Source organism: Pongo abelii, chromosome 3 (genome assembly GCF_028885655.2).
Source record: "Pongo abelii isolate AG06213 chromosome 3, NHGRI_mPonAbe1-v2.0_pri, whole genome shotgun sequence".
Taxonomy (NCBI): domain Eukaryota; kingdom Metazoa; phylum Chordata; class Mammalia; order Primates; family Hominidae; genus Pongo; species Pongo abelii.
In genome coordinates this window covers 30385617-30457705 of record NC_071988.2, presented here as the reverse complement: position 1 = coordinate 30457705, position 72089 = coordinate 30385617, and the positions used below count along the sequence as shown (strand labels likewise).

Below are 72089 nucleotides of genomic sequence, written 5' to 3'. Positions count from 1 at the left end.
TGGTAAACACTATTGTAATACATTCTCTTAATGTCATGACTTCTCATTCTCAAATAAAAATGCTTTTAAAAAACTTTTAGACATGACTCTTAAATGTCATTTTTAATGTGAATTTCCTTTTATTATTTTATAAAAATCAAATCAGATGTCTATCCTTTCAAGCAACTTTTCTTCCTAAATCATTTATTGGTGTGTGATACAATAGTTTATTGAGAAATCACTCTATTTTGACAAACAAATAATATTAACGGAGGCAGGGAAATACTGGGTAGAAGAGGGTGGCTCCCCAGCAAAGACCTCACCCTCAAGCCTGGAAACCCACAGCCTTAAATGGGAACAAGCATTCCTGTGTTTGCACTCAAATTTGCCTTTTGGCCCACCACACCCCCCCCATCCTGTACTCATATAAACCCCAAACCCCAGGATCTACGAGAAGATGAACAGAAGAATGGAAGGGCAGAGGAACAGAGGAGTAGCATGGCAGAGAAGGTGAGAAGAGAAAGAACATCTGAACATCAAGTGGAGTTCGTCTGGGGATCATAGGAGAGGGGATCAGCCGCAGGACAGCCAAACTCCAAGGAAAGATCACCTTCCCACTCCATCCCCTTTCCAGCTTCCCATCTGCCCTGCTGAGAGCCACCTCCATCTGGCAGTAAAATCCCCCTAATTTACAATCCTTCAGTTTGTCCGTGTTACTTGCTTCTTCCTGGATGCCAGACGAGAACGCAGGTCCCAAGAGGGCACTGAGCTGGCTAACACTTAAGCTGTCTGTGAACATCAGAGCTAAAAGAGCACTGTGACACACCCTCTAGGGCTTTGGGAGTTGCAAGCACCCACCCCTAAATGCTAGCATGGGAGCGGAGCCCCAAAGCACTCTCCCTCGTTCCTCTGGCTCCTGCACCTGCCCGTCTGTGTGTTGCCCCTCCTGTAAGGGGTTTGAGCATGCGGCGGCCCAACAGATGAGCTTACCCCTGTTGCACATCCTGCAAAAGATCAGGGAACTCTCCCATTTTAATACGATGTTTTTACCAAATATAAAAGTTTTCTGAATGCCGATTGAGATGGAAGAGAGTCCCTTTGAGGTTTATGTTTGGTTTTAAAAAAATATTTGATAATTTCAAGAAACAAATGATGTCCTAGAAACAATATAAGATTATAAGTAAAACGCATGTTCGGAGATGAGTTCTCATTCTGAGAACCAATATTTGTCAAAGCCAGCATTTGTCATTCATTCTTACTCAACTAAGTCCACTCTGGAATTATCCAGAATCTATAAATATGTCTTAATATTAGAGTGCTCTAGAAATAACACAGTAAGTAAATTTCTAAAATAGTACCATTTTAATTACTGTCATTTATATGCAATCGTTCGCATTTCTGAGAAGAACTGTTACACATTTTTTTTAAAGAGACAAGTCCTCATTATGTCATTCAAAATGGAGTACAGTGACATTATCTCAGCTTGCTGTAACCTCAAACTCTTGGGCTCAAGTGATCCCAAGTAGCTGGGACTACTACAGCCATGTACCCACACATCACTATTTTTGTTGTTGTTCTTGTTAGAGAAGGAAGTCTTGCTATGTTGCCCAAGCTGGTCTTGAACTCTTGGCATCAAGCAACATTCTCTTTTCAGCCTCCCAAAGTGTTGGGATTACAGGTAAGAGTCACCCTACCCAGACTTGTTACACATTTTTTAAAAGGAAATAATCACAATAAATCGAGACATTTTAGTTATACAACAAAATTAAACTATAGAGAAGATAAGTCTATTTATGAAATTATTCCCCTTAGTCTATACCCATAGTGGCTGTGAACAAACCAGGTTCAAACCCCAAACTGTCACTCACTAAATAATTGTCATGTGCCAGGTACTGTGTTAGATCATATATAGGATTCATAAAATTAGAAAACATAGCCAATGCTCAAAGATCACTTACCCAGTAAGAAAAACAAAAATACAAATAAGGCACCATAAGCAAAGGTAATGTGTGCTCTGAGAGAGTAAAAATTATTGGGAGTAGAACAGAGAACATTTGATTCTGCCCAGGAAGGTTGGAAGAATTCCATACCTTAGAGGATGAGTAATTTGTAAGTCATTGAAGAGATCAAATAGAATTCAAAACAGAGATAATATACAGAATGAAGATACTGGCATGATGCTACATTGAATATTCTGGAAAATTATGAGTCACCATTGTTAGAAGTGGTTACAGTGTCTGGCGGGTGGGGTAGGGATCATGATTATAAGCAAATCTGGAAATGTAAAAGGTCCCTCACTTTATGCTATCCACATGTGTTTTGAGGAATCTGAATTAGTTTGAAACAATGTGTACATGTATTTCACATTATCTATTGTTGATTAGAAAGAGGCATTTAAATATCAGGGACCCAACATAAGTTTAGCATCTACTCACTACCACGTGCTAAGCACTAATGTGCTCACCATTCATTGTCTGCTTTGATGTTCTCCACTACCTCACAAATTGTTATTTCTCTGGTTTGACCAATCAAGAAGCTGAATCTTACAAAGTGGAATTACAGTCTAAGACTGTCAGAGTCTTATAATAGACTAACAGCATAAGCAGCGTAGACTACTGATTAGGAATACGAACTCTGGAGCCAGACTGCTTAGAGCTAAAGCCCAGCACCCACACATGCAAGGTTTGTCATTTTGAGCAGCGATTTAACAATCTCTGTGACTCACTTTCCTCTTCTATAAGTGGAAATAATGATAGACCCTATTCCCTGGGGTTGTATGAGGTACTATGGATATGAAAGATGACACAAACTACCTCTCCAAAGGAAAATAAGACTTGAAGGTGAAATATACCCTCTCAATTGGAAATATAATTTCTGTAAATGACAATGACCCTACTTTAGTCTGCATTGTGTGTCATCCCCACAAACTTCAAATTTTTGCAACAGCATATCTCCATTTTGCCAAGGAATTTGAAATTGAGAGAAGCCAAGTAGCGTTATCAGGTTTCAACAGTTATAACCATAACGAAATTGGAAGTCAAATAAAGGGCTGCCTTCATGTGATATCTCTGCAGTTTTTGCTGCCATTCTATCAGCCTGGGTCTGTTTGAGACAGTCCTCGTGGCTGCAGGGGCCTGGGGCAGAGGGTAGAGAAGTTGTCATAGAGATGCAAGAAAATTATTTTAAAGGATGAATAAGAACTGAAAATGTGTTCAAAGGCAGGGAGAGTTTGCCAGGGGGAGGAGAAATCATGTGCAAAGAGATCCAAAAGAAAAAGTACATTCAGGGAACAGAGAGCCTTGTTTTGTTGCTGATGCTCGTAATGCTGGTGATGAGGTGGAGGGAGAAGGCGTAGAGAGGTAAACAGGTGGCAATGCTTATGTGCCATTCTATGGCTTTGATTTTTTTTCACTCAGAGCTCTGGGGAGTCATTAAAGCTTTTTGAGCTGAAGAATGGCATAATCAGATTTGAATTTGTAAGAGCTCACTCTGGCAGTGGTGTAGAAAGGGCTAGACTGTAGACAAGGAGATTGGTTAGAAAGCAATTTAATGAATTGAAGGCATTGGGAAGGAAAATTAAAGGAAAGAGTGAGGTTGCAGAAATATTCAGGCCTTTTTTATTTTTAATTTTTATGGATTCGTAATAGTTGTACAATTTTAAAATATAAAATAAATAAATATATTTCTATAGTGAAAAAGGAGAAATATTTAGGTCTAAAGATTATTTTATTTTTCCAAAGGTAAGTGACTCCCTCATGTCCTTTATATTCTCTGGCTTTCTCATAATACCTCATGGGCCATTGTGTCCTAGCTAGAACTGTCTTTCTGAACAAAAGATCATTTATTTTCCTTTCCACTTTCTTTAATTAGCTCAGTTTGCTTGTGTTACTTTTCACTATTTATTAAAATAATACTTTCAATTTGTTTAGGTGTTTACATTTAAACAGACGCATTTTTGAGAACTCTTCCTTAATCAGAAGATTTTCTTTCTAAACGTAGAAGTAAAAGCATCAAATTATGCCCAGGAGGAAAAAAACCTTAAGAAAGGTGTCTAATGTGCTTGAAAGATCTCATACTTGAACTTAGAAATTTTCATCAAAAAGTTACATAGGAGCAGAGAAGCATTGTCAAGATTTTTTCTTTTTTTTTTTAGATGGAGTCTCCTTTGTCGCCCAGGCTGGAGTGCAATAGCACAGTCTCAGCTCACTATAACCTCCACCTCCCAGGTTCAAGTAATTCTCCTGCCTCAGTCTTCTGAGTAACTGGGATTACAGGTGCATGCCACCATGTCCAGCTAATTTTTGTATATTTTTAGTAGAGATGGGGTTTCACCATGGTGACTAGGCTGGTCTCCTATTCCTAACCTCAGGTGATCTGCCCACCTCGACCTCCCAAAGTGCTGGAATTACAGGCATGAGTCACCATGCCTGGCCTTTGTTTAAACTTTTAACTTTAGATTATTATAGGTACATAATAGTTGTATATATCTGTGGGGTACATGTGATGTTTTGATACAGGAGTACCTTGCCAAGATAAGAGAAGGTATTCATTAAACTCATATTGTTTCTCAATAATGGACTACATTGCTTGTACTTGAATCAATGATCTTGCAGATTCTCTATTATGTCAACTGTATAATTTCATTTATAATTTAATGGTTAATATGAACATTTCAATAAGCTAAAATATTATAACTTTGTTACGCATGTATTTATTTATATTATGTTAGCAAACGGCAAATACAGAAGTATCCCCGGCCTCCTTCAAAGTCTGAAAGGTCTTGCCTATCTATTTATTCAACAGCCAAATGCTGAAACAGGTAAAAGAGGATCCCCGGAGAATCTTGCACGCACCCAACAACAAGTGTTTACCTCACATATTTTTGTGCAGATGAGGGAACCTGCCCAGGGCTTGTCTGGGCATGCCCACAGAGGACTGGAGCCCGAAATGCTCACTGGGGAAAGTGGGTGGAGCCATGGGGAATTTGCTCCTTATGCAGGGGAGGGGACTGCTCTCTTCAGCTCTTGTGGTGATCTGGGAATCAATCTGTGAGGTGGGGGGTTTCTTAGCAGGACTCCATCTTGCTTTGCTGAGGGGTTTTTTTTTTTTTCCTTTTCGCCCAATAACATCTTGCTCTACTCACCCTCCAATGCGTCCACATGCCTAAATTTTCCTGGTCCTTTGACAAAAACCCAGGTTTTAGCTAAACTAAATTCTGCAACATGGGCATAAAATCCTATACAGTGTTTCTAATTGTGAAAGATACAGTCATTAATTTACTCATCAAACTTAGTGCGTGCCAGTCAGTGTTGAGTTGTTAAACGTAGGTAGACATAGCCCCTGCATTTGGCTCACAATCTGTTGCCCTCTTTTCAAAAATGCTGTTCACAAACCATTGCTGGGTAATGAAACCAACCAAGTTGTTCATATGAAGAACATATTTCAAAAATGAACATATAGTAAAATAGAGTGAAAATATGAGAGTAAGGATGCTACACAAAGTAAGGATAGTATTATTTTTTGGTAATATTGTTTTAGTTATATACGGGGGAGGAGAAATACACTGAGTTGAAGAGTAAAATACAGTTTACCCTTGAACAATACAGGTTTGAATGGTGTGAGTCCACTTAATATGTGAGTTTTCTTCCATCTCTGCCACCCTGAGACAGCAAAACCAAATTCCTACTCTTCCTCTTCCTACTCAGCCTACTCAACATGAAAATGATGAGGATGAATACATTTAAGATAATCCATTTCCATCTAATGAATAGTAAATATATTTTCTCCCCTTATGATTTTTAATCATTTTCTTTTCTGTAGCTTTATTGTATGAATACAGTACACAATATATACAACATACAAAATATGTGTCAATCAACTGTGTCTATTATCAGTAAGGCTTTCAGTCAACAGTAGACTATTAGTGGTTAAGATTTGGGGGAGTCAAAAGTTATATGTGGATTTTCAACTGTGCAGGGGATCAGTGCTCCTTACCCCTCCCTGTGTTGTTCAATGGACGACTGTGTATTTTTTCTTGAACATTCAAATTTTAAAACATCTGTAAAGCTCTTAACTATTTTAATGAGTCATTAACACATTATGTAATTGTCTCCTCAAAAGAGCTTAAAGTTAGTAGGGCGGGGAGTGATGGCTCATGCCTGTAATCCCAGCACTTTGGGAGGCCAAGGCAGGCAGATCATGTAAGGTCAGGAGATCAAGACCAGCCTGGACAACATAGCAAAACCCCATCTCTACTAAAAGTACAAAAATTATCCAGGTGTGGTGGTGGGCACCTGTAGTCCCAGCTACTCTGGAGGCTGAGGCAGGAGAATCACTTGAACCCAGGAGGTGGAGGTTGCAGTGAGCCGAGATCGTGCCACTGCACTCCAGCCTGGGCAACAAGAGTGAGACTCCGTCTCAAAAAACAAAAAAAAAGCACGTAAACAGATAAATTATGACATACAGAGATGAGTGAAGCAGTGGAAGTAGGCACAAAGAGGAGAGGAGGCATAGACAGTGGCTGAATCTCTTTGAGCAGGGAAAGGATCTGACCTTTTTTGTGTTTTTTTCTTACTTTTTTTTTAATCTTAGAAAAAGCCACAGAACTTACTAAAACTAATATTCTTAATCTTTTGACTCTGAAAGTCTATTATGCTCTAACCTTTAGTAGAAGAGACTATCTCCATTTCCTTCTGTGGGGCTGTTCTTACACATGTCAGCCTGAACTTCCTAAAAGACAATATTTGGATAGAGTTGTCTTGGCCAGCAATGTAAGCAGACAGATGAAATTTCAGAAGGCCTGAACTCTGTACATACCTTAAGAGCCTTCCCCTTCCAGGCTGATAATGCTTCCTGGTTGAACAACTGGTGTTACCATGTCTAGAGACCCTTCTACCCTGTATGTTGTGTCAACCTCCAGGAATTTCAGAGTTTCAAGTTGTCTCTAAATTATCATTTAAATAATTTAATTGTTGTTCCATTATACTTAACTAATGCCAGCAAAGACTTCTTTTTCTGTACTAGAAACTAGGTTAAGCACCAAATGAAAAACTAAATTGCAAAATGAGGTTCTCGTTTCTCAAAAAGTTTAGCTAATATGCACATTAAGCACATAATATTATGCATAAACATAATTATATGCTATAAAATGAAACATACAAAGCAAAGGCAGAATATTTCTAGAAAACCAAATTAAATTTGAGGTGAAATTCACAGAAGTTCTCACTGAAACTGTCACCTTTGGCTGAAAGTGGATATACAGGAGCAGCCGTGGGGGTGATGGATGAGGAAGTGAGGAAGGGAATGGCATCACTGCGAGAGGAATGGGTATCTGTGAAATATACGTAAAGGCCCTGAAGTAGAATCCAGTGTGTTGAGAGAACTGAAAAACTGGTCCTGATGGGAGGAGTGAGAAGACTGAGGAGAATCACAACACAAAATACAACTGAAAAGAGACAGGATGTACAGGGCCTTTTGTGTATGTTTCAAAATTTGGGATTTTTACTCGAAGAGCAATGTGAAGTCATTTAAAGACTTTAAGCACACAAATTGTGGAAACAATTACAAAATATGAGATGTGTCTAATATCTTTTCTTTGCAGTAACTAACTGCACAGACATTGTTTGGTTTATGGTAATTATATTTAGTCATTTTTATATATTCTTTTAGTTAAAAATGAATAAGACTTCATGCGTATATGAAATATATTAAGATATCACTTCAAGAAGTTATTTTACATGTCCCATAAATAGTAATAACACCATTTATAGTTAAGTAAATGATCTTCAATTGAGAATACTGTATTTGGTTTTTTTTTCTATACTCATTGGCTCACTGATTATTTTCACTAGATGATATATTGAAGGTGTCTTATCGTTTTCCTGTTGGTTTTTTCCTACTCAAGGTGATTTCTAAATACCAGAGTGCCATAACCAAAGAAAACAACTTTTCTTCATTGCCAATTCACGTGTACTTTTTTCTGGTTTGCTTAAAAGCAATTTCCCTAAAATTCTCCACTACATAAGTTTTCATGTTTTCAAGTCTCATATGATTTCTTCACAACTAAGCTAAATAAACATTAGTTTTATCAAAATCAATGGAAAATAAAAAATTCACAAAAACCAAATAGTCTTATAAAAAAATCAAAACCCACCAAGTATGTTAAGCTCTGCAAGATAGCTTGAGAGAAAAAGAGCAGGCAAAAGAGAATGATTGGAAGCTTGAATGAGTCCCAAGTTCTACATGAGCAACTGTTTTGTGAAACAATGTTTCAACCACTCATAATCAGAGAGCAAAGACAATAAACTGCATGGTTATATAATCAAACTTATTTGCTTCAACATAGGTTAGCCTAATGGCTTTCAGAGACTATGGTTTTGAGATCAGAGTAAAAAGAAAATCTTGCGGATAAATAGTAATTATTCTGCTTGAGGGACCATATTTTGTGACCTTTTCTTATATGTGACATATTCATACAAATTTTAAAAAATAAAATACCATCTTTGGTTTTAATTTCTCATATATAAGAGGAATGAATCCCAATCCTTCCACTAAATCACCAATTCATACACCTTCACAACACTTACAACACTTAGCTGTGTTGTAAAGGTATATGAATTAAAAACATGTTTGTAAAAGGCTAAGTTTAGATTGCCCTTTGTGGGTCTAAATTTCAGATATGCAAGAGCTGCATTTGTGAGCAGCAGTCAACGCTGCAGCATTATGATGTCTAGAGAAGAGAAATTTGGCTCCTCTAGGGCTCCTCCATGATGACAGCTTTAAACCAAAATTGACATTTAGCAGAGGCCACTGAGAGGCTAGAAAAGACCACACTCTGAAATTGTCCTCATAAATAAAAGTTAAGTATATGAATATTGTGATGCTGAAATCCGTATTAAACCCTATTATAAAAAGATGGCCTGATCATAAAACTTGTCAGATTAAAAATGAGCTCCAGAGCTAATGAAAAGCATCTTATTAGCCACAGCAACATTTACCTTCTCTTTCCTTCTCCCCTTCTCCTTTCAGCGGATTCTAAAAAGACTTGCTTCTTTACGTCCATCACCTACAGGGAGGAATTTTTTCTTCTCCTCATAAAGTGGTCTACAGGTAGAGGTTTTTTTCCTTTCTTTGAAAGAATATACACATATATAAATATTTCCTATTTTTGAATATGCACGTATTATATATATATAAATATATATGTATGTATAAAATAGAAAATATATGTGCATATTCAATAATTCATATATGCTTTGATATTTGTTTATATTCAGAACTTGATAGAGGCACTCAAAATATTTTAGAAATATTGTACCAAGAGCCCAAAGATTTTTTTTTTTTTTTTTTTTGAGACGGAGTCTCACTCTGTCGCCCAGGCTGGAGTGCAGTGGTGTGATCTCAGCTCACTGCAACCTCCACCTGCCTGGTTCACGCCATTCTCCTGCCTCAGCCTCCCAAGTAGCTGGGACTACAGGCGCCTGCCACCAGGCCCGGCTAATTTTTTGTAATTTTTAGTAGCGACAGGGTTTCACCTTGTTAGCCAGGATGGTCTCGTTTTCCTGACCTCATGATCCACCCACCTCGGCCTCCCAAAGTGCTGGGATTACAGGTGTGAGCCACCTCGCCCAGCCAAGATTGGGTTTTAAGCCTAGCTATACCACAAGCTAATTTCATTATTTTGACTTGATGTAATCATTTAATTAAAAATGTAGCTAGATGATATTAGTGCTGAGTTGGGTCACATTTCCCTGAAATTGACTATTGAGCCTCCACAGCTAAGAATGAAAGATGTTCAGTTTCTCACACATCAGCTGCAAAGAGAATAGTTATTGGAATTTATACATTCCCCACAGCTGTGTCACTCTTCTTAATATAATCAAGAGGCGTGCTTGGAGACACAAGTTTGTATTTTGGAGAAGAGCAGGCACAGAACGTCCATTCTCTTTCCTTCCTTCCCCATAAAGGAGATGAGGTTGTTTCTGGCTGCAAAGTCCAGGACCAAGGACTGAAGAAAATAATGAAGTTTGGAGGATTGGCTGCACATTTCCTCTTCCTCTATCAGTGAGGGAGAAGTGATCATATCCCATCTGACATTGATGAGAAGTGGAGAAAACATCTTGGAAAATATGCTAGGGACAGTGAGAGTGGAATAGGACCATCTCCGTTCACTATAAATCAGCAGTTCCTAAGTGATATAGAAGTTGAATACTTCATGAGGCCATAGGTTTGACATTGGTGAGTAACAGGATTGGAAGCTACAGCCTTGTCTTGGATGAATAGCAGGGGAGCACTATGATTGTGAACCAGAGGAATATGGCATGGTGCCACCAGCCAGGCAAAAATAATGAATTTTTAAAACCTGAACATTGATTGAGATTTTATTATATGCGAAATTCTGCCATTAGTAGTTCATTTAATCATTACCTCCTTCCCCAAAATAACTATTGAAACAGGGAGAATCATCACCAACATTTTACAGGTGAAATAACCATGTCACAGAGAAGTGACATAACTTGCCCATGGCCATATTGCTAGTAAATGACAGAGGTAGTGTTTACGCCAGGCAGTCTCTCCTGAGATATGGTCAAACCGTGCCAGGCAAAGCTAATGTCACTCTCCAATTAAAACCAGCCACACAACCAAATGGTGGTGGAGGAGACAAAGCAAAAAAAAATTTGAGTTAATACTGAATTTTTTAAATGAATAGAATAAATACTTAAAAATGAAAAGTCTCTGTTTTCACAATTGTCAGTAGCTGAAAAGATGTAGAGCTGGGATGAGAATTGTTATGCTATTATGCCTTCCTACTATTATACCTTTGCAAAGTGAAGTTTCAACAGATACTTGTGAATGTTGGTGTTTACTGGAAAAAATGAAGCCACTTCATGTTTATGCTCTCCTAAGTTGGTGCTCCTTAACAACAAACTGGTTCAAAACAGCTGTCTCACCTTTTAAATGCGGCATTTTGGGACACAGGCTTTGGTGTTGGCAAAGTGAGTTAGAAATCCAGTTTGGCATTTCTACTTTCTTGCACTTTGGCCTTGGATAATTCAGATTTCTCATTGGTAAAATGAGAATAATAATACCTATTTCTCAATATTGTCATAAAACCTAGATGAGATGGATGTATATATTAGGGAAGACTGTGCTGCTCAAATAACAAGACCCACATTTGGCTTAACAGTGGCTTAACAGGCTGAAATGTTATGTGCTATTCATATAAAATTATTGGATAGGTATTCAGGTCAGCTGGGTGGCTCTTCATCGTGTGGTCATCAGGGAGCTAGGCTGACCACAGCTGAGACTGTAACAGAGAGAGAGCGCGCGCTAGAGCGAGAGAGAGAGAGAGAGAGAGAGAAAGAGAGAAAGAGAGAAAGTAAATACACCTGGAGGGATTTTGTGGGCAAGGCCAACAATGGTGAATTATTTCTACTTATATTTCTATAAAGAGACTCCAGTCACACGACTGTACTCACCTGTAGGAAATTCTGGGAAATGTAATCTGTGTGTCCAAAGAATGGACAAAGAATGCTGTGGATAGCTGGCAATTTTTGTCACATGTACCTAAAATGCCTGGCACAAATTGCATTCAATTTAGCTGCTGCTATCTCTCAAAGCCGTAATGGGCTTAAAATTCTAAGAAGTAGAAATGGAAAATTATTTTAATTAAACCATAGATAACCAAATTTCTTGTAAACAGGATACTTTGAGCATTACAATAAGTTTTTCTGAAGCATAAATACACACATATTGACAGTAAGAAAATAATTATTTCCAGAAATATAGTAAAGTTTTAACATTATGTAACTCCCTCTCCAAGAAACAGCAAAAACAGACATTAAGATTTGAAAACAAGAAAAAAAAAAAAAGCTTTCATGAGAAAAAAATGATAGGAAAATTATACCATCTACTTTCCAAAGCTCTTATGAATTTTTGCTTAATAACTTATAGGTGAAAAACAGCCTCACAAAGACCTCACATCAACACACATCTTTTCCTGAGAAATGACCTTTCTACAATTCTATTCCTTCTTCCCCAGGATGCAGATCTGTAAGGTGCTAACACTCAACTACATCCGTTACCTCTCCAGTTTTTGAACTGATATGAAACCTCTAATACTATCCAGGTAAATATTTAAAGGAATCAAGGGAAATTCATTTGTAGCGTTTGGTAGCTAATACAGTAAGAGGATAGACTTCATTATGTTCAAGGAGGGGTTACTAGGGTAAAACAGGAAATAAGAAAAAAAATCAATATAGAAAAAGCTGATGTAACATAATAGAAGGGGAGAAAAACAACACTTGAGAGATAGAAATTTTCTGTAGAATCTCCTTAAAGATTCCCATGAAGTTAAACAAAACGTGCACTTTATGAAGCTGGAGATAAAAGACTGGCTGACAATGTACAGACCAAAATGAAAAGTTAGCTGTCAGATTTGGAGAAGAAAGTTAAGGAAACAAAGAATGCCTTAGCAAAATGTAAATGTCATAAACAGCAGATTTTGGGGAAAATTCTAAAAAAATGTAGATATAAATATTCTTGTGGTTCTAGCCATGTAAGGATTTTGCACAGTTGTGGGAAAGAGAAAAATAATATCATAAATATTTTTCTGTAGCAACCTGTGCATAAAGTTGTTTTAACATATCCTACAGAGTAAGGGCTTTCAAACTTTCATTACCACTACCTACAATAAAAACATCATCTTACATCATAATCTAGTGTACATATATACCACGTACAAAGACAAAAATCTTTGGAAACTACACTGTGTATTATATAATGCTCTCTAGAATTTTCTATTCTCTTCTAATTTCTTTAAAATAATGTTTATTTAGTTGCATTAATCTGATTGTCTGACCACCTAATGGGTTTGACTAACAGTGTGAAATATACTGATAAAGATGTCTATGAATTTTCAGTGAAAAAGAAAGAATGCTGATTCTATGCTTTAAGTTTCTTTTTGTTCAAGTTTCCTGGCGATCCTATCCCATGCACTTAATTTATTAAAGGGCCCATTCTTTTCTTTAAGCTCTTAGAGGATTTCCTTAGGCAAAGCTTAATGGGGATTTACCTCGAAAATGTTATTAAAGAAAAGGGAGGCTGTGAGTAAATTCCTTATCAGCGCCGTCTGTATGCGCACTAGACTCCAGGGAACTCAATAAACTGAAAAGACTAGAAAATGTGGAAGACCAAATTTTTGAAATTTCTACTGTGATTGAGCTGAAGGCTAGAAGCAGCCCCCATCTCCATTTGCCTGTACCAAGAGTGAACAATGCCAGCTCAGGTCTCCAGACATTTTAACAATTAAAATGTCTTAGAGTGCTGCAGACAGTGCAAGTCATCTCATTCAGTACTGCTTAAGTTCCAAGATACGTGGAACACTGGATCTTGAAGTAAATTGAGTCATGATAGCATTAAAAAAAATTAAATGGAACAGAAATACCTGACCACTTTGCAGCTTTTAAGCACAATTTATATTTTTTCATTTACTTAAATGAATATCTGTCTAATTATGTATGTCTGTGTATATGCATATATGATATAAAATATAGTATGTCACTGAGTAAAGACATCTTAATTTACTTTAGTTATTAATTTGCCATTGCACTAAAAGGAAGTAAAAAGACTGAGAAACTAACTGATTCTGAATGTTGGGGTCGTAGAATTTTCATTTGATTATGATCAAGATTAAAAAAATCAGCATACCATTCAGAAACGTCCTCTACAAAAAAAAGGCAAATGAATCTCTAATGATAACTACATTGCAAAAAAATTGTATTGGATCTATTACAAAACTACTATGTAGCACTTCCATAATACACAGCAACAACAAAAATACTAAGAATTATAAATAATCCAAAGAAGTAAAATATAGAAAACTAACAACAAATATATAATATAAACTACAGTAGTAAGCTAGGCACAGCGGCACATGCCTATAGTCTCAGCTACTCAGAAGGCTGAGGTGGGAGGATAGCTTGAGCCTAGGAGCTCAAGGCCCATCGGGGAAATATAATGAGATCCTACCTCTTTAAAACAAATGCAGTGGTAATTACAATTTTACACCACACAATTTCAATCAATGACGGACCTCATATCCAATGGGGATCCCATAGGATGATAATGGAGATGAAAAACTCTTATTGCCCAGCGATATCATAGCTCTTATAACATCACAGTGCAGCACAGTATTCACGTGTTTGTGGTGATGCTGCCATAAACTTACTGTGCTGCCAGTCTTATCAAAGTATGGCACATACAGTTATATACAGTACATATCACCTGATAGTTATCATAAATGACTATGTTACTGGTTTAGGTATTTATTACACCGTACTTTTTTTTTTGAGATGGAGTCTTGCTCTGTCACCAGGCTGGAGTGCAATGGCGTGACTGCAAACTCTGCCTCCCGGTTCAAGCGATTCTCCTGCCTCAGCCTCCTGAGTAGCTGGGACTACAGGCATGTGCCACCATGCCCAGCTAATTTTTATATTTTTAGTAGAGGCAGGGTTTCACCACGTTGGCCAGGATGGTCTCGATCTCTTGACCTCACGATCACCTGAGGGCAGATCACCTGAAGCCGGGAATTCAAGGCCAGCCGTCCTACAAATATCAAGTAAAAGAAAAGAAAATGAAATTATAGGGGATTTGAAGGATAAAATCAATAGAGCTCATTTACTAACTACATTTCAAATCAATCACATGGAATAATTGGGAAAAATATTAACAAAAAAAGTGAATATTTTTATTATTTTTATAATGATTTCTGTACACACATAAAAGTGATCTAACATTAAATTAAATTAGTAAACATTTAATAATGCTCTAATTTAATATATAATATGTATATATAATCTATATTTTAAACATATATTATGCTATATATATTTAATATAGATACATCTACAAAAAAGACTCATAAAAGATTATTTAAATAAATGAAATATAATGCCTCCATAGAAGAAAAAAATGTTTTTATTGGTATTTGTATTCTCCCTAGATTATAAAATTACCTCAATATGCATAGAGATTTCAGAGATATATTAATCACTTTGATCATAGGTAATGTTGCAGCACCAAATAATTCCCAAATTTTGGCCTCTTACAACAAAGATTTATTTCTAACTAACCCTATGTATCTATTGTTAATGTTGTCACCAGTGTACATCTTATCTGGTTATAGTGAGTCCTATGGCAAAGGGAGAAAAGAAATGACGAGTTACATGACCCTCTCACAGTATTGGCTCAGAAGTAGCAAACATCCTTCCTATTCACAATTCATTGGCCAAAGCATCACCATTTAGCCTGATGTCAATGAGGCAGGGACGTATATACCACCCCTGGGAGGACAGAGGATATTCGTAATTAATATTGTGTTTAGGGGGGTGTGTGTGTGTGCGCGCACGCGTGCCCGCGAGGAGTGAGAGAAAGAGAGAGCGTGACAGAGAGAGACAGAAAGAGACAGAGACAGAGAGAGAGATAAAGAGAAAGAGAGACTAGGACTTTCATGTCTGTATGAAAAAGAATCAATTTTAATATAACTCATTCCTTTCAGACAGCAATTGAAAATAAAAGGAAAAAAATAAAAGGTAGATAGATTTTTTTTTAGTTTTACTCCTTTTAAGACAAATTCAATTTTCAGTAAGAAACTATAAAGGTCCTAGAAGTAAATTGCATACATTTATTCATGGGCTGAGGAAAGTTTTTTTTTTTTTTTTTTTGTATAGCACAAAAATAGGAAACGCCAAAAAAAGACTCACAGATATGGTACATAAAAAAGTAGGTACATATATATTCAGGCACATGTGTCTGTGTATATATACATATTGATATATGTGTATGTGCATATAAATATATATATACACAATTGAAAATAAAAGACAAAACAACTCTGAGAATACTTTGAAACCCATGTTTTACCAAAGTGTTGATATGCTTAATTAGTCCTTATATGTGTAAATTGTGTATCACACAATTGTAAGGGACAAAATTCACTTTTACAGTGCTTGGACATTTGTTTATTACAGATTTGGAAATTTGACAGTTTGCTGGCAGATTGCAGGCAGTGATGTGTCCTGAAGAAGGGGCTGCTTTTTCTAATTCATACAATGTGCTATTTGGAAGGGGGCGGTGATGGGAATGATTGTTGTTCCTGCCAGAGTAAAAAAAAACAGCCAATTCTTATTATGTACTCCATTTTTATACTCAGGTTTACATCACTTGCCAGTTGAAGTTACACAAATAATAATATCATGTTCTTCTGTTCAAGGGAATGTTTACAAATAACAGGTTGTACTTGTCCCTGAGTCAAGCTCCCCAGCAACATTAAGGCAACAACCCAGCTCTTAAACATTTCAGAAAGCCTGCTGCCATTTCCCATGCTAAATAAAAAGAACAAACATTTTTAAAATTGAAAGAAAAATAGCAACCTATATAATGAAATTCAATTAAAAGTCACAGTTACTAAAGTAATGCAAGCAAAAATGTGGTTACAATCTTATTGCTATGAAAATGAAAGGTCAAAGATAATGAAAATATTAGTATTTTCATGGGGGCAGGAAGTTGCTAATTTCCAATATCATTAATGCTTTTGTATATTTATTTTTTCTTCCTGAAAGAAATTAGATAATGTTTCAAAATTCTTAAAAAATATCATTTTATTTCTAGGAATTCACAGCAAGGAAATAATATTCAGAGATATGAATGAAGTGTATGTACAGTAATTTTCATTCTACTATTATTTTTAGTAGCAAAATACATAAACTTTATGATAAAAATAAAATGTTTATTAAATTGGAAAATTTTCAACACATTTTTAAGTTTAAAAAGAGGTTAAAACATGTGAATATGATTCTATCTTTAATTTACTATATATATTTATATAATAGGTAGTAGATTATATAACCTATAACCTTTTCTATATAATATCTTATCTGTTACACCTAACATGCTATATATCATATAAGGTATATTATATATTCTGCAGGCACAGTGGTTCATGCCTATGATCCCAGCGCTTTGGAAGGAGGGAAGATTGCTTGAGACCAGGAGCTGGGACCACTTGAAACAACATAGCAGAACTTTGTCTCTACCAAAAGGTTTTTTTCCATATCTGAGTTTGGTGACATGCACCTGTAATAATCTTGGCTACTTGGCAGACTGAGATGAGAGAATGGTTTGAGCTTGAGGTTGCAGTGAGCTAGATTATGCAACAGCCTGGGTGACAGAATGAGACCCTGTCTCTAGAAGACTGTGTAATATACATGTATACAATGTATCACTTTACTATATCATCTACTATAATAAATGAGATACATTATATATATGCATAATTTACATATTTGATTATATCATAAATTTACTATATTTAATTATATAGCATTTATTATATTTAGCTTCTGCTATGAACCGAATATTTATGTTTGCCCCAAAAAGTCATATGTTGAAGCCCTAACCTCCACTGTGACTGTATTTGGAGATGGCACCTTTGCAGAAGTAATTAAGGTTAAATCATGTTCCTAAGAAGAGACACCAGAGAACTTACTCTGTCTCTCTTTCTCTCTCATCTCTCTGAGTACACACACCAGGGAAAGACTGCGTGAGCACACAGGAAGATGACCACCTTTTGCAAGCCAAGAAGAAAGCCCTCACAAGCAACCAAATAGGCCAGCACCCTGATTTTGGACTTCCCAGCTTCAAGAACTGGGAGTAATAAGTTTGTATTCTTTAAGTCATCCAGGTTACAAGCAGAATAAGGCAACTTCTTCCACTTGTTCAAAATTCTACATTTTAAATTTTTATAATGCGTTTTGGTTGTTTTAAGTACAACTTTGCAGTATTTCTTATGCTTTGGTGGCATTTTCAGAATACCAAATAAAAGCAGATTGAACAATAAAGACATTTATTTTCTCAGTAAAAAAAGTGACAAGTTCAGCAGTGTCAGTTCCAATCTTCATCCAGTGGCTCAGCGACATAATCAAGGACTGTCTTTTCTCATCTTTCCCTGTCCACTGTCCTCAGAAGATTGTAGAACCTCATAGTTGAAAGACGGCCATTGCACTTTCTATGATCAAAAGTTCTTATCAGATATCACTGAAAACAGAAAGGATAAGATCAGAAGGAAAAATTGTCTTTGGTGGTGGTAAATTAAATAACCAAGAGACCATTAGTCTGACACTGTCTCCATACTTTGAGTTCACACGTAACAAACCATAACCTAACATAGTATGTAAACCAAAACTGAACTTAGAAGTACATATTTTTTGTAACCAATAATCAGGTTTCATCCAGTCACAAACAGCACAGTTTCAGCCAGTCACAGGCAGCCAACTAATCAAACCATGTGGAAATAAGGAAAATACCTCATCATAGCATGCCCAAATAAGACAGATACCTAACTTTCCTGCCAATCAGGAAACTTTTCTATTTTGCTTCCATGTTCAGCCTATAAAAGCTTGCTGCTCTCACTGCTAGGTGAGCTCTCTGAACTTCTTCTGGCTCTGAGTGCTGCCCAATTCATGAATTATTCTTCACTCAAATAAACTCTGTAAAATTTAATTTTTCTGAAGTTCTTTTTTTTGGATACTGGTTATAAATTGAGTCACATCCCCACCTAAATAAGACAATTATTGGTAAATGGGAATGGAATTACCATGATTGTTTAACTAATAATTATATATGCCCTAGGTCTTGGTCCACTGCCAAAAATAGTGTTCTATTGATTAAGAACAAAATCGAGGATCAGCCTACATCATTATTTGAAGTGTAATCTAATATATCACATTGTCAAATCTCCTTCACGGTCAAGATGGCTGCCAACTAAATAATATCAGTACTTCAACAAATATGACTTAGACTCAGATGGGAGTTAAAGCCAAGGGAGGTTTTTCATATGGTTGAATAATGGAAATTTTGTGAGAATGCTCCAAACATCTAGTTTCTGTTCCCACCAATCTGACTAGGGAAGAGGCATCCTGCAGTGGCTGTAATCCAGATCCTCCCCTTTAGGATTGAGGCACATTCCCCAGCTGCCGGAATGTTTGTTCAAAATGGTAATTATATGGCACCATATTTCTTCTCATAGTTTCCCTGTAATTTCCTCATTTCTGAATTATTAAAGAATTAAAGTCCTGTTCTTGCTACCATAACAGAGTAAAACAAATAAATATTTTTCTGTTGGCATGAAGTAACTTTTCTAAAACAAAAATAGTCAATGTTCCATCCTGGCCAGCATGGTGAAACCCTGTCTCTACTAAAAATACAAAAATTAGTTGAGCGTGGTGGCATTCACCTGTGGTGTTAGCTACTCAGGAGGCTGAGGCAGGAGAATCTCTTGAACCTGGGAGGCAGAGGTTGCAGTGAGCCGAGATCGTGCCACTGTACTCCAGCCTGGCAACAGAGCAAGATTACATCAAAAAAAAATAGCTAATGTCTTAGATAGTTTGGTTTTATTACTGTAAACTGTCACCCCAACAATCATGTATTTTATATCTATAAATGCTTCATGGAAATCGGAGATAGATAGCTAAAGTCTAAATATGGCAATATCTAGCATACGAAAACAGCCATGGAAGATGAGTTAGGAAGAATAATGGTCCTTCAAATACGTCCACATTCTAATATGCTGAGCCTGATATAAAATACTATATTTATATGATATTTATATATGTTATGTAATTAACAAATGTATATGATGTTACAAAACATAATAACATTTATTCTGTCTGCTACCTTAATCACTCTTTACTTTCCATGGCAAAGAATGATTAACGTAGCAGATAGAATAAATATTGCTAAATTAGCTGCCCTTAAAATTGATTGTCTGGGCAGACTTGATGTAATGACAATGCCCATTTAAAGTGGAAAAAGGAGGCTGAGTAGGACATCATAGTGATACAATATGAAAAGACCTCAACCCTCTTTATCCGGCTTTGAAGATGGAGAAATGGAACAAAGAGCCAAGGAATATGGGTTGTCTCTAGAAGCTGAAAACTGCAAGAAACTGTCTCTTCTCTGGAGCCTCCAGAAAAGAATGCAGGCCTGCCCTACACCTTTATTTCATCCCTGTGAGACATTCGACCCCCAGAACTGCAAAATAATAAATATGTGTTTCCTTAAGTCATTGTTTGTGGTGATTTATTACAGTTTCAATAGGAAATTAATACAGAAGGCTATATGCAATTGGGTTTGGTTTCACAAGAATGCAAGCCCCTAAGAATGCACAGAAATCCAGGAAGAGAATGAGATCGTCCAGAGAATAGAAGTGGGGTAATTAAGCCAATGTAATATAAATCTCAAAAGATGGGTTAACCATAACTTAATCTTAACATCTATATTTAGCTACAAAAGAAGACTGCTTCCACTGCTATTGTATCTGTTGCTATTGTTACAGTTGATGCCCTGCTTGACTTTCGATGCTCATATTTGCATTTTACTCAATTCTGGGTTTTGGTTCATGATCCTGTATTTATGTTACCCTCTAAAATGAATCTTCACGTTGTAATTTCTCTGTGGCCATGTATTCCAAGGAGACCACAGCCCAGAAGCATCTTCTAAAGCTTCAGTCCTCAAACTGTGGTGTGCTAAAAACAGATATTCAGAGGCTATCCTGGGAGTAAAAAAAGTCATATCATCTTCACAAATAATCTTCAGGCAATATCAGTTTTACTCACAGATCTAAGGGGAAACAGTTTTATTTTATGTGTTTGTTTATTTTTATATTACAAATAGGTGAACAAAACTGCAGAAACCTACTTTCCTAGTTTAGTTAATTTTATCCTTTTTTACCTCATGCGTATACTGATACTTACATGCAGTCAGGTACCGAAAGAGTGGGTACTTTTATGCTGTCAAAGAATCGCATAACAATGTTATTAGTACTACAGTCTTGATTCAGCCAGAATGAATTCTGCTATTTCACTGGTTGTCATAGCTAATTCTAGTTCCTACACTTAACCCCAATAAAATGATCTTGAAAACAGGAGCCCAACACAACTGGAATTTTTTACTTCATCATTTGTGAACTAGTGTTGTTGCTTTTTTTCATAACAACACACATGCACACCCAATTCATGCACACATACATACATGCATACGCACACGTCCACACATCAATTCAAAACACTTTGACAATTAACTTTATCAAACTTCCTATTAACTATTGAATTTTCAATATTTCACATAAATATTTGAAGATATATGTGTTGTGTAATTTTTTGGTCTTTTTAAAAGCAGGGTATTCTTAAAATTATATTTTCAACTGAGATCATAGGTGAAAAATTAAAAAAAGGAACTTTGAGAAAATGGTAGTGTAAAATAAACTTATTCAAATAAATTAAGGAAATTCAATGCCACTTTAAGTCATTGAGGATTCTAATAGGCATGTTGTCATACAGATGAAGGAAATGAACTTTACGGTGTGTCTCTGTGTTCTACCCCAAATATAGTTAGTAAATTTGTTGAAGCAGTAGTTTTTCTAAAGAGCATAATTTAGGTTTTTATTAATCGTATGTACTTTATTACCAAGGAAATGTAAGTCAGTTTAAACCAACAGAAGTGATATTTTGCAACTTCTGAGCCTAGTTGCCAAGAGATCTTGCAGCTTTATATAGTTTGGCTGTGTCCCCACCCAAATCTCTTCTCAAATTGTAATCCCAATTGTAATCCAAATTGTAATCCCCATGTGTTGAGGGAGGGACCTGGTAGAAAGTGATTGGATAATGGGAGCAGTTTCCCCAATGCTATTCTCATGATAGTGAGGGAGTTCCCGCGAGATTTAGTTGTTTGATAAGTGTCTGGTGCTTCCCTCTTTCTTTCTCTCTCTCCCGCCACCTTGTGAAGAAGGTGCCTGCTTCCCCTTTGCCCTCCACCATGATTGTAAGTTTCCTGAGGCCTCCCCAGCTATGTGGAACTGTGAGTCAATTAAATCTCTTTTGTTTATAAATTACCCAGTCTCAGGTAGTATCTTTAGAATGAGAATAGACTAATACACAGCTTTTATTCTACTTTTTTGGAAACTTGCCCTGAGATCACCATAGATAGAAGCCCTCTCATAGGTGGGAATTGAACAATGAGAACACTTGGACACAGTGTGGGGAACATCACACACTGGTGTCTGTCCTGGGGTTGGGGGAGGGGAGAGGGATAGCATTAGGAGGAATACTTAATGTAAATGACCAGTTAATGGGTGCAGCACACCAATATGCCACATGTATCCATAGGTAACCAACCTGCACATTGTGCACATGTACCCTAGAACTTAAAGTATAATAAAAAAAAGAAGAAGAAGACCTAACATGCTTAATGGAGAATAAGAAAGTACATGAAGGAGAAGAAAGTTGACCCAGGTAGGGCCTTCCAGAGCAACCGGCTGCCAGCCAGCACCAGCTTCAAGACATATGAGTGAGACCATCTTAGATTACTGAATCCTTGTAAAGCTGTCAAATTTACAGTTGCATAAATTACCCTTGCCAAAAAAAAAGAAAGGAAAAAAAAAAGAGAGAAGCATTGCCTAGGTGAGCCAAATCCAAGCTGACCCGTAGAACCCTGACCAAAAACAGTTACAGTTTTTTTTGTTTTTTTGTGCTTTTTTTTGGAGACAGAGTCTCTCTCTGTTGCCCAGGCTGCAGTGTAGTGGGGCAATCTCGGCTTACTGCAACCTCGGCCTCCCGGGCCCAAGCGATTCTTCTGCCTCAGCCTCCTGAGTAGCTGGGACCACAGGTGCACACTGCCACGCCTGGCTAATTTTGTGTATTTCTTTAGTAGAGACAGGGTTTCCCCCCCAAAAAAGTTACACTTTTCAGATTACGTGTCTTAGGTTTTCTTTTTATAAACAGCAATAGGTAACTGATAAAATATGTTCATTACCTGGTATGCATTCAAAATTCAGATATCCTTTTATAAGACATCAAAAATATTATTAGAACACACTAAAATAAATCATCTGACATCTTTAACATTTGGCTTTAAAATATCCTTAGTGAGATCTACATGTTCATTAGAAAAAAAAAAATGTGTATTTTTCAATTTACTACAAATACTTTTGCCAGTTTTTTTCATGACTCCATAATGTAGGTCCCCAGTTTTCCAGCTTCTGTTAGAAGTTTTCTCACTAGTTTTCAAGTGCCCACTGACAATTTGTTTTCCCTGTCTACAGCCTTGCCATTTTTCCAGCCTATTGCCATTATTTCCCTTGAAGCCATGCCCCTTGTTTGGAAATTTTGTTATGGCAATATCCTATATCTAAGTATTAATTTCTGTATCCATTATCTACTGATACTTAACTTAGTGATGCAAACTTAGTAAGTTAAAACAAACCATTTAATTTGCTCACTATGCTGTCAGTAATTTTGGCCACACTTAGCTGGACAGCTCTTCTGCTAGTCTTGCTTGTGTTCCCACATGCAGTGGCTGTCATCAGACACTGGACTGGGGCCAGATGGGTGTACAAGTCTGTTCTCATGCTGCTGACAAAGACCTACCTAAGACTATGTAATTTACAAGAAAAAGAGGTTTAACGGACTCACAGTTCCACGTGGTTGCGGAGGCCTCACAGTCATGGCAGAAAGCGAGAGGCACATCTTACATGGTGGCAGGCAAGGGAGAATATGAGTGCCAAGTGAAAGAGGAAACCTCCTATAAAACCATCGTATCTCGTGAGACTTATTCACTACCACAAGAATAGTATGGGGGAAACTGCCCCTATGATTTTCCACTGGGTCACTCCCACAACATGTGGGAATTATGAGAGCTATAATTCAAAATGAGATTTGGGTGAGGACACAGCCAAACCTTATCAATGGGCTATAATATCTTCACTCATATAACTGGCAGTTAGTGCTGGGTATAGGTCAGTTGCCTTCTGCTGAAAAAGTCTGATTGTGTTCCTGAAAGTTTTCATGCTTCAATAGAGTAGACCAAATTTTTTTTTCATAACACTCTCAAGGCTGCATTCAAGAAGAATAAAAGCAGAAGCTGAGTGCGACGTAAGCCCATGCTTATTCTGCCAAAATCTACTGATCGAAGCTCATCATAAGACCAGCCTATATTTAAGGGTGGTATAATGGTTTGAATAATGGCTTCTCAAGATACACATCTATGTCTTAAAAGCCAGACGCTGAACATTACCTTATTTGGAAAAAAGATCTTTGCACATATAATTAATTTTTGTGATGATACCATCCTGGATATCCCCAGGCAGGCCCTGAATCCAATAACCAGTGTTCTTATATAATAAAAGGCAGAGGAGGAGACGCAGAGAAGAGGAAAACCCCATTACAAGACAAAGGAAGAGATAAGAGTGATGCCAGCACAAGGAATGCTGACAACCACCAGAAACTGAAAGAGGCAAAGAAAGATTTCCTTCTGGAGCCTTCAGAGGAAGTACAGCCCTGGTGACACCTTGATTTCAGACTTTTGGTCTCCATAACTGTGAGAGAATAAATTTTTTGTTGTTTTAAGTCGCCAAATTTATGATAACTTGTTACTGTGGCCACCAAATATGGCCTCCACCTTCTTATGGGAGGTGTAAGTAACAAAGTCACCTTGCGAAGGAGTAGACATAAGGAGTGAGAGGAAATATTGCAGATATATTTGAAAACAATCTACCATATGTATGAAGCCCCAGCTCTTGCAGTAACATTTCCGAGTCATTTTCATTAAAAATGGAAACTTGAATGGGAATGAAAATTGTATTCAATTAAAACAAGAGATGTCTTGCGTAGAAACAATACATTTACAACTGCAACATGCAATTTTTTAATGCTCAAATTCTCTTATTTATCAGTTTCATGCTTTTCTAAAAAAAGCGTATTAATAAGAAAAACTTTGGTAACATTTTGTTTTTATAGATTAAACTGTTTTACATAAAAAAGCAGCATGGCTGAGAAAGATGACCTTAATTTTAAAAACTGATGATGCATTTAAATGACTTCAAAAGATATACTTGACCCATTGATTGAAAGACAGTTTGTTACCTCAAAGTAGCTATTTATATTTTTGTTTATATTTATAATTATAGTCCCCATAGAACAGTTAATTTGCAAATCATGTATGGAAAAATTGATGTTGCAGGTATTTTAACAAGTTGTGCGATTTTTTTTTAGCAAGGAAAATTAACCATTAAAATAGTAGTAAGTGCTGGAACCATGCACAGAAGAAGCCAAATCTATGGGGAACCAAAGAATGTGAGTGGCATCTCAAAACAGGTTCATTGTAAGCCCATATTAATACCACCATTAATCACCAATGAAGTATCCAAGATATTTTTTCTTAATTGTCTCAGGGTGGTCAATGAAATGGTAAAATTCAAAATTTTGTGCAAAGAAAATCCAATTGGTTTTAATATTCATGTTTAAAACATATTTATAATAAAGTGAATGTACGTCATCATGCCCTGTCAACACACAGAAGGTGCTTACAGTTTTTGAACCCAGAGTTAAATTCTTGCTACATATTTTTCTTTGCTTTTTTCCTATAAAGGAATAAAAAAAAAAAATAAAGAGACTGCAAAAGACTTTAAGGCTTGATTAATTTGCCTTAATGAGCAGTGCCCTCCAAGTTGGGTAGCTTTGTGGATGTGGCTCCAAGGCTTAACACTCCTAAACTACTTCAAGGCACAACCATAAATGTTTTCATGACATATGGCAACAAAACTACAAAACAACAAAGTGTAAAAACTGGATGAAGAGAAATGATTATAGGAAGTGAGATTTGAATGTGACTTTTAATTCATTTATTTGTGGTTTATGTTACAGATTCAAAAGGAAGGTAAAGAATAACACTACTGATTATTCTTCCTCAATGAAAAAAAAACATTTTGGTGATTATTGCCTTGAGGCAATCAAAAAGGCTAACCAGTGGATTAAAGACCCCCTCAGTCTACCATACAGTGAAAATTTTGCATTTCTTCTTCCCACCCCTACTCTCTCCCAAAGAAAATTTCTACTAATATTTTATTGTTTTATTTATTGGTCAGTTTTTTAGGCAACACACCTTAGTCACTACCTGATCATATTGAATGGATAAAAATGCTGTTACTTGTAATTATGTATTAATGGAAGGCTAAGTTTTCAAAATATTATGAAAACATAACAATGAAAAGAACTTGCTAGAATGATGTTACCTATTATAATCATAGCCCTTTTTTTCAGTTGATACATTAATTGTAACAGCCCATCTTTAATTTACTATCAAGTAAAGTAGAAAACACTCTATCATTTGTTGATAACTTAAAACATTGCACTGTATATTGAAACGGGCTTCATCTGTTTTTCATGAAAAATTTCAAACAGAACCATGCGGCTTTTATAATATGCATGCATGTTATGTCCCAGAGGTTTAATGTTTGAGTTCATTTACCTCTAGGCTACTTAGGTTTCAGAAGTTGGAGACAAACTATTCTGAGATGTGTTTGTCAACACAGCTATATAATGTTTTTGTCACTGTTTGGGGGCAAATTTCTGGCCTCATAAGTTCTGTGAACAACTAACAATCTACTCTGAGATTGTTTAAGACATTCTATTTACATTAGCCCCATAAATTTGGGGAAGGGGTGGTTAGTGGTCATGATTCCAGAAGAAAGTACATCATTTCTGAAAATAACAGATCTCTTTTTTTAACTTTCACTTTCCAAGTTTGTCTTTCATTTTTCTTCAACTTTCAAAGTTTGTCTTGGTGACTTAATGCTGTATATATATGAAATAGGGTTAAAAACACCCCTTGAAACAAATCAAAGGCTGACATATTCACAATTTTTTAATACCCACTTATTTCTCCTAACCCTTCCTCCCCCTACCACATACATACTCATCTTGTTGGTAATAGCTGCAGATCAAACTTTGCAGGTAAAATTGATGACTGTCTTAGTTCATTTTCTGTTGCTATAATAGAATATCACAGACTAGGTAATTTGTAAAGCAAAGAGATTTATTTGGTTCATGGTTCTGGATGCTGAGAAGTGCAAGATAGAGGTGCTGTATCTGGTGACTGGTGAGGGTCTTGTTGCTGTGTCATAACATGGCAGAAGGCATCACATAGTTAGTGAAGGTGAGAAAGAGAAGAAAAGAAGGCCAAACTCCCCCATCCCTTTTATCAGGATCCCACTCCCACGATAACTAACCCATTCCTGTGATAATGGCACTACTTCATTCATGAGGGCAGAACCTCTATACCTAATCACATATTAAGGGCCTCATTGAAATGTAATAGTGCATTGGCAATTAAATTTCAACATGAGTTTTGAAGAGGACGTTCACGCCATAATAATGGTGTTATGGGAAGCTCACTGTTGTTATTATGAAATCCAATCTTTCATCAGATTTCATGTAAGAAATACAACTCAACTTTTCCAATTACTGCTCAGATATTTTTGCTTTCTTTAAAACTCCTTGGATTTGAAGCTTAGCTTTTATCAGTTGACTTAATGGCCTCATTAAACTTTCATTAACTTCTAGAAGGACACTTTCATATTCTGTATGCAGTTTATGACTTTACCTAGATTATAAGCATTGTTAGTTGTGCATGCCTTCAAAAGCCTTATGCTAAGATAAAGGCTAACTCTGTCCTTCTATTACTATTAAATTCTCCATAGGTAGGTTGGAAGGATTTTATCTGCTTCATTTTGGATAAATAAGACAACTGTATGCACCTTATATCAGTTCATTCTTTTGTATTTTCCATTAAGTATTTCCAGAAATGTTGAAATTTTATTAATATAAAGAAGCAAGACTCAGTTAGAAATGTCAAAACTAGTTTTATTGAAGTGATAATCAATTCCTGTTGGCATTGCTAAAAACTTCCAAAAATGTATTAATTCAACAAATAATAGGTTAAGATTATGTGACGTGCCAAAAACCACATTATTCTTAAGAATACTACCTAATTAAAGAGGTGCAGATCCCAGCTGCTGTCTTCTACAAGTATACCAAAAAGAACAGAGAAACTGTTATTTATAGTCAAATTGCAATTTATTAGAGCTGTTATTTTGTCAACATGTTACTTCAGTGGTTTGTCTGACATTCTTCTAGTTGGACTCTCTCTGGTCCTGTCAATTTCTTCAGTCTTTCGAAGAGCCTGTCAGTAAAAAATATAAAAATCATAGTTGTCTAATGAGGTCTTGCCATATGCATACATGCACATCTATGATATGCATGGCATTTTAGATCTGTGGATGAAATAAATGTGAGTACTTGTTTATTATTTTTTCCATGGGTTCTGAACTAATTATTCAAGTAATTAGGGTTTATCTTCTTTAGATAATTGACCTTCATACAATGAAAGATCCCTTAATTTTTATAAATATCTAAAATGCCATATATTTGCTGTTTTTATTTCGTGTTTTGACATGACACAAGCACGAATTTCCTTGCAATACATAGTTTTCTAAAAGTAAATCACATTAGTAACACTCAAAGGAACTTTGGAGCTTTGACATGACGTATATGTTTTATGAGCTTTCAATATGTCCTTGATAAATGTAAAGGCTTATTAAATGAGCTTCTGGAAGACAAAAGAATCACAAGGTTCATTTTGCCTATACAAGCTTAATTCAAAGCTCCCTCAAACAGTTTTTAAGTCTGTTCATTCACTCAACAAATATTTATTTTGTGCCTACTACACGTCAAGCACTTTTCTAGGGATAAGAGATACACAGTAAGACAAACCCAGATCCCTGTTTACTGGATTTTATACACATGGGTGTTGGAAGAGGGAAATATTTGGTAGAAAAACTAGACATGTGAACATAAAATAGGGCATGGTAAGGGAGATAGAGGTACCTGAGTGAGTGTTGCTAATTGATATAGGATGTCAGGGAATTGAGGTCCTCTCTGATAAGGTGACATTTCAGTAGAGATCTGAAGGAAGTAAGAGAATGAGCCCTGCAGATAATCCTGTCAAAGGGTGTTCCAAGCAGAGGTGGTACAGCAACGCAAAAGGCAAGAAATAGGATCTGTCAAGGGGTAATAAGAGGACAGTGTGCCAAGGGTTGTTTTGTTCCAATTGCCAATGTTTGAATTTATTGATAATACTTTTAATTTAAGAATATTTTAAGATTTACCAAACATTTGAATATATTATTGTTTTGACTCCCACTACATGCCTGAGATATCATTGGGAACTATTATCCTGCCATTTTCAGGAAGAAATTGAAGTTCAAAGATTTTAAAGGGCCTTGTCTCAAATCCCATAGCTGGAGAATAGACATGCTAAAACTGCAACCTAAGTTTCCTGAGTCCTAGAACATTTTTCTTCCCATTGTTATTATTATTTTCTTCTTCCCATTATTATTATTATTTTATATTTTGCATCACAGAGGAGACTGGGCCTTTTCTAAAATTTTCTAAACTTTTCTAAAATTTTCATTTTCTAAAATACGTGTTTTTCAAAGGAAAATTCAACCCCAAATGTGAGAATCCGGAAACAAAACCCGGAACAATATCTCTCTTTAAAAGTGCCTGCCGAGAAACAACCAGAGTGATCATCTGTTGAAATCTTCACATTTCGGCAAAAAAGAAACCAAGGTCAAGAGATACATATTTACAAAGCTTCTAAGACACTTGAATTTAAAAATTGTTTTTCTCCTAAGGAATGGCATGTTCATTATCCTTAGATAAAAAGTATTAACTGTCATTCAATAGTTGATTGATGTGAGACTTTAAAATTATTTGAGTCCAAAAATTCAGGACATATCAGACATCCTCTGAACAGAGGATATGCCATCCTCCCACCAATCCTTTATTCCTTTCATATCATCTACCTAAAATACATTTTCTTTTTTATTCTTTTTATTTTTTTATTTTTTGAGACGGAATTTTGCTCTTGTTGCCCAGGCTGGAGAGCAATGGCACAATCTCGGCTCACCGCAAACTCTGCCTCCTGGGTTCAAGCATTTCTCCTGCCTCAGCCTCCCGAGTAGCTGGGACTACAGGCATGCACCACTATGCCTGGCTAATTTTGTATTTTTAGTAGAGACAGGGTTTCTCCATGTTGGTCAGGCTGGTCTCAAACCCCAATCTCTGGTGATCCACCCGCCTTGGCCTCCCAAAGTGCTGGGATTACAGGCGTGAGCCACCGCACCCGGCCCCTAAAATACATTTTCATTCTCACCACCTCTGAAAGTTTTTTTTATTGTTTGAGGTATCATCATTTGTGAACCACTATGCCAATCACTCCCTGACTCCTTCATATCAGTTTCATATAGGTCAGAACACCATCAATGCTTGGGTTGATTTCTCATTTTGCAGCTAAAATATGCTCTTTTTATTGTCAGTTATGTTTAAATTGTCAATAATGTCTGTCTTAGCATCCCTAAACAAAACAAATGATAAACTTTTATGGACTCTTTGTATTTCCAGCCCCTTTATTTTACACACACACACACACACAAACATATATACATAAACATACAAACACACATGCATGTATATATAATAAATTCTATGATAATCACTTATAATAATGGATGATGTTGATGATGATGAAAAAAGAGATGACTTAAATCAAAATGACTGATTATACAAAACTGATGGTTCATATGGACTCTTCACCTTCCAGAATCTTATAATTTTATTCAAGTGCCCATTTCCAACCAAATGCTTATGAATGTTCCTTTGGAGATACAGGGCTGTGGGGGGAAGAAATTTAAAATTATAGTGCCTTTACTCAAATTTAAATACTGCACAGTATTCCACAGTAGGGAATGCTATGGTGAGTATATTGAGTCATTCTCCTAAAGAAGAAATTTAAATTTTTTGATGACTTTTTTTATAGTAATCATCAGAATTTTCTTCCTTGAAACTCTCTGAAAAAAAAAAAAAAAACCCTTATTAGTTAGCTAAGCATTAACAGTTCCTTTACTACTTGGATCCTTAGTCTTCCTAATTATGTCTCAAGGGCTTAATAATCTGGCAGACAAAGGGAAACCAGTTTTGTGCTTATTTCAAAAATTCTTTAAGGCACAGGAACTTTATATTACTTTATACATTTAAGGCAAACCAATTGTTAAATCAAGGTTTTTCTTACAGAATGGAAATAAATTATATAACTTTAACCAAGTTTTTTTTTTTTTTACCAAGAAAAAGACAATTTCTGATAGCGTATACAAGAGTGAAAGTGGTAATTTAATATATAAATAAATTCAAAGCAGTGAGAAAAAAATTAGCAATCATACAATCATGCTTTCTGATGGCGAGTGAACCACAGATAAGAAGTTGCCTTTTATTGAAGATTATCATTTTCACTTAAGTAACTCAGTACATGGGAACTGACCAGAAACTCAGGTATTTAGGTAAGCAAGAAAAAAAAAATGGTTTTCTGTGTGGATGCAGAAGGCACATATCCAAGAAGAAAAACTAAGTTTAATAAGGTCCCAAGGTTCATTACATACAGAAAGGGTATCAAGAAATAGCTCTGAATCTGTTTTGTGAGATAATGTCTTACAACTTAGAATATTGATTCAGAGAGAAATCTTGGACCGTTGTATCTCCTGCTGCAATCATAGTCCTGAGCTAGAAAGCATCATGCATAAAGCACTAAATAAAGATAAAAACAACTGATAAAGCATTCACTTAGCTTGGTATTTCCAAAGACAGTTGAAACCAGAGTGACAAAAGTTCTCTTAGAAGTCTAGAATGCGCCGGGCGTGGTGGCGGGCACCTGTAGTCCCAGCTACTCGGGAGGCTGAGGCAGGAGAATGGCGTGAACCCTGGGGGGCGGAGCCTGCAGTGAGCCGAGATCGCGCCACTGCACTCCAACCTGGGCGACAGCAAGACTCCGTCTCAAAAAAAAAAAAAAAAAAAAAAGAAGTCTAGAATGCTGGAGGGATTTAGATAGATCAAAACTATTTAGCAGGGTGATCTTAATCAATAATTGCTCATTTCTAATGGAAATTGTGGCTCCAGATAGCAGTTCAGTAACAGGATCCTTCAACCAATCAAATATAATAAAATATAAATAATTAAATGCAATTTTAAATAGTGGTCAAAAACATTTTGGAGGAAAAACCAAAACCCTGGAGAAGTTATAGACCAAACAACCTGTTTTTGTTCCCAAAGTATGATGGACAACCTAAAATATTAGAAGACTTTTTGAATAACACAAGCATTTCACATATGCTGTTCTCAGTGTATAAATTGTGCTAAATGAACAACACTATTTGATGCACAAAAGAAATCCTTTGAGGGAAAAAGTAACCATTAGCTATGTCAAGCAATCCTGTGACAGTGCCACAACATACCCATCTGATATAGCTTAATATCATTGATTTTTTTTTATAAATAACAACCCTGGGTTGTGCTGAATAAAAAGAAAACTAGCAATGGACATTGATTGAATACTCACTAGGCAATACGCTATGCATTGTACAAGACTTCCTCATTTAAGCATTACAACCACCATACGATGAGGTTTTTTACCTGATTTTTTTAAATGGCAAGATTGTATAGTAAGAGGGGGAGAAACAGGAGAGAAGGCACGGGAGAGAGAAAAAATAAAACTAGAGAACCAGAAAAAATGTTGAAAGATCCAAGACAGCTGAAATTTTTTTTTAATGCTTCAGAGCTGATACATTCCAAGATAGCTGTCCCACTTCCAAATTGCTCATAAAATATAACTCTAAATATAAATTGAATTAATTTAGCTATAGAAAACTCTCATTTAAAGGCATTTACTGAAAAGTGAGTCAAATATTGATTTCTGGAAATAACTATTTGAAATTAAATATCTAGATCACAAAAGAAATAACCGATTGATATCAACATTTGCCAAAATATATTCACGAGGATTACTGTGCATGGTCATGGAAAGGCCATGCAACTCTTTGATGATAAACACTTAACTAAGCTCTTCATTTATCCGTGTTAATGTTTAAGCTCAATTTTTTTAAAAAAGAAAGATCTAAATTAGAGATCAAAAAGCTTTATTAAATTATTGCATGTTGTAATTTGATATTTAGTTATATGTAGAACTGACTTTGCTGAAGCTAAGGTGATAAGGTACTGTTTTATGTTTAGAATGAAGAAAAAGTCTATTTGAAATATTTCCCAAGATTCCTCCACTCATAATTAATTCCCTGCCTCTCCTTTTTCTTTTGCAGTTTTTGTGAAGGATATAGTAACATTTCCTATAAAAAGGTCAAATTAAGCAGTACTGTATGCCTTATGTACATATAGTTTTCTTCCCTTTTGTGCATAATGAAAATGCTAATAAGTATCACAAATTCTAAATGGATGTTCAGTAATATTTTTTCATCAAATAATTCTAAATATTCTATTAATTCAGAGATATATTTTTCCATGTCTTTATGCAATTTGAAGAAATCTTAAAGCATAGCAGCTCTGCAATCACAAGACATTAAAAAACATAAAAATAAAAACCTTGTGACTGGGAAAATGGGCATTTATGGTTGAACCATTTGGACAATTCGTTATTTCTTTGTGGTATAAAAACAGGTCTTATGTTTAGGGCTTGCATTCACGTTACTCTGTTCTACTCTGTTATAGCCTTTACTTTTTTTTTTTTTTTTTGAGATGGAGTCTCACTCTGTTGCCCAGCCTGGAGTGCAGTGGCACGATCTCAGCTCACTGAAACCTCTGCCTCCCAGGTTCAAGCAATTCTCCTGCCTCAGCCTCCCGAGTAGCTGAGACTACAGGTGCACACCACCACACCTGGCTTATTTTTTTGTATTTTTAGTAGAGCTGGGGTTTCACCATGTTAGCCAGGATGGTCTTGATCTCCTGACCTCATGAACCACACACCTCGGCCTCCCAGAGTGCTGGTGAGAGGTGACAGCGTGCTGGCAGCCCTCACAGCCCTCACTGGCTCTCGGCACCTCCTCTGCCTGGGCTCCCACTTTGGCGGCACTTCAGGAACCCTTCAGCCCACCACTGCACTGTGGGAGCCCCTTTCTGGGCTGGCCAAGGCCAGAGCCGGCTCCCTCAGCTTGCAGGGAGATCTGGAGGGAGAGGCGCGAGCGGGAACCAGGGCTGCGTGGGGCGCTTCCGGGCCAGCTGGAGTTCCGGGTGGGTGTGGGCTTGGTGGCCCCCCACTCGGAGCAGCCGGCTGGCCCTGCCGGCCCTGGCAATGAGGGGCTTAGCACCTGGGCCAGTGGCTGCGGAGGGTGTGCTGGGTTCCCCAGCAGTGCCGGCCCACCGGTACTGCACTTGATTTCTCACCGGGGCTTAGCTGCCTTCCCAGGGGGCAGGGCTCAGGACCTGCAGCCCCCCATGCCTAAGCCTCCCCCCGCCTCCGTGGGCTCCTGTGCAGCCCAAGCCTCCCCGATGAGTGCCGCCCCCTGCTCCACGGCTCCCAGTCCCATCCACCACCCAAGGGCTGAGGAGTGTGGGCGTATGGCGCGGGACAGGCAGGCAGCTCCACCTGCAGCCCCAGTGTGAGATCCACTGCGAGAAGCCAGCTGGGCTCCTGAATCTAGTGGGAACTTGGAGAACCTTGATGTCTAGCTAGGGGATTGTAAATACACCAATGGACACTCTGTATCTAGCTACTCTGGTGGGGCCTTGGAGAACTTTATGTCTAGCTCAGGGATTGTAAATACACCAACTGGCACTCTATCTAGCTCAAGGTTTGTAAACACACCAATCAGCACCCTGTGTCTAGCTCAGGGTTTGTGAACGCACCAATCCACACTCTGTATCTAGCTACTCTGGTGGGGACTTGGAGAACCTTTGCGTGGACACTCTGTATCTAGCTAATCTGGTGGGGAGGTGGAGAACCTTTGTGTCTAGCTCAGGGATTGTAAAGGCACCAATCAGTGCCCTGTCAAAACAGACCACAGGGCTCTACCAATCAGCAGGATGTGGGTGGGGCCAGATAAGAGAATAAAACCAGGCTGCCCGAGCCAGCAATGGCAACCCGTTAGGGTCCCCTTTCACACCATGGAAGCTTTGTTCTTTTGCTCTTTGCAATAAATCTTGCTGCTGCTCACTCTTTGTGTCCACACTGCATTTATGAGCTGTAACACTCACCGCAAAGGTCTGCAGCTTCACTCCTGAAGCCAGCGAGACCACCAACCCACCTGGAGGAACGAACAACTCCAGACGCGCCACTTTAAGAACTGTAACACTTACCGCGAGGGTCGGTGGCTTCATGCTTGAAGTCAGTAAGACCAAGAACCCACCAATTTCAGACACACTGGGATTACAATATCCTTTACTCTTAACTTCAATAGCTCTGTCATGCGCTTTTTTTTTTTTTAAACTTGCTCCTATTCTTAATCCTGGAATTGTCCAATAATCAAGGCATTTGATTATTTTAATTTCCTGTTTATTTTTTCTTAATGCCCCAAATAATTACAGACCAAAAAGAAAATGGTTTAGGGTGACATTATCACACTAGCTTGAATAAACATTGCCCAATTATTTTTTACCTGCTCTATATAACTTTACTTGTTCTTTTTTTTCTGGGCTGGAAAATAAAAGTCATTTTATAAGTAACGTAAATAGAGCCAGGAGCTTTTTCCTTCACTATGGATCTCACATTAATTGAAACTGAACCTACCCCTATTTCTTGCATATTGTCTTTTTAGTATTTATTAATGTAGTTCCCTCTTTTCTTCTGGTTAGATGTGACCCCCCCCCCACCTTTAAACTGCCCTCTAAATATTTTTCCTTATCCTATTCTACAACGGAGAATAACTTGTGAGTCAAGGTATTTTCTCCCTGATTTCCCTCCTTGACCTTCATGGGTTCTATTAATAATAATTAATAAAAATACTTCTTTTAGTTTGAGCAAAAAAAGCACTCTCAGAAAATGATCCTGTTTTTTCTTAGATACCACATAGTATTAGAATGACAGGAAGTAATTATCAAATAGTCACAAAATAAGTTTCCCTGACTCATATTCACTCACAGGGTGGAGTTTTCATTTATCCACTTTGTTATATAGGACACATATTGGAAACTCATTTTTGTTTAATGTGATGTAAACTGGTCTCTAGAAAGATACTAGGAAGTATCTTCACTCAGACAACTCTGCAATCTCATTTGTCTACCTAGACAAGCTAATCTGATTGTAATCATGTTACTTATCTTTTAATTTCTTTTGAAGCTGATGTACATCAGAAGTGGCGTTCAGCTGGGAATAACATAGGTAAAATTGATTTTTATCACATTTGAATGTTTCAGGGCCTGGGCATGTGTTTTTTAGACACGCAATCTTAAACCACCTTGGGGTGGGAGTCCAACAGAGAAGGCACAGGCATAAACTCAATGGTGAAACATAACAAGACTGTAATATTGCCAACAACAACAATTATAAGTAAATTCTGATCCCCATTGCTTTTTTTTCAGAGTGAATTAGTCATAGATAATCACTAACAAATGCACACCTATTTTATTACAGAACTAAAGAAACTGGTGTTATTTAAACAATGCCTGACTGCCTTCCTCCTCTTGAATTAGATTCCCTTACAATGTCAAAAACAAATACTATGAAAAACGATAGTATCTTTTACTTCTAAACTGGATTCATGAAAGATATTAAATAGCCAAGTCATTTTAAAATGAAGCACACCAGCTGCAAATTTTACTTGATAACCATTGGTTGAGCGGGGCAGGCTGGGGGTTGGGGGGGGAACACTAGAAACCATAAGAACTCATAATGATTTGATTTATTCATGATCTTGTACACACACTCCTTGGTCTGAAAAAGATACAAGAAGACTTCAATTTCAGGTTACTGAATTAGATAATTTCTCAGTGTAACTTCTTCAAGAATTGAGTGCTGACAGCATATACCATGGAGAGACAGATCCATGATGAGAAGTCTAGGTAACAGATAATGGGAGGATGGCCAGCCAGACAATTAGAGACAGGCAACCAGAACTGTGATGATAATCGTCTGGTGGTAGAAATCACAGCAGATGGCTGAATGTAGGAAGAATGATCAATCACAGCATTGTTTGTAGTAACTAAAATTTGGAAATAACTAAATGCCCATCATTAGAGAAATAGATAATGAGAACATGGATTATTAATGGAACAATGATCAAAAATAGTATATACAGGGAGATAGAGACATGCAAGTAGAGAGAAATTGGTTTTAAGGACTAAATAAAAAGCGAAAGGAGTCATTATATATATATATATATATATATATACACACACACAATTTTTTCTTTTTTTTCTTTTTTTTTTTGAGACAGAGTTTCTCTCTTGTTGCCTAGGCTGGAGTGCAATGGCGTGATCTCGGCTCATTGCAACCTCTGCCTCCCAGGTTCAAGCAATTATCCTGCCTCAGCCTCTGGAGTAGCTGGGATTACAGGCATGCCCCACCGTGCCCGGCTAATTTTGTATTTTTAGTAGAGACGGGGTTTTTCCATGTTGGTCAGGCTGGTCTCGAACTCCCAACCTCAGGTGATCTGCCCACCTCAGCCTCCCAAAGTGCTGGGATTACAGCCACCATGCCCGGCCTATAATATATATTTTTAAAATGCCACTCTTCAAAGTAAATTTGTTAACAAACAAATATACATGTAGGTAAAAGGATAAAAACAGACTAGAAGTGCATACACTGACCTCTTGATGGTCTTTGTCTCTGGAAATATGGATAGGGATTATTGGAAGGAAGATAAGATTATAAATATTGTTACATTATTATTTGTGTTTTTCTGTATTTTTACATGTATTTGCAATGAAAAGAAAGAAAATGCATAAAACACATTCAAGTAGGTAATATGAGAACACCAGATATTCTGTATATGGAGTTCTTGAGAGTTATAGCAGGGGACAAACTGATGGATGTATGTTACTGGGGAAATCAATTACAACAGGATACATAATAGGTCCCACTTGCTATGAGTAATTGCATTATTTAGGATTCTTGGTTGCAAGAAATAAGGCTAGGGGGCAAGGAGGGAGGGTGAGATGGGAAAAGAGGAGATGTCTATCAAATGTTACAAAGTTTCAGTTAGACTGGAGGAATAAACTGTAGTGTTGTATTGCACTGCAAACATCATATTTAAAAGGGAAATATAATACATTTTCCCCTAAAAGTGAGAAGATGACAATGATATGCAGATTTAACAATTCCATTCATTATTTTAATAGAAGTCTGAACCAGTGCATTAAGACAAGAAAAAGCATTAAAAGGCATCCAAGTTTGAAAGAGAGAAGTGAAAGCATCCATTTTTTTTTTAACATGTGACAAAACTGTGTTTCTGAGAAACCCTAAAGAAATGATGACAACAAAGTAAAACCCACATAATAATAAGGGAAGTTACCAAAGTTGCAAGGTAGATGATCAATATACCAAAATTAATTTTGTATTTCTACACAACAATACTAAAAATTGAATTTAAAAATGTTTAAAATTACAGAAAATTATGAAATATTTAGGGATAAAAATGCAATGGTGCAAAAGAAGCTCTACTCTAAAAACTACAAATCATTACTAATGTGTCCGGAATTGGTTCCTTCTGGTGCGTTTGTGGTCTTGCTGACTTCAGGAGTGAAACTGCAGACCTTCACAGTGAGTGTTACAGCTCTCAAAGGTGGCATGTCTGGAGTTGTTCATTCCTCCCAGTGGGTTCCTGGTCTCGCTGACTTCAGGAGTGAAGCTGCAGACCTAAGTAATGAGTGTTACAGCTCTTAAAGGTGGCACATCTGGAGTTGTTTGTTCCTCCCAGTGGGTTCATGGTCTTGCTGGCTACAGGAGTGAAGCTGCAGACCTTCTCGGTGAGTGTTACAGCTCATAAAGGTAGTGTGGACCCAAAGAGTGAGCAGCAGCAAGATTTACTGTGAAGAGTGAAAGAACAAAGTTTCCACAGCATGGAAGGGGACCCAAGCGGGAGTGGGTTGCCACTGCTGGCTCCGGTGGCCTGCTTTTATTCCCATATTTGGCCCCACCCACATCCTGCTGATTGGTCCATTTTACAGAACGCTGATTGTTCCATTTTACAGAGTGCTGATTGGTCCGTTTTACAGAGTGCTGATTGGTGCATTTACAACCCTTTAGCTAGACACAAAATTTCTCCAATTCCCCACCTGATTAGCTAGACACAGAGCACTGATTGGTGCGTTTATAATCCTTTAGCTAGACAGAAAAGTTGTCCAAGTCCCCACCCAACCCAGAAGCCCAGCTGGCTTCACCTCTCACTAAAATAATGAATTAAAACCTAAGAAAATAGAAAACTCTATCATGTTCGTAGATATCTCCAAAATAATCTATAAGCCAATCCAATCACAATCAGAATCTCCATAAGGATTTTTAAATGATAAGCAAATTCTAAAATTTGTATAAATATTCAAAGTATCCAGAACAGTTAAAACAATCTTGAAAAAAAAGAACCAATTACAAATATTTATACAACCTGATCTTGAGACTAATTATAATGCTACAATTAACCAGTGTAGTTATTAGTTTAAACATAAACTTACAAGTCCATGGAACAGGACATAGAGCCAAAACATGGGCCTGCACGTATATGATCAACTGATTTTCAACAGACACTTAGGCAATTCATTGAAGAAAAAAATGTTTTACTTAAATAATCCTGGATCAAGTGGACATCCATATACAGCATATGTATTAATTTAAAAGAGGATTGTTTCATATTTTACCTCCTATCCAAAATTGACCTGAGATTAATCAAAAATTGAAATATGAAAGCTTAATTTATAAATTTTCAGAAAAAAAGTATAAGGGAATATCTTTGGAACCTTAAAATAGTGAAATATGTCTTAACCAAGACAAAAATATCATGAAATAAAAAAGGAAAATATATAAGTTGAACTTCATCAAAACTTAAAATTTCTGCTCCTCAAAACCCAATATTAAGAATATTTTCAGCCACAGACTGATAGAAAATAAAATACAAAAAGAATTGTATTCAGCATTTAAAAATAATTCATACATTAATAACAAAATTTTAAATAATTCAATAAAAATTAACAGAAGACTTGCATAGACACTTGAAACAGAAGATACACAGATATCTTGAAAAAATTTTTGATATGGTTTGATGGTGTCCCCCACCCAAATCTCAACTTGAAGTGTATTTCCCAGAATTCCCATACATTGTGAGAGGGACCCACCCAGGGGGAGGTAATCGAATCATGGGGCCCAGTCTTTCATGTGTTGTTCTCGGAATAGTGAATAAGTCTCACAAGATCTGATGGGTTTATCAGTGGTTTCCACTTTTGCTTCTTCCTCTTTTTTCTCTTGCCTCTGCCATGTAATAAGTGCCTTTTCCCTCCCACCATGATTCTGAGGCCTCCACAGCCATGTGGAAATGTAAATCCAATTAAACATCTTTTTCTTCCCAGTCTCGGGTATGTTTTTATCAGCAGTGTGAAAACAGGCTAATACAGTAAATGGATACCAGCAGAGTGGGTTTGTCCTGAAAAGATACCTGAAAATGTGAAAACAACTTTGGAACTGGGTAACAGGCAGAGGTTGGAACATTTGGAGGGCTCAGAAGAGGACAGAAAAAGAAGACAGGTTTGGAATCTCCTAGAGACTTGTTGAATAGCTTTGACAAAAATGCTGATAGAGATATGAACAATAAGGTCCAGGCCGAGGCAGTCTCAGATAGAGATGAGGAACTCGTTGGGAACTGGAGCAAAGGTGACTCTTGTTATGTTTTAGCAAAGAGACTGGCAGAATTTGTTCCCTGCCCTAGAGATCTGTGGAACTTTGAACTTGAGAGAGATGATTTAGTGTATCTGGTGGAAGAAATTTCTAAGTAGCAAAGCATTCAAATGTGACTTGGGTGCTGTTAAAAGCATTTTGCTTCAAAAGGGAAACAGAGCATAAAAGTTCAGAAGATTTATATCCTGATGATGCAGTATAAACTAAAACCCCATTTTTTGAGGAGAAATTCAAGCAGCTGCAGAAACTTTCATAAGTAGCAAGGAACCTAATGTTAATCCATGAGGAAAATGTCTCCAGGCCATGTCAGAGACCTTCATGGCAGCCTCTCCCATCACAGGCCTGGAGGCCCAGGAGGAAAAAGTGGTAATGTGGGCTGGGGCCAGGGTACCTGCCTGTGCTATTTGCAGCCTAGGGACTTGGTGCCCTGTGTGCCAGCTGCTGCAGCCATGGCTGAAAGGGGCCAGTGTAGAGCTTGGGCTCTGGCTTCAGAGAGTGGAAGCCCCAAGCTTTGGCAGCTTACACATGGTGTTGAGCCTGCAGGTCCACAGAAGTTGAGAAGTGAGGTTTGGGAACTTCCGCCTAGATTTCAGAAGATGTATGAAAATGCCTGTATGCCCAGGCAAAAGTTTGCTACAGGGGGAGGTCCCTCATGGAGAACCTCTGCTAAGGCAGTGTGGAAGAAGAATGTGGGGTCAGAGGCCCCACACAGAGGCCCTACTGGGGAACTGTCTAGTGGAGCTGTGAGAAGAGGGCCACTGTCCTCCAGACCCCAGAATGGTAGATCCACTGACAGCTCACACTGTGCACCTGGAAATGCTGCAGATACTCAATGCCAGTCCAGGAAAGCAGCCAGGAAAGCAGCCAGGAAGGAGGCTGTACCCTGCAAAGCCACAGAGCAGAGCTGCCCAAGACTATGGGCACTCACCTTTTGCATCAGCGTGACCTGGAGCCCAAGTAGATGACTTTGGAGCTTTAAAATTTGACTGCCCTGCTGGATTTCAGACTTGCATGGACTCTGTAATCCCTTTGTTTTGACCAACTTCTCCCATTTGGCTTAGCTGTATTTACTCAATACCTGTACCCCCATTGTATCTAGGAAGTAACTCACTTGCTTTTGATTTTACAGGCTTATGGGCAGAAGGGACTTCCCTTGTCTCAGATGAGACTTTGGACTGTGGACTTTTGGGTTAATGCTGAAATGAGTTAAGACTTTGGGGACTGTTGGGAAGGCATGATTGGTTTTGAAATGTGAGGACATGAGATTTGGAGGGGCCAGGAGTGGAATGATATGGTTTGGCTGTGTCCCTACCCAAATCTCAACTTAAATTGTAGCTCCCAGAATTCCCACACATTGTGGGAGCGGCCCCAGGGGGGTAATTGAATCATGGGGGCTGGTTTTTCTAATGCTATTACCCTGATAGTGAATAAGTCTCACAAGATCTGATGGGTTTATCAGGGGTTTCTGCTTTTGCTTCTTTCTAATTTTTCTCCTGCCACTGCTTCCTGCCATGATACTGAGGCCTCTGCAGCCATGTGGAACTGTAAGTCCAATTAAACCTCTTTTTCCTTTTTTTTTTTTTTTTTTATTTTGAGATGGAGTCTTGCCCTTGTTGCCCAGACTGGAGTGCAATGGCATGATCTCGGCTCACTGCAACCTCTACCTCCCGAGTTCAAGTGATTCTCCTGCCTCAGCCTCCTGAGTATCTGGGATTACAGGTGCCCGCCACCACGCCTGGCTAATTTTTGTGTTTTTAGTAGAGATGGAGTTTCACCATGTTGGCCAGGCTGGTCTCGAACTCCTGACCTCATAATCCACTTGCTTCGGCCTCCCTAAACCTCTTTTTCTTCCCAGTTTCAGGTATGCCTTTATTAGCAGCATGAAAATGGACTAATACAGTCTTCAATATCAATAATCATCAGTATCACAGCCTATCTTGTGTTGTTATAAAGGAATCCTTGAGGTTGGGTAATTTATAAAGAAAAGAGATTTATTTGGCTCACAGTTCTACAGGCTGTACAAGAAGTATGAGGCCAGCATCTGCTTCTGGTGAGGGCCTCAGACTGCTTTCACTCATGGCAGAAGGTGAAGGGGAGCTGGTGTATAGAGATCACATGACCAGAGTGGAAACAAGAGGAGAAGGAGAAGGTACCAGGTTCTTTTTAACAACCAGCTTTCACAAAAACTAAAAGAGGGAAAACACACTCACCCTCCCCCTAGAAGAACATTAATCTATTAATGAAGTATCAACTCCCATAACCCAAATAACTCCCATTAGGCCCACCTCCAATACTGGGGATTAAATTTTAACATGAGATTTGGAGGGGGTAAACATCTTAACTATAGCAACTGGTAAAATGAAAACTAAAACAACAATGAGATATCATTTCATTTGCATTTGAATAGCTAAAATTAAAATGTCTGACAATACCAAACACTGGCAAAGACATAGATCATATTGGAACTCTTGTATGTTGCTGGCAGGGATATAAAATGCCACAAATACTTTGGAGCACTGCTCCTGATAATGTAATCAATTCCTGATACTGTTAAATAAATGTCTAACAATATGAGAGAATAAGTAATTTGTGTTATTATGTAATCTTACCATGAGATACAACTAGTAATAAACATTTTGTTGTGTAAAATAAATCTGAAAATAATTGTTTCTTCGAAAATGGGATGACTGTACAGTACACAAGGAAGCTTTTGGGATTATAGAAATATTTTGTATCTTGTTTTGCACAGTGGTTACTTTGCTATATATATTTGACAAATTCATTCAAATGAACACTTAAAACCTATGCATGTTATTTTACGTAAATTATACCTCAATGGAAAAAAAAATCAAAACCTGTCCATTTTCTTTCATGTAAATTACACCTCAATGAAAAAAAAAAGAAAAACAGTGAAATTTATAACCAATTCAATCAACAGGTATTTATTGATTGGATATCAGCTGGATCCAATGGTGATGGAGGTGTAATTAATTCTAGCAGCATAAGATTCCTCATCTCAAACAACTAATAAGCAAAAAAGATTAAAAAATAATTTAAAATAACAATTTAAATGATGGCACAATGCATTCTATGGTAAATTGTATTTCATTCTTCTCTTTCCGGAGGCTGTTGGACAAAATCTGTTTCCTTGCTTTTTCTAGCTTCTAGATGCCACCTACATTCCTTGGCTTAATGACGTCTTCCTCCATCATCAAAGCCAGTAGCATAGGATCTTGAAATCTTTCTCTGGCCTCCAATGTACTGCCTCTCTGCTCTTACAAGGAGCCACGTGATTACAGTAGGTCTACCCAAAGAATCTACCAGTCTCAAGACCCTTAACCTGATTACATCTGCCAAGTTTCTTTTTTCCCTTTTTTTTTTTTTTTTTTGTCAAGTAAGGTAACATATTCACAAGCTTCAGGGAGTAAAAAGTGGACCTCTTGTGTGTGTATGTGGGGGTATCTATCATAGCACACTTCTAACCTCCCAATGATTCATATATGTCCTACATGCAAAATATATTCACCGCACTCCAGGGTTCCCAAAAGTCTCAATCCATTACAGCTTCAACTCAGAGTCCAAGATCTCATCAGTTCAAAATTTCCAACTCTTATGTACATTATCTAAATTGGATATGAGTGAGGCTGTAGGTATAATTCATCCAGGGGCACAATTTTTCCTCTGCGAACCTGTGACACTCAAGAAATGAGTTTCCTGCTCTCAAAATACAGCAGTGGAACAGGCATATGATACCAGTTATAAACACGGACCCATTTCCACGACGGCTTACTCACATGACCGGCAAGTGGCTCCTGTCAGAAGGAGGCCTTGATTTCTCACCCTGTGCATTTTTACAGTACAGCTGCATAACGTGGTAGTTAGTTTCCCCTTAAGTGAGCAATCTAAGAAAAGACAGCAGAAGTAGCAATTTCTTTACTCTTGTCCGTATCCTATTAGTCATATAGCCCAATCTTTTTGTTTGTTTGTTTGTTCGTTTTGGGTTTTTTGTTGTTGTTGTTTGTTTTGAGATGGAGTCTCACTCTGTCACCCAGGCTGGAGTGCAGTGATGCAATCTCCGCTCACTGCAAACTTCATCTCCCGGGTTCAAGCGATTCTCCTTCCTCAGTCTCCCAAGAAGCTGGGATTACAGGCATGTGCCACCATACTCAGCTAATTTTTGTATTTTTTTTGGTAGAGATGGTGTTTCACCATGTTGGCCAGGCTGGTCTCGAACTCCTGACCTCAAGTGATCCGACCATCTGGGCCTCCCAAAATGCTGGGATTACAGGCATGAGCCACTGTGCCCTGCCACATAGCCCAATCTTGATAGTTTTTCAGGGGACTACACAAGAGGGTAAATATCAGAAGGTCATTATCACTGGGGGCCATTTTTGAGATGGCTACCACAGTGAGCAATATAGACCTTACAGAAAAATGTACCAGATAAAAACTCAGCTGTGAAACAAATTCTCACAGGAGATGAGGGGGAACCTCCACGATCTATGAAGGATGTGAATTCAGTATTTAAAAAAAGTACTTTAGGACGGGTGTGGTGGCTCAAGCCTGTAATCCCAGCACTTTGGGAGGCTGAGCTGGGCAGATCACATGAGCTCAGGAGTTCAAGACCACCCTGACCAACATGGTGGAACCCCATCTCTATTAAAAATATAAAAATTAGCCGGGCATGGTGGCGTGCACCTGTAATCCCAGCTGCTCAGGAGGCTGAGGCAGGAGAATTGTTCTAACAGGCAGGCTTGAACCTGACACGTGGAGGTTGCAGTGAGCTGAGATCATGCCACTGCACTCCAGCCTGGGCAACAGAGACAGTGTTTCAAAACAACAACAACAACAACACAACAAAAAACAACAAATAAAAAAAAACTTCAAATCTCTCTCTTAAAAATATCCTTAAATTTTCACTGAGAAAAAAGACTGACAATAATTAGGCAGCAGACTTCATGAAAAACAGAATATTATTGACATATAAGTTAATATAGATCTAAACCACTGAAAACATGTTTGCCATATGTAGTACTTGAGACCCTGAAAGAGCATTTATCAACTGTGTGTTTACAAAATTAATCTTACAAAAGTGGGCACAGATTCTAGAGTCATCTCAACACATTTTTTTTAGTGTATTGTTTGCACGGGAATTTAGCCAATATTTAAAAAATCCCCTTGGCTCTAAATTTATCATTGTGCAATCATAATTGAAAGGAAAATAAGAGGTCATCTAACCTTTCTCTAAGCAGAATTATTAGGGTCACATTCAAAATGAATGGATAATTGTTTGGATTTCTGTTCCAAATCTTGCCTTTTGCTAGAAGTAACAATGACGTGGTGATACCCCAAGGCTAATGTTGTTCCTGTATTGTAATAAGCATATTTATTTGTTTGTTTATTTTTTTGTGGAAACATTAAGTAAAAGCAGGTGATACATGCATGGGGTTGGGGCCCAGAATCTGGTTGATTAAATAAAAACTCTTTTACTCTGCTTCCTCTAAAGGCTTATGATCTGATTTTAGCTATCTTTCTTTTTAGAAAATAATAAAAACAATAAAGGACAATTTGGGGCAATAGTCAGAAAGTAAAAACCTCATAGTCACTGGGACATTCATTCAAGAAATAGGTACATAATACTTATTTTACCTAACATAGCGCTGGACGTTATACAGGAAATAATACAGAAATAATAGAAAGTCTTTAACCTGAAGGAACTTAACATGAAAGATTCTGATTCCTGTTGGGATTTGGAGATGTCAATTACTCACCCTCTTGCTCTCTAGGTTCCCTATGGCAAATCCTAGGCAAAAAAGAGAAGAGAATGAAAATGTCAACTTTATTAATGGCCACCTAAATGCAGATACCTCAGTAAAGGTGGATTAGAGGACAGAACTGTATGTATAATCAAAATGCAATGGACACGATCTACCACTCTTACAGCCTCCCCTTTTTCTTCCCTCCCCACAATAATTCAACGCTAATTTCTCTCGATTTGCCCACAATTAGGCTAAATCTGACAAAACAAATGCTTATCCAATACAACAGGGAAGACTATTTATCCTTAGGGATTAATATGCATTTTATCTCCCTGTCTGAATGTCTCAAGATAACCTAGTGTTACACAGCAGCTTCTTCTAGTGCGATAGGCCCCGAGCCTCCCTAAATAGTGCTGGAATACATCAGCTACTTGACATCTTCAGTATCTTTCATTAACATATCTCAGCCCCTGAGTCTTGCTAAGGGCGCATGTTGTGTGATTTTTGCAGTCCTAAAATTTACAGCAAAACTCTCAAAGAAATGACTAGGAAGATTTTAGGATAAGCCCAACACCTTATTCTGTATAACTTCGTTAATTTATATCTAGTTAGAGAGAAAAAGAAAATGAATCACAGCACAAGAGCTCCAGAGAAACCTTTAGAGTGTGTATTATAAAGTTGCTTTGAAGCATTGAAAACATGAAATGGGAATGAATTAAACTGATATCATTTCATTTCGCTAATGAGCAAATATTTAAACAGCTTTATTTGCCATCTGGATGGCTGCCAATAGGAAAGCTCCTTCAATAAAGAGTTGCTATCCTCTTGCTTATTAAAGCTGTGTTTTTTACGTATCTGTCCTCTTTCGGGTTTTTAGTGAAAAATATAAGAATATTAAAATGAGAGGGTCAGGAGTCAAGCAACATTAAAATATTTTAGCTTACATCATAGGCATATGAACTAATTAGATTAGCATATAATTACGGAAGTCTATGTTAACATATAGAAGGAAGCTGATACAGAAAGAAGCAAGCTGAAATATTTTAATAACTTAAAGAACATTATGAAATAACACATTTTTGGTTTTTTTTCTGTCCTTGGAAGCTACTTGAAATAACACAGTTTTCCACAGTGCAGAAAACTAATAGAGCCAAGCAATTACACCCTTACCTATAGCAAGATTCTCTATGCTTCTAATTTAACTATTGCCAATTGTTAACCATAATGGAATTGATGGTGAATACATACATCTGCATACACACAAATCATATTAGTCTGTTCTCATGCTGATAATAAAGACGTACCAGAGACTGGGTAATTTATAAAGGAAGAGGGTTAATGGACTCGCAGTTCCACATGGCTGGGGAAACCTCACAATTATGGCAGAAAGCAAAGGAGGAGCAAAGTCACATCTTGCATGGCAGCAGGCAAGAGAGCATGTTCAGGGGAACTCCCCTTTATAAAACCATCAGATCTCATGAGACTTACTATCATGAGGTCAGCACGGGAAAGACATGCCCTCATGATTCAGTTAACTCCCACTGGGTTCCTCCCCCGACACGCAGTAATAATGGGAGCTACAATTCAAGATGAGATTTGAGTGGGGACACAGCCAAACCACATCACAAATACACAAGCACAAATACACATGTACTCACACAATAGGATTAATTGGTTTTGGAAATGAGTAGCCTTCATTCTATATTTGTGATCAATGCCTATGAAAAGAATAGGTGACATGTATACTTAACACTTCCAAAAATAATATTAAGAAGTATTAAAACAAAGTCATGCTTTGTAATCCCAGTGGCTGCACCATTCTTTGTCAAATGTAGTTATCACTATAAAGAGCAGTCATATCACTGCTTCCCTGTTAGCACTGGCTAAATATTATTGCTCTGCTATTTCAACAGCAAACTGCAGGCCTTTGGAGCCAGCAGGCTCTCCTCAAGGACTTGCTGATGTGTAGCAAAAATATTTTAGTGTGAAAAAACTACTCCCTAGTGCACTTGTTTGCAAACTGCTGAATTTCTAGATAACTCTAACTATGTTTGAGGACTATTTTTGATCGCGCAAATCTGGTGCTGAAATGCCTCTAAAGAATCAACACTTCTTTTTCCTTTCTTTTTTTTTTTTTTTTTTTTTTTTTTTTTACTTTTTTAGTCACAGCATGACAAACCTAGTAGAAACACAAAGCCGCTTGGGTAGTAATTTTTTATTTTGAACGGTAATTTGTTGTGTTGAACCCAGACCTTTCCGTTTCATGCTTACAAAACACTAAAAAGCAGTCAAGTGAAATGCAAATTAATATGAAACTCAAATACTCTACTTAACAGCTTTCAACTTAGTAGACTCAATTGCCAAATGAATGTAAAGCAAAGCTTTAACACTGCTGTTAATTATGCTTTTCTTGCCAGAAACACTTTTGCCATTACCTAGAAACTGTAAAGAATTGTTTTATTTCATCCCGAAATTTCTGTGTAATTTAATTACTGTTTATTTCTGTTTTATCCTCATCTGCTTTCGTTTGCATAAAATCCAGCAACTAAGCAAATACTTCCCCTAATGATTTTGTTTATATGTACACCAAAAACTGAAGTCCATTTAACTACCACACTAAAGTCTAGTTAAAGTAAGACTGAAGATTTATTTTTCCATTGTTGTAATTTATATAGATTAAGTGAACTTTTGTGTCCTCTACTATTGAGAATATGCTTTTGCATATCTGATTATATGTATTTATACTAATAAATTTTTAACATACTAGAACTTAAATATGTTTATGCAAATGAAATTAATATGGACAATTGAGACTGTCACAGATTTAGTGTTTACACTATAGCCATGCATTAGAAAAACTTTTACCCCTTGTATATGAGGTGCTATATGCCATATTACACTCTGGTATTGAAAGGATGGACAAGGCGTTGTGCTCTCTTTGTGGAACTCAACATCTAGTGATGGGATATATATTAAAACACATAATTATAATAAAAAGTATAAAGTATTATAATTGTTTTTCATAAAATCAATATATTTTTATTGTATCATCAGGCATTTAAGACCCATCCACAATGTGTTTTTTGATTCCTCTGGATAATAGGCCCATATATTTCAAGAGGCTGGTAAATGTACTCTTGGTACTGTATTTTTTGGTTACATTAGATGGAGCATGAACTGTCTGATTTATCACCATTTCTACCACTCCCAACTGTTACACAAAAAAACCAGGGTCTCTCTTGGATCACCAAAATCTTTGAGACCCTGAAGTGGTAGTTTCTCTAGTAAATGACGTAAACCCTCACGTTGACTGGCTAAACTAAACCCAATTGGGTTTCTGGCTCAAATATTCAATTACAGTACAATTGTATAACTGACAAATCTCCACTTTACTTTTCAGTACGAGAACACATGTCATCCTTCATACACTCAAGTGACATTACTGACCCACCACCATCTGCCTTGAGAATTTTTCCCAGTGGTGAGAATAAATTTTCATGGATTCATATACACCTGGTCCAATTTGTGACAAAGAGCATGCATTTTAGGGACAGCTGGCCAAAGTTAGGGGCATGCTGTGTGGGTGTGGAATAGGGCACAGTAAACTGGCCCCACGTGGGGACTGAACCTTGGCCTCATTAGTGACATACTGTAATCAGTTGGTCTCAATAGTCTCTAACAGCTCTATTGAAAATGAACAATATGCTCAGCCATCCACTGTGAATTTGCTCTTTCTTAAGTGTGTCAGACCAGAGATTCTCCACAAATTTTAAATTTGCTTTTTTGTTCTCTCTCATTTCCAAGGAAAAAAGGGCTTACTGCCTACCTTTTTCTCCACATTTCTCCACTAATGTTTGTTCTACTTCAGCTTGCTTTTTTTTTTTTTTTCCTGGGTCTTTTCCTATTCTTACCACACATTTTCTTTAGGTGAAGGGGCAGTTAGTGGTTATAACCTAAAGTATGTTAATGTCATACAGCTTCAAAGAATGGGCCTTAGGCAGTGAAGGCTGAAAAGAGCAGACTTTGAAGGGGAACTTTTGCTTACCCAAAAATATGAATACAATTATCTTGCTAAATTAATTTGATCCTCCAGGTAATGTGAGGATGGGGCTGTTGTGGTAAGAAATACCAGTGGTTTTCTATAGCAGCATAACCAACTTCAGTTTTAGGCTCACGAACATTCAGAGCTGGAAAAATCCTCACAGTACATCTAGCCCACTGAAACCCAAAGAAATTAAATAATTTTTTCAACATTCCAAAAACTAGATAATGCAGAATTGAGTTTTACATTAGTTAAGGGATACACTGAGCTGCGGTAATAAGGAAACCAAAACAAAATGATCTGAATAAATTTTTCTTTGAGATAACAAAACAGAGGTGTGGTCCAGGGTTGTTTTATAGGTTCTGCCATCTTTAACTTACAGCATTCATTTCTGTGTCCAAGGCAGATTCTCCAGTTGTCACCAACTCCCAGCCAGTGGGACAGGAAAATAAATAATTGGAAAGTGTATACCAATTGTTATCTGTCACTTCTCACATTTCTTTGGCCCAAAGGTAGTCACATGGTATATGTAGCTCTGTGCAAAAGAATCTGAGAAATATATTCGCTAATTGGGCACATTTTTTGCCCAGCTCACACCTCAAGGCTATCTTTATTATTATTAAACAAACATTACTAAAGGGCTAAGAAAGAACATTAGTGCTTTTCTTATTATTAAAAGGACTATTTTATTAAATAGGACTCTATAAAACGACTAAGAACACAATAGATATGGTTAGATAAGTCGGATTGCTGTAGTAGAATTCTAATATCTTGACTACAATGCTAGGAGTCTTTATAGCGAAATAACCTTACAGTTGGTTAACTTATTCTTTTTTTCAAAATTATTATATTATTAACTTCTCATATGAGAACACCATCTTTGTGGTTGCCTTAGATGACCTTACCTCATATCTTCTGTGTTCTCTTTACACTATACTTCTGTTTATGTGAGAAAAAGTGGAAAATTTAATGTATACAATTATTTGAAGCCATAGTCAATATTTCAAAGTCCAGTGCTTTTACCTAACTAGGAAAATTAAATAGAGGTACAGACTCATTGACTTGAGTCTTAATCCTTTACTGGATCAAATTACAGTATTATGACATTTGAACCCAGGTAAAGGAATTTCTATATTTATTTCAAAATTAACATATACCACTAAATGGTATTCAAAAGAACACATGACTTACCAAACAAGTTCTAGTGCTTGGAATATTTGAAACAATTTAATTGCTCAAATAAATATTTGGATAAATGGATGAATAAACAAATGAATGAGTGAATCAACATTTCCCAAGAACAATTTTGATTTTTTCATAACTGATTATTCTGTATAGATTAGGGCGTGGGCAGTGGCTCATGCCTGTAATCTCAGCACTTTGGGAGGCAGAGTTGGGTGGATCACTTGAGGTCAGGAGTTAGAGACCAGCCTGGCCAACATGGTGAAACCCTGTCTCTATGAAAAATACCAAAATACAATAGCTGGGAGAGGTGGTGCCCACCTGTAGTCCCAGCTACTCAGGAAGCTGAGGCAGGAGAATCACTTGAACTCGGGAGGCGATTGTAGTGAGCTGAGATCGCACCACAGCCTTGTCAACAGAGCCAGACTCCATCTAAAAACAAAACAAAACAAAAAGTCTGTATAGATTAAATATTTGTAAACTCCTTGTTAAATTAAATCTATAAATCCACTGATTGCCTTTTGTCTCCTAGATCATTAAAAATAATTTTGTGTCTTCTTTGACTTTGCATTGAGGGTTCAGTAATGAGAGTAAGTGTGAATCTGCATAAGGTCCAAAGATTGGCTTAGTCTTTTTTGTCCAGCTAGATAAATGCCATCCATTTTTATACCAGAATATTTAAGAGTTAGTGATATAAGTGTCCCTCTAGTACATATCAATGAAATCCCCCGTGACTTTTGCTGTCTCCGTACTCAGGAGTATCAGTGATACTGTATTGTTGTATTTTTCCAAGTCTCCCAAAGCCAAAGCCATTTCTTTTCCCCCTTGTTTTTCCTTTTTCTTGAGTTCCTGTCATCTGTCTCCTTAGCCTTCTAAAACGATATCCCAAAGATTTCCCAATGATAAGCTGTGGCAGCTTTTTAAAGAAGTTTTCGGTTTTCTTTCCTAGTTTTTGGGTAGAAGTTGAAAAAACAAAAAGAAAAAAGCACTACTAGAGACGGTGGGATGTACTGTACTGTTTGTCTGACTATAATGTCTAGTAGTATCTCTTTGTTTCCCTTTCTCTTTGAAAATGTCTGGCCTCCAGCCAGGCCTCTTACCAACCGAGTAGCTGGTATCACACCCTTAGGAACAAGGAAATCTTCTCTTCGTAGGGTTTAACTGTTACTGCCCAGGCATTTCATATCACATGATAGCTTTCCCGTTTCCCATAAATACAATTTACTTTTAGAAGAATTGCATCTAATGTAAAACTGTTGACAACCTTAAGACATTAAATGTAGACATTTCAAAGTACAGAAGTGATTTTTGAAAACATATACCATGTAATCTGGCGGAAGAACTAAGGATACATTAAAATGTATAATAGATGATTTTATTGTAAAACTTCTAAATCTAATAACATAATTCTTTCCTGTCTTTTATAAATGCAATTTTAACAGCATTTCCAAGATCTGGTTAGAGTAAAGTTCCTCTTCATTAATGTTTATTTCTACTAGCTGTAAGCTGGTGACATCAGTACTTCTTTGTTTCTTGATTTTATATCCTAAAGCAAATTTAGACCTATAGAGTTGTTTTGCTTTCTATTTTGTTAATTGGCTGCAAATTTCAAGGATCTTAGTGGAGAATAAACCAGAGCGATAACATTTCTATTGATCTGGTCATTGACATATGTTTAAAGCATACAAATATAAATTAGTTTTATTAGAAAGGCATGCATAAATACATTAGCATTTTTTCACATAAACCAATTTTTCATGGTTCTATGAAATTGCAGCATAAAATTTCTCTGAAGCCAAATTAGCAAAAATAGAACAAATCCAATTTCATTAAATGTAAAGATATATGCATTCACAAGTTTGCAAAATTAGTGAAACTAATTTTTCAGAAATTAAAACCAAAAAAAGGAGAGCAAAGAAAGAAAAGGCACAGGATACCAGTTGGGAAAAGAAAAAAACATGAGACCTTCCTTTGAATATTTGAAGAGTTATTCTGTGGAGGGTCTTTTGTTTTGAAGGGCCAAAGAATAGACCTAGGGATCATAGATTAAAAACACTGTGAAACTGATCACATTTTATTATGAAGGCTTTCTATTAATATGAGTCATTGAGCAGGTAATCCACTACCTTATAAGGTTATAAGGATCCTATTAATGCCAGTGTCCTGAGATGTACCAATGCATTGAGTATTGGACTGAACGAGACCAATTGGTTTAATTTGATGTTCCCACTAATACAATTTGGCTGTGCCTCCACCCAAATTTCATCTTGAATTGTAGCTCCCATAATTCCCATATGTTGTGTGAGAGACCCAGCTGGAGATAATTAAATCATGGGGTTGGGTCTTTCCGGTTCTGTTCTCAGGATAGTGAATAAGTCTCATGAGATCTGATGGTTTTATAAGGGGTAGTTTCCCTGCACAAATTCTCTCTTGTCTGCTGCCATGTAAGATGTGCCTTTCGCCTTCCACCATGATCATTAGGTCTCCCCAGCCATGTGGAACTGTGAGTCCATTAAACCTCTTTTTCTTTATAAATTACCCAGTTTCAGGTATGTCTTTATCAGCAGTGTGAAACAGACTAATATACACACCAAAATTACACCTGCTATTAATTATATTTTTTCCCAACTGGCCTGAAATCCTCCTCTTTAGTAATCTCGTAGGGAAAACAAAAACAAAACTAAAGAGAAAAAAAGAAAAGGAATATTTTTTCCTAGAAGCTTTAAATGAGTATTGTATATATAACCCAGTTGTGCCCTTCTAGGCCTACCCAGTTATCATATTAGTATGTGCTAGATTATCATAACACCTTGTTGACATAGATAAAGGAAAGGTGATTTTCAATAAGACTACTGCTGAATACAGCAGCTACCAGTACTGGGAGGTAAGAAGTCCATGGATGAGAATAATGCCATGGATGGAGGTGTTCATTACTGCTCATTAATAAGGCATATGCTGTTTACATTTTGTTCCATCACATTTATTTTAGTCTTAGGTATACTGTTAAAAATATTTAATATCTGCTGTCAGAACTTTTACTATTGTTTCTCCAGTTCTTTCCTGGCTATCTAAAATTAATTTCTCTACTATTTTACTGAAGTGTGACTCAAAGGTAAACTCTTCCTTGGATTCTTGTGTATTACTTATAGACATAAAACTATGTTCACTAGTCCTGGAAAGACTTTGGCTGAATATAAAGTTCTCAGTTCATACTCTTTCTCCTTAAGTGTCACATGGAAATTGCTTCTCTCTTATTTTTGGTTGGATTTTGATGTAGAGAAATAAGCTAGCTTTAACCTTCCCCCTTAAAATTCTTGTTTCGTTAAGTTACTATTGTTGTTTTTGTTTAAGATGTATCTTGATGTTGACCATTCTGTGTCAATTATTCCTTACACATGGTCTGTCCTCACAATATGCTTTTAAAGTTTTGTTTTGTTTTTCTTGAAATACATCATCAGTTTTATCTTCACATATTTTTACACTCTAAACAAACTATAATTAAAACATATTTTTGTTTTTTAATCTGGGTACTACAGTTGTGCTTATGTTGAACCTCCTTTATCTCCTGTCACTATGTTTTTTCCTCTCTCTCCCTTTGTTACTGCACTTTTTATTTCTTTTCAACCTGTATTACAATTTTCCTTCATGCTCCTCAATCCTTCACTTTATTTTTGTAATGAGTTTGTTTCTTACTTTTCATCCCAATGTTACTACTTTCGTTACATCTCATCCTGTTGAGAGGTGACGCATGCTGGCAGCCCTCGCAGCCCTCACTCACTCTCGGTGCCTCCTCGGCCTTGGTGCCCACTCTGGCCACGCTTCAGTTGCCCTTCAGCCTGCCGCTGCACCGTGGGAGCCCCTCTCTGGGCTGGCCGAGACTGGAGCCGGCTCCCTCTGCTTGCCGGGAAGTGTGGAGGGAGAGGCACGGGTGGGAACCAAGGCTGCGCATGGCGCTCGGGGGCCAGCGCGAGTTCCAGGTGGGCATGGGCTCAGTGGGCCCTGCACTCAGAGCGGCAGGCCAGCTGGTGCCGCCAGCTCCAGGCAGTGAGGGGCTTAGCACCCAGGCCAGCAGATGTGGAGGTTGCCCCCCGTCCCATAGCAGTGCTGGCCCGCCGCTGCTGCACTCGAATTCTTGCCAGGCCACAGCTGCCCCCCTGCGGGGCAGGGCTTGGGACCTGCAGCCCACCATGCCCGAGCCTTCCCCCGGCCATGGGTTCCTGCATAGCCCGAGCCTCCTCGACGAGTGCCGCCTGCTGCTCCATGGCGCCCGGGACCGTCAACCACCCAAGGGCTGAGGAGTGCCAGCTCACAGCATGGGACTGGTGGGCAGCTCCGCCTGCAGCCCCGGTGCGGGATCCACTAGGTGAAGCCAGCTGGGCTTCTGAGTCTAGTGGGGACTTAGAGAACCTTTATGTCTAGCTAAGGGATTGTAAATACACCAATCAGCACTCTGTGTCTAGCTCAAGGTTTGTAAACACATCAATCAGCACCCTGTGTCTAGCTCAAGGTTTGTAAATGCGCCAATCAGTGTTCTGTGTCTAGCTAATCTAGTGGGGACTTGGAGAACTTTTATGTCTAGCTAAGGGATTGTAAACACACCAATCAGCACTCTGTGTCTAGCTCAAGGTTTGTAAATGCACCAATCAGTGCTCTGTGTCTAGCTAATCTAGTGGGGACTTGGAGAAGTTTTGTGTCTAGCTCAGGGATTGTAAACGCACCAATCAGCACCCTGTCAAAATGGACCAATCAGCTCTCTGTAAAACAGACCAATCAGCTCTCTGTAAAATGAACCAATCAGCAGGATGTGGGTGGGGCCAGATAAGGGAATAAAAGCAGGCTGCCTGAGCCAGCAGTGGCAACCCTCTGGGGTCCCCTTCTGCACTGTGGTAGCTTTGTTCTTTTGGTTTTTGCAATAAAGCTTGCTGCTGCTCGCCCTTTGGGTCCGCATTGCCTTTATGAGCTGTAACACTCACTGCGAAGGTCTGCAGTTTCACTCCTGAGGCCAGGAAAACCACGAACCCACCAGAAGGGAGAAACTACGAATGCGTCCGAACATCCGAACACACCACCTTTAAGAACTGTAACACTCAGATGAGGGTCCGCGGCTTCATTATTGAAGTCAGTGAGACCAAGAACCCACCAATTCTGGACACGCTGTTATCTAGCATCACATTCTTGAGATTTTGCATCTTTGCTGCTTAGTTTTTTCAAAGAGCTAATTATTGTTTTTTTTAAATTCTTCGTGAAATATTAGTTTGTAATTTTCATTTACTCTCTTAAAACAACTTTTGAGTGAGATGATGTTGCCTTTTTGATAATTCTACATCCTTTTTTCACTTATTATATCTCTGTGTTGATGCTGTGCTTGCTCCTGAGACAGCCAGGTGGGAAGTGGTCCCTGGAGAAACTCCAACCAGCCTGCCGATTGAGGTGGAGCCTCAGGAAGTTCACAACACTTGCAGCAGGGAGGAGCCTGGCGCCTTTTCTTATTATATGTGGAAACTGGGATTCAAGCTGCTGGCAGGAAGTGCTCTAGCGGAGAGACCCTGGTCTTGTGAAAGTCCCTGTTTCACTCTTTTCTTCCTTTTCACCTAATAAAACTCTGTCTCACTCACCATTTAAATTGTCTGCGAGCCTGAATTTTCGTGGCTGTGGGACAAAGAACCCTGTCTTTAGCTGAATAAGGAAAAGTCCTGCAACACTTACTTTTCTTAATACTCCTCATTAAATGAGTTGTCTTTTCCTTGACTAGCCATTTTCAGAAGAATCCCATAGAGTGTATGGAAAAGCCTAACAGCAGGGTCACCTTCCAGACTTCCTAAAACAAAGCTTCTTTTGGTTTGCCAAAGAGACATCTTGCAAATGTTACTTAGTTGTTTACTGTGCAGAGCTCTGCCTCCTCCTTTCCTATTACTTTGTGCCCAGGAAGCCTTTTCCTTCTGACCCTCTTCACCTCAGTTTCCTCTGCTATTATTGACCACACGACATTTAGTGTTTTCACTTCACGATCATGCCCTCAAATTCAGGAAGTGTGTTTTGCTGGCATGTTCTGAGATCTGCCAGCACTTGGACCTGTCCCCACTCTTCATGTTTTTAATTCACTTTTATTACATCTTGCTCCACATTTTTGCCCTACTTAGCAGTAGGCTTTATTTTGAAGTCTGTGAATTATATATCTTTTTCTAGCTTTAATTTTTTTTTTTTTTAAAGATGGAGATTCATTCTTGTTTCCCAGGCTGGAGCGCAATGGTGCAATCTCGGCTCACCGCAGCATCCCCCTCCCGGGGGCAAGCGATTCTGCTGCTTCAGCCTCCCGAGTAGCTGGGAATGCATGTCCAGCTAATTCTGTGTTTTTAATAGAGACGGTGTTTATCCATGTTGGTCAGGCTGGTCTGGAACTCCAGATCTCAGGTGATCAGCCCACCTCAGCCACCTCAGCCTCCCAAAGTGCTAGGATTACGGGTGTGAGCCACTGTGCCCAACCAAATGATTTTTTTTTTTTTTTTAATTCCCAGAAGGAAAGGGGATAGATAACCATTTACACAGCTTTGCTCTTTTAGGAAGTCCCTATATTGTTATTTTCATTTGAAAAACGAATAGTTGACTATAGAAGATTGAGAAAAGTGAGAAACGAGTTTTGTCTATTGAGTGAATTTCTCAACATGGTATTAAGCAATGATCCAAGTATCAAATTATACTCTTTTTTCAACTTGCCTTATGATCAGGTATAGAGAGACATTGTTCTCAAGGAATTAAAATTTTATTTGAAAGGAAGACTATTAAAAAATAGCCATGATATTTTTTAAACAATATTTCTTTACCATTAAAAAATGCACAAATGCTACAATGGCCAAATTTTAGCAAGTTTAAGTGTTTACAATGCAGTTTGACAACTCATACAATTTGAGGTTAAATTTCAACAAGACCATCCCTTCTTTTTTCCTGTTTCACTAATTGAACCTGCAATCAGCCAATATCTTGCTCAAGAGGTTAATTACTTGCACCTGCATTTTTGCACCTGTAATTTTGGTGACCTTTTGAAAGTAATATGCATGCCTCTATTCACATATCTAAATTGCCACGCTAACCAAATCATAGATCTTATCTAAAATGTTCAATTTTTTTTGTTGTTAGTGTTTTCAAGGTGAATTTGGAAATAAGCAGAAGAGTTGACAATGTTTTAATTTTAAAAAGTTGAGTTCATTGTATGGTAAAGTGAACAACTGATGACATTTTTCAAAGGAACAGTCCTTACAAATAAACAAAAATGAAACATAAATATCATTTTAAAGTGTTAGACATAATACACTTATTATATGAAAATAAATGCTATTTCAAAAAACAATAGGATATCTCTCTAATCTTATAAATGATGTCTGTTTTTGTCTTGGCATGTCTCATGGAAGATTCAAAGGTTATATTTAAAAGCTGTTCTTTATACAGCCTGAAACGGCACCTCTGTAGAAGAGAAGAATAATTGGGGCTCCTGGACCCTTAAGATTTTTATCTTTTGTTAAGTGATGTCTAAGTTCAGGTCCCGGTAATTTGAAATGAAGTCAAACAGACAAACCACTTAACCTGAGATGAAAATTAATGGTTGGAAATAAATTAACTCCCTAAACATTTAATTACTTATAGACATAAAAGTCAGTGGCCAGGACCAAAGGTAATCTTTTGACACATTACTGCTCAGCAGGATATTTCTGACTGAAATATTTGATTTTTTTTTTTTTTTTGAGACAGAGTGTCTCTCTGTTGTCTAGTCTGGAGTGCAATGGCGCGATCTCGGCTCACTGCAACCTCCGCCTCCTGGGTTCAAGCAACTCTCTGCCTCAGCCTCCTGAGTAGCTGGGATTACAGACGCCCGCCACCACACCCAGCTAATTTTTTCGTATTTTTAGTAGAGACGGGGTTTCACCATGTTGGCCAAGCTGGATTCAAACTACTGACCTTGTGATCCACCTGCCTCGGCCTCCCAAAGGGCTAGGACTACAGGCATGAGCCACAACGCCTGGCCGAAATCTTTGATTTTTAGGAAATATTAATAGGAAAGTAAATTTAAAAAAAATTGTAAGTTAAATGGCAACCCTAGTTTGTTCTGATAATATTTGAATCTATGGTCTGTGTTCTGTCTCAAATATATTTTTTAAGTGTTATTTCGCGTATACTGAAATCCCACCAGCACAGAACTAAGAAAAATATTAGCTCGTTGAGACCTTGAGAACTTTAGAAGCAATAAAGCCACCAAAACTGACCAAATGTGTTGCCAACTGGGAGTCCACACAGATTTGCTTGTACATTTCCTGTGTCTATTATTCTCATTCATAATGTTGAATGTGCAAAGGGGAAAGGGAGGATTAATTTATTACAAGTGGTTCTATCCTGTTTCTGGATTTGCCAGGTCTATGGCCCCTGACCAAGAATTGTGTTGCTGAATTACACTTAGGAAATATGCTATTGCCCAAATTAAAGGAGCTCATAAGAAATTGCTGATGAAAGATGGGGCAATTATTTAGTGAAACCGTGTTTCACTGGGTTAGACATTATTCTTTTTATCAGCACCCTCAAGGAATGTGCTTCTGGACTTTTGCGGAGTGGTTATGTTTCCTTTGAGCCAGTAGTTCATTTTTGTATTAGAGATATTATGAACATCTAGACTTGATCTATTTTCTTCTTCCTGTTGGTTGACAAGAAGCTTAAAGCAACATCATGATCAACCATCAAGAACAGATTAGCATACTGACATGCATTTTATGTATTCTTCATTTTATTCCCCTGCTTACATTTTCTCTTTGCTCTTCATTTTCCTTATTTATTTGTGGGATGTGGAACGATACAACAATTACCTCAAAAAATCAGATATGTACAGAAAATTGATCAAAGAAGCATTAACTGTGATTTATTAGTATTCTAACATTTTAGAAACAAATAAACAAATAAGAAGCTGGTATGAAGAAAGATGACTGTTTTGTGAATCTCCTGCTTTTTCCTGGAGAGTACAGGAAAGTATAGGCTCTAAAATTATACTTAAGATGTGAATCAAAACCTTTCATATAGGGTTTTATGTAAGTCTTCCAACCAGCTTACCAACTGGATTATATTCTCTCCATTTTATAAGTGAGAAAACTGAGCCCTGGGGAGATTTAGTTATTTACGGTTACACAGCTAACAACTGGAGAGTAAAATGTGTGTGTGGGTGTGTGTGTGTGTATGTAAACTTATGTGGCAGTCACAATGTTTACTAAAATACCACTCCCCTGCTAACAGGATCTTAATTTTCTCAAGCCATCAAGCAGAAGTTATTTTATCTTACAGAAAGTGGGGCTAAACCTCTTCATTTAGGAAGTGGTCATTATCTATTTCTCCTGAAAGTGATAAAGAAGAAATCTGCTAAGAGTTTTTGTGGAAAGATAATTTTACAAAGGGAAACCTGCATGAGAAGTTCTCTTACTGCTGTAGCTTATATCCCTGTCTTAGAAGGAGGTCTTGTTATCTGGAGCTGTGGCAGCCTTCTTGTAAGCTTGAGGCAGCAAACCTAACCTAAAAGGCCAAAATGGGATCGGAGGATTGTGGAGCAGAAAGATGGAATCATCCTGGGATCTTTATGCTGCTGCTGAATAGCTGAACCATTATTATCAATAGTTCACCACCAAACTAATTGTTGCATGGAAGAAAACATATTTTTCATGGTACTTTTAATGGCAAAAGCCACAATTACATTTGCACCAACCTAATATTTTTTAATATTACTTACAACTGAATGTGATCAATGATATAATCTTAAAAGACAAGGGTTAGGAATATTTGCAAGCCTAGCCATTTTTTTCTTAGTGATTTATCAAAGAACAAAGGATGAGCTGTTCTATAGTCACAATACTAAAGTTTATTATCTTTTCCTGTATAATAAGTAGTCTGACAACTTCCTTTCTCTGCCTGTATTGATAGCTGTCAAAATAGTATTATCAGAAATATCTTACCCACGAGTATTTTTACTTTTCTAATTTTTTTTATTTTTAATCTTACCAATAAGACCTAATTTTTAAAAATTATTTTCAGCAGTTAATAATATATTGGCTACCTTTCCAAAACTGATATTTTGGATGCAGATATCCCTTGTATTTTTGAGGCAGGCTTATTCAAATTACATGTTAAAAAATACAATGAGGAACCATTTTGCCTTTAACACATACTATACTTTAATGTGCCAAAAGGAAAACCTGGTGCTTACTTCAGTAATTTTGGATTCCAATGGGACAATATGTACAGAAACAAGAAAAAAAACCCATAGAGAATTTCAGAACCTCTCAGAAATCAACAAGAAGGTACATTTATGAATGCCAGTAATATAACAAATAGCGAAAGCTATTTATAAAAAGAGTATTAAAAATGCAGAACTATGAACAATAATATGACATTAAAGAAACAGAAAAATATCAGAGAAGTAATAGTGTATAGAAAATATTTAGAAAACATCTACAGTTTGCCTGATATGATGTCAAAAACCTTTCATATAGGGTTTTATGTAAGTCTTCCAACCAGCCTACCAACTTGGATTATATTCTTTCCATTTTCCAAGTGAGAAAACTGAGCCCTGGGGAGATTTAGTTGTTTACAGTTACACAGCTAACAATTGTAGACAGAATTGATTCACATCTTAAGTATAATTTTAAAGCCTGTACTTCAACAACTATATGATAATGTCTTTCAGTAAATATATTAATAAAACAGCATATATTCCTATACAGATCACAACCGCATTTTATCTAGCATACATTTATATATTCATCTGTGTCCAAAATTCTATTCTTTGAAATGCTTCAGAGATTTTAGAACTAAAGTCAAATGTTACAATTTGAGTTTTCATGTAGACACAAAATGTTGTCATTATACATATTAGCCAAGCTGTTTTCAGCAAGTAACCATTTTCATTTCTATTTCTCAATTAATGTTAATCACAGTGATTATGTTGTTTACAGTATACAAGAAATAACAAGAAAAACCAGTTGAGATTAAAACAGCCAAAACAAGACTCAGAGTAGATACAAATACCTGAATTGTAAATAATTTGAATCAGATCATACACCGAATAGAGAGCAAACTTATTTAGATATCCAAGAACTAGCAGAATTTTCAATTAAAATGGTATAGTATAGTATTTATCTCTTGATATTTATGCTTTGATGTTATTTCTTCCCTTAATGTACCTTTGCATTATTCTGAAAGAATGTACCAATCTAAGAAAATGATATGATTTTTGTCTAACAGACATTCAGGTTGATTTCTACCAGCAATACCGTCTGTCTGTTCTGGGATGTAATGCAGGATAATGAACACCACATGTCTAACCTTCAGTGGCCAAAGAGGTGACTCTCTGCCAGTGTTTGGTAGCAAAAGGCAAAAGGCAACTGAGAAAAATTTTACAGCCTAAGGGAAACATAAGCCCCTACCTACACTTATCAAAATGTCCTTCCATGTTTAGAGTCAATTGGAAGAAATTAATAAAATCTCTAGGCCAGGTGCAGTGGCTCAAGCCTGAAATCCCAGCACTTTGGGGGGCCGAGGCGGGCAGATCACGAGATCAGGAGATTGAGACCATCCTGGCTAACACGGTGAAACCACGTCTCTTCTAAAAATACAAAAAATTAGCCAGGTGTGGTGGCGGGCACCTGTAGTCCCAGCTACTCAGGAGGCTGAGGCAGGAGAATGGCATGAACCCAGGAGGCGGAGCTTACAGTGAGTGAGCCAAGATCGCACCACTGCACTCCAGCCTGGGTGACAGAGCGAGACTCCTTCTCAAAATAAATAAATAAATAAATAAAAATAAACAACTCTACATTCAAAAAATGTGACTATATATTAAAGCTCACATTGTTCAATTCGTTCCCACATCATTTTCAACCCTTATGAACCCACCCGGCAAGAATACAACATATATGCAGCCCAGGACTTCAGGCTGATTATAAAGGACTGTTTCCTTGCACAATAGCATGGGTTGGCAAAGCAAACAAAAAGACAACAGCTTGTCTTCTAAAATTTGGTGTTTTGTGCTTCATAGATATTTTGCACTGATTTTGATTTGCTTAATATATTGCTTTAAAATATTATCTTAATTACTGAATGTTTTGGCCCCTTAAACTTTGCACCTGAGGTAAGCACCCCACTTTCACCAACAAAATCCCAGTCCTAATCTCTCTGATCTATTTTAATTTTATTTGCCAACAGTCATAGTACAGTCAGACATGACCAAAGAACATTCTCTGTAATAAAGACCCTTAAGGACACATTGTGGTATGGCTTTTGGAGAGTTGCAGAAAAAAAACCAAATCAATAAAAATAAATAAATAAAAAGAAGTCGTATCAAGCAATTTCCTAAACCAAGGGTTTTCTTAGAAAATGGAATAATAAGGCCAGGCGTGGTGGCTCACACCTGTAATCCCAGCACTTTGGAAGGCCGAGGTGGGCGGATCATGAGGTCAGGAGATCGAGACCATCCTGCCTAACACACTGAAACCCCATCTCTACTAAAAATACAAAAAAAGTTAGCTGGGGGTGGTGGCGGGCGCCTATAGTCCCAGCTACTTGGGAGGCTGAGGCAGGAGAATCGCTTGAACCCAGGAGGCAGAGGTTGCAGTGAGCCAGGATCGTGCCACTGCACTCCAGCCTGGGTGACAGATCGAGACTCCGTCTCAAAAAAAAAAAAAAAAGAAAGAAAGAAAATGGAATAATATGGAGAGAGAGAAGATAATTGCCTTACCTATCTTCATGAGCTTAGAAACAGCATACAGGTGGAGGTGAAAAGCCATTTCATGCTTCCTCTTTTGTAAGAAGCTAAGACATTTTCTAAAAGTAAACAAGATTTGACTACTAGAGAGTAAAGATTAAAAAATTGTATGAAAATGATCATATCCAAATATGTGTTTTCTTTTCCAAAGTGGTCATCATATTTATTTACTAATTCCTATGAAGTTCTGATAAATATTTTGGAATACATTCCTTTGACTCACTCTCAGAGCCAGATGATGAGCCATAGGAGGGAAGCAGTCTTCTTACGTTAGAGGCAGAACATACTTTGTCTGAAATACTTTTGCCAATTGAAGTGCCTATCACTTACATGAAATTAATTTGGCCTATTGCTAGAAACCAAGTCTACTTGCTAAGGATGGCCATATGCCAAAATTAATCGAATTTCAATAATTTGGGCAAGCTTCAAAGATATTGCAAAAGTAGAAATTAGAGAAGAACTGAATATATGATTTTTGAAATAAATGAATAGCAGCCAAATTTTCAGAAACTAGTTCACATTTGTCTATAAATGCACTAACAAGTTTGACAAAATGTAAGTTGAATTATTTTATCTTTATACCTCATAAGTGATTTGCAGTTAATGCCCTCCAACGAGCTACAGATTAGTAATTATGCTGGTTTTCTATAGAAAGATTATAAACTAAACCAATAAAAAAACAAAAACATCAATATATATATATAGTCACATCTAGTCAATCATAATTCTCAAACATTTCTTCTCAGTAAGTTCAAATCAGCATGCAGGTAAAAGGTGTATCTTCCATCATTAGAACATACTGTGGTTTCATTAAGTTGAGCACCAGGCAGGGTAGTTGGATTGTACCTGGGTCCACATTGTCAAAAATACATATTCCTAAATACAATCATGTGCCTACATTCTGAGAAGTGTGTTCTTAGGCAATTTTGTCATTGTGCAAACATGATAACGTGTACTACATAAACCTTGATGGTATAGCCTACTACACACCTAGGCTATATGATATAGCCTGTTGCTCCTGGGCTACAAATCGGTATAGCAAGTTACTACGCTGAACACTGTAGGCAATGTAACAGAATTTGTGTATCTAAACATTTCTAGACATAGAAGATGTACAGTAAAAACATGATGGAAAAGATTTTAAAAAGTACCCCTGCATAGGGCACTTACCATGAATGGGGCTTGCAGGACAGGAAGTTGCTCTGGGTGAGTCAGTAGGTGAGTGGCGGATGAGTGTGAAGGCCTAGGCCATTACTGTACATTACTGTGGACTTTATATACACTGTACTCTTAGGCTACACTAAATTTATTTTAAAAGATTTTTCTTGGCCGGGTGTGGTGAGATTACACGTGTAATTTCAGCACTTTGGGAGGCCGAGGCAGGCAGATCACTTGAGGTCAGGAGTTCAAGGCCGGCCTGACCAACATGGTGAAACCCCATCTGTACTAAGAATACAAAAAATTAGCTGGGTATGGTGGTGTGTATCTGTAGTCCCAGCTACTCAGGAGGCTGAGGCAGGAGAATCGATTGAACCCTGGAGGTGGAGGTGACAGTGAGCCAAAGTCACACCACTGCACTCCAGCCTGGGGGACAGAGCAAGGCTCCATCTCAAAATATATATATATATCTATTTTTTTCTTTATTCTATAATAATCTGCTTATTGTAACTTTTTTACTTCCTAAACTTTTTACTTTAAAACTTTTTGAATCTATTGTAATAACACAGCTTTAAAAAGAACAAAGCTAGAGACATCATGCTACTTGACTTTATACTACAGGGCTACAGTAACCAAAATGACATGGTACTGGTACAAGAACAGACACATAGACCAGTGGAACAGAATGGAGATCTCAGAAATAAGACTACACACCTACAACCATCTGATCTTTGACAAACCTGACAAAAACCAGCAATGGGGAACAAATTCTCTATTTAGTAAATGATGCTGGGAGACCTGGCTAGCCATATGCAGAAAATTGAAACTGGACCCCTTCCATGCACCATACACAAAACTCAAGATGGATCAAGGACTTAAATATAAAACCCAAAACTATGAAAACCCTAGAAGAAAATCTAGGCAATACCATTCAGGACATAGGCATAGGCAAATATTTCATGATGAAGATGCCAAAAGCAATCGCAACAAAAGCAAAAATTGATAGATGGGATCTAATGAAACTAAAGAGCTTCTGCACACCAAAAGAAACTATCAACAGAGTAAACAGACAACCCACAGAATAAGAGAACATTTTTGCAATCTATGCATCTGACAAAGGTCTAATATCCAGCATCTACAAGGAGCTTAATAAGATTTACGAAAGCAAAACAACCCCATTAAAAGTGGGCAAAGGACATGAACAGACACTTCTCAAAAGAAGACATATATGTGGCCAATAAATATCACTGAGCATTTGAGAAATGCAAATCAAAACCACAATGAAATACCATCTTGCCCCAGTCAGAATGGCGATTATTAAAAAATCAGAAAACAACAGATTCTGGTGAAGTTGTAAAGAAAAAAAAGAATGCTCTTACACTGTTGGTACAGTGTAAATTAATTCAACCATTGTGGAAAACAGTGTGGCAATTCCTCAAAGATCTAGAGGCAGAAATACCATTTGACCCAGCAATCCCATTGCTGGGTATATATCCAAAGAAATAGAAATCTTTTTATTATAAAGACACAGGCATGTGTATACTCATTTCAGGACTATTCACAATAGTAAAGACATGGAATCAACCCAAATGCCCACCAATGATTGACTAGATAAAGAAAATATAGTACATATGCACAATAGAATACTATGCAGCCATAGAAAGGAATAAGATCATGTCCTTTGCAGGGACATGGATGGAGCTGGAGGCCATTTTCCATATCAAACTAACACAGGAACAGAAAACCAAATACCACATGTTCTCACTTGTAAGTGGGAGCAAAATGGTGAGAACATATGGACATATGGTGGGGGAGCAACACACAATGGGGCCTTTCACAGAGTGGAGAGTGAGGGGAGGGGGAGGATTGGAAAGAATAGCTAGTGGATGCTGGGCTTAATACCTGGCTGATGAGGTGATCTGTGCAGCAAACCACCATGGCAGACATTTACCTATGTACAAACCTGCACATCCTGCACATGTGTCCCTGAACTTAAAATAAAAGTTGGAAGTAGAAAAGAAAAGAAAAAGAAAGTGAAAGCCAGCTCTGGGAACAGAAACAAACAAAAAATAACACTTAGCTTAAAACACAAACACATTGTACATTTGTACAAAAAATATTTTCCTTCTTCATATCCTTATTCTATAAGCTTTTTCTATATTTAAATTTATTTTTTACTTTGTAAACTGTTTTGCTAAAAACTAGGACACAAACACACACAAAAACACCTAGGTTTTTGCTAAAACCTAGGCCCACACAGGATCAAGATCATAAGTATCACTGCCTTCCACCTCCACATCTTGTCCCACTGAAAGGTCTTCATGAGTAACACTCATGGAGCTGTCATCTCCTAAGACAACAATGCTTACTTCTGTAATACTTCCTGAAGGACCTGCCTGAGGCTGTTTTACAGTTAACTTATTTTTTTAATAAGTAAAAGGAGTACACTCTAAAAAAGTATAGTATAGTAAATACATAAACCAATAATGTTAGATAGTTGTTTATTATCATTATTAAATGTATGTACTACCTATAATTGTATGCACGATACTTTTAAAAGACTGGCAGGATTGACCTGGCGTGGTAGCTCATGCCTGTAATCCCAGCATTTTTGGGGCCGTGGTGGGCAGATCACCTGAGATCAGGAGTTCAAGACCAGCCTGGCCAACATGGTGAAACCCCGTCTCCACAAAAATACAAAAATTAGCCAGGCCTGATGGCAGGTGCCTATAATCCCAGCTACTCAGGAGGCTGAGGCAGAAGAATTGCTCGAACCCGGTAGGCACGGATTGCAGTAAGCCAAGATCGTGCCATTGCACTCCAGCCTGGTCAACAGAGCGAGACTCTGTCTCATTAAAAAAAAAAAAAAAGACGCAGCATAGTAGGTTTATTTATACCAGTATCACCATAAACATGTCTGTAATGTGTTCTGCTATGATCTTAGAACAGCTGTGACATCACCAGGCGACAGAAATTTTTCAGCTCCGATATAATCTTATGGGACCACTGTGGTATAGAAAATGTAGTTATGTGATGTATGACTGTACTAGAAACCACTGAATATGGTGATCAGTTCACACTGTGGGACATACGTAGAACTAAAGCCAAGTAATGGAAAAGTAACTTTATATTCTAGTTTCATGCTAATTCTGGAACTTTTTTTTTATTGAGTGAAATATTGAATAAAGTAAGCTGCACCATTTAAAAGGTATTTTCTGCCCCTCCTGTGTATGCATGTGTGTGAGGGGAGTGTTATTTCATAATTTAATTATTATAAGTAAAAGGCAACTATAATGCAACTTCACTATAATTAATTGAAGAGTGATGTCTTATTTGATAATTACATGAGAATTTATTCCTTTGATACGAAGCAAAATGTTTATCTCTCTGTGTGTTAACTAGGTGTTCTACGAGCGGTGCTAAAAGAAGAAAAATAAGGTTTAAGCTGGAATTTGTCGCATGTATTAGAAAATCTGAATTAAAACCCTTGGTCTACAGCTTTTTACTGGTGTGACTCAGTAATTATATAACATTATAAATTGTCGCTTACTCATCTGAAAAATAAAGGTGAAATAGTAAGAATTAAGTGCAACTGTACACACGTATACACACAAAAAGAGAGAGAGAGAGGTTTAGCATCCCAAATCCCAAAATACGAAATCTGAAATGTTCTAAAATCTGAAACTGTTTGAGCACTAACAGGATACTCAGGGGAAATGCTCATGGGAGTATTTCACATTTCAGGTTTTGGATTTGGGGTGCTTAATTAGTAAATATATAATGCAAATATTCCACAATCCAAAAAAATCCAAAATCAGAAATACGCTAGTCCCATTCATATCAATATCAGATCTGTGTGTGGGTGGGTGGAGGGGGTGGGTGTGTGTGGGGGGGGGATGTGTGGGTGTTGGGGATGTGTGTGTGGGTGGATGGGTGTGTGAGTGTGTGTGGGGGTGTGTGGCTGTTTGTGTGTGTATTTTTAAAGTATTACAATTGCTATTTTTGTTTAAAATAAATATGAATTCAGTATACTAATTTGAATTTATAAATATATATATTACACAATGTTTGAAAGTGATCTATAAGTAATTCACTGTAGCATAATAAAGACACACATATATATGTATCTAATTTTTACCTGAAAAACCTCATTGGATATATGGAATTCACCTTCACTGTGGGTAGCATATAATCACAGGTTTACTGACTAACATCAAATCACAAAATGAAATCAGGAAATGTAGCCCATGCTTCATATTACCAAGTTAATTTTTCCATGGTGTTTTTATTCACTTTTTCTCCCATTCTTTGTTTCCACACATACGTTTGTGTGTGCAATATTTTTTTAAACTGAATCCAGAACTGAAATCAATGAATATTAGTAAACAGTGATTCTTTAAATAGCAAGCAGACCTGTACCTTCTCAAAGTTCCAGATCTGACTTTTTAAGCAATTGTGGCAGCATCACTTATATGTAACAATAAAGAACATAACATAATTACTCAAGGTTCAGAATCATTGCCAGCGTATTAGTCAATCGGCGCTACTTAGCTGCTGTAGGAGAAAAGGAAGATATTGATTACAGGACGTCTACCTTCAGTTGCTTTTATTACATCTGTTATGAAAGAGGCCCTTTCTAACCTTCACTTATTCATCTCTTAATGGCATAAGAGTCTTTACTTGCAACTCCAAATACCTAGAATGGCTTCTCTGTTCTGATCAAGCTCTGACCTCTTGAATTTGTCCCCAGTAATCAAATGGGTACCTAAGGCCCTGGCCGATGGTTCAGGCTGAACTACTTAAAGTTCCTTTCTTTGGAATTTAGAATTAAAAATAAGAGATTCCAGTCTCAGCTGGGGTTAGTTTCTTGAGCTGGAGGCATGTCAAAGCACATGATGAGCCACGTGGCTCCGTATGAACTGGATAGCAGGGAAAGCTGGTCTGCAGGGAGACAAGGAAGCAGGTGCCCAGGAAGACACAAAGAAAAGAGAGGGGCGGGGATGAGGCACAAATGGGGAAGGGGAAAGGACAGAGAGAGAGAGAGAGAGAGAGAAAGAGATTTCCAAATTCCGTAAGGCTCCCAATTTCCTGTTGCAATACCTGCCTTCCTTTGATTTCCAAAAAAACACATCTGTGTCCTTGGGACAAATTCTCTTTTGTAGCTTAATCTAGCACATGCTGGTGTTTACTATTTGCAACAAAAATGTTCTCATTTATGCAAACAGCTGCCTTCGGATTGACAGCTCTCATCAAGTGAATGGATGTGTCCAAAGCAGAGAAGACACTTAAGTAAATGGTTTAAAAACCTGTGATTGCTCATACATCGGCTCTCATTGATATCCAAATATTTCTGGGATTAAGAGGCACATTCCAGTCCAAAACAGCCCTGGGGAACAAAGCGCATTCTCCAACCAACCCAGGGTTGCAAATATCAAGACCGTGAAGTTTCTTGGGGCGGTAGGTATGCTGGGTGATTTTTACAAGACTAAAGATGATGAGCCTGTTTATATACATTTCCTGAACGTTTTTGGCTCTTCAGGGAATGTCTAATATAAAAAATCAAAACAATCTCTTGCTCCATAAACAGAGTTGAAAGAATGTATTTTATTAAATTCCAATCCTGGGTGAGCTAAGAAAAAAAATCACATCAAAATTAAAAGCTGAATAGGTTTCATAAGAGAAAATATATACAATAAAAATATTTGTAATTAGGTATTTTATCAATTAGAAAACTAAAAACAAAGCTGCATTCCTGACATACCCCATGAGCATTTAGTCTTTAATAATCAGAGAGATTGACAGAAGTGTTATGATATTTTCAAGAACGCTATTTTGAAAAAGGCAATGTTAAAATGATGTTTGGTTCCTAACCTAAGTAGCTAAATCTAGAGGGGAATATAAATTCTCTCTGGGAAATGCCATACAGTTAAAAGTAGAAAACTTCAAAAGTCCAGAGGAAAGACATGGAGTTTTTAATATAGAGGTTGATTAGAAATGTAAGAACTCATAAGTGTTTCTCAAAAGGACAAAGAATGGAGAAATTTATAAGGAAATCGTTCCTAGTCAGGTCAGAAGCCTAGTGAATTGAGTGCTGGCACACCTGGAGGCTTCAGGTGTTCTAGCTGCTTGTTAGAAGAAAGTAATCAGGCCGGCTGTGGTGGCTCATACCTGTAATAACAGCACTTTGGGAGGCTGAGGGCAGGTGGATCACATGAGGTCAGGAGTTTGAGGCCAGCCTGGCCAACATGGTGAAACTCCATCTCTACTAAAAATACAAAAAATTAGCCAGGCAAGGTGGTGGTGCCTGTAGTCCCAGCTACTCAGGAGGTTAAGGCATGAGAATCGCTTGAACCTGAGAGGCAGATGTTGCAGTGAGTTGAGATCCTGCCACTGCCTTCCAGCCTGGGTAACAGAGTGAGACTCTGTCTCAAAAAAAAAAAAAAAAAAAAAAAGGAAAGAAGAAGAAGAAAGGAATCAGTTGCTTCATCTTAAAGGTGTCTTCATCTCAGAAGTAGTATAATTAAGGAGGGAAAGAGCAATGAGACTTGGCCAAAGTGATCATGTAGGAAAAAAATTGAATTTCAAA

The 72089-nt window shown here is 37.5% G+C and overlaps 1 long non-coding RNA gene across 1 annotated transcript; it reads right to left on the bottom strand.

Moving 5' to 3' along the window:
• Positions 1-27925: 27925 nt before the first annotated feature.
• On the bottom strand, positions 27926-69797 carry LOC134761264 (uncharacterized). The gene is made up of 5 exons (XR_010139653.1): positions 69642-69797; positions 64319-64404; positions 46353-46384; positions 44376-44483; positions 27926-28050 (listed from the first exon to the last, which is right to left on the bottom strand). It is a non-coding gene; the product is annotated as an uncharacterized LOC134761264 (long non-coding RNA).
• Between the last annotated feature and the right edge of the window lie 2292 nt (positions 69798-72089).